Here is a 72,089-nt window from a genome sequence, read left to right on the forward strand (position 1 = left end):
ACCCACCGACACCTTGATCTTGGCCTCCTGGCCTCCAGAAATGTGAGGAAACACGTTTCTGTCGTTCAAGCCACCCAGTCTGTGGTGCTTTGTTACAGCAGCTCCGGGAAACTAAAGCAGCAGGTGAGGCCAGAAAAGGAAGTGGATGTGTCCATGGAAACGGAAGCTTTGCATCAAAGGGAGTGGGCTGACCATGGAGGCATCTGAGGGACAGACAGGCAGGTGGGACGAGCTGGTCAGAACCCTCTCCCCTGGCAGGTGGCCCCGTCCCATGGCCGACGTGTGCAGCCCTTTCCAGGTCCATTCACTTCCCTCCACGCAGGGGCCATCACACCTGCTAGAGACTCAACAGCACTTACTGACCCCTCTCCAAGGGCCAGGGAAATAAGGACCCTCTTCAGGCTCCCAGGCGAATGAACAGGCAGAAACAGGAGAGTCAGATGAGGGTTGGCTGCCCAGCTGGGGAGGTGGGACGGTGCACTGCTGATGTCTGGTTGCATTTTGAGGGATAAGTGGGAATTTGAGAAGAAAGGGAGTGGCATTCCAGCTAAAGGAGGTGAGAACCAGGGAACCCCAGACCATCGTGAGGGACGGGAGACCCACTGAGCCCTGTTTGCTCATGGGGCATGCACTCTAGCAAGGGGGGTCTGGTGTTCCAGAAGTGGGTGGGGTCATGAGTTTGCCTCTTACCCTGTGGGTACCTCTGATTGTTCTGTGCTACTTCCCTCATGTATGACTTGTACATACACTTTCCTTGACCAGGACACATTTCTACTCTCTGATGGTGAACTCCTACCCATCCCTCTAAGGCCCCATCCAGCTCAGCCATTACCTCCTTCTTCTATCCTGTGCCCCACAGCCTGTTGAGGACAACTCCATTAGAGCATTTGTCACCGTGGGCTGTGCTTGCCTATGTGTACAGCCTGCCTTCTCTGCTGTATCTGTGCCCTCCATAATCCCTGGTTCAAGAGATGTTTGCAGAGGGGCTGAGCAAGTGAGTGGATGAACAAAGAATGCAGTGGGTACACAGGTAGCTAAGAGTAAAGGGGGGACCAGTAGACAGGGAACATGTTACAGTCTCTCCGTAGGCGGCAAGCCTTTCCTTTATCGGAGGAAAGGTTTGCAGCCTGAGGTTTCTTATTCTGCCTAACCGTGGTTGAGGTTATACAGCTAGTTAGCAGAAGATGACTTAACCAGCCCGTGGGCTCTTAGCTCGTAACATTTTCCTCTCCATCTCTAGGGCTGCAGGTGGAAAGAAGCAACTGAATACAGAGATAGAGTTGGGACTCTAGTGAGAGAGGGAGGGAAGAAGCCAATGGCATTGACAGGATTTATGTGCCAGAAGGGAGAGTCAAGATGTGCAAGGTGGGAGAGACACCCTTTCTGTTTACATGATGCTAACAGCTGAAATTAATTTTTCAGAAGCCAGAAAAATTGGCAGAGGCATTTGGAAGGTGAACAGATTCTAGTTCAAAAAGTAAGAAATAAAAAATGATTCAATAAGAAGAATGATGAAGAGGGGGAGACCTCCCCCCATTTCAGATGTCAGCATCATGGGGTTTATTACAAAGGGAGCAAAGAAAAACCGTCTGAGAGATCAGGGGAAAAGAAGTCTTAGAATGACAAAGCATGTGTGGAGTATTTTATGCAAAATTAATATATAACAGTTTATGATGAGAATGAAGTCACAATGATATGTACATTGTGTGGATAACTTTATGGAAAACTCAAAAAATAATAAGATAATGGACATGGAAACATCATGTAAAGAGGCCACTGAGGTGGAGGAATCGTAAGCTAAATTATGTCTCCCTTTTGATATACGAGCCTATTTCTAATGTGTGCTTTTGCCCGTATTGTGAACTCTGGAAGACAAGAAAGGGTTTCCTCATGCCAGCTTCCAAGTATCCGGCATTGTACCAGGCACTGGAGAACAACATGAAATGAACTGAGGCACAAATACAAGGACTTTCATATTAAAATATCATTTAATAGTGTTGACCTGGAAGGAATGTAAGATTATCTTTACAAATCAGGTGCATTTAGGCAGATGAAAGACAGCGCAATAAGCCCACTGTGGTCCGATTCGGCAAATAGTCTAGAGGCACTGAAGCTGATTCAATGAGAACAAGGCACCTCTTTGGAGAAGAAAGAAAACTCTCGAAGAATAACCTAATCTTTGTTTGCCACTTACCTGTGACCATAGCTACATGCCTTAAACTCTATTGACAAATAGATATGCTTTATATAGATACCTATGGAATTCTCTCTAACTGTAAATGTAATACATCTTGTTAAATAAGAAATCCAGAAAATTACAAACAATACAGTTTAAAAACCTGTAATTTCATTGACTGCACATAATTACTTTTAACGTTTTGGTATGTTTTCTTCTAGTCCTTATTCCACGTACCAATTTTTGGTTTTCTTCGTGAAATTAGTATAACACCGGACATAGTTTTTATTCTGCTTTTACTAATAACTTTTTAAACATCTTTATTGGGGTATAATTGCTTTACAATGGTGTGTTAGTTTCTGCTTTATAACAAAGTGAATCAGCTATACATATACATATATCCCCATATCTCCTCCCTCTTGCGTCTCCCGCCCACCCTCCCTATCCCACCCCTCTAGGTGGTCACAAAGCACCGAGCTGATCTCCATGTGCTATGCAGCTGCTTCCCACTAGCTATCTATTTGACATTTGGTAGTGTATATATGTGCATGCCATTCTCTCACTTCGTCCCAGCTTACCCTTCCCCCTCCCCGTGTCCTCAGGTCCATTCTGTACATCTGCATCTTTATTCTTGTCCTGCCCTTAGGTTCTTCAGAACCTTTTTTTTTTTTTTAAGATTCCATATTTATGTGTTAGCATACGGTATTTGCTTTTCTCTTTCTGACTTACTTCACTCTGTATGACAGACTCTAGGTCCATCCACCTCACTACAAATAACTCAATTTCATTTCTTTTTATGGCTGAGTAATATTCCATTGTATATATGTGCCACACCTTCTTTATGCATTCCTCTGTCGATGGACACTTAGGTTGCTTCCCTTTATTCTGCTTTTAAAACGTATTTCGTTTTGAGCATTATTAAACATCATTTGAAAACACTCTCCTAATGCTGTGTCACACTCCTCATGGATGCACTGGTTGGCAACAGATGGTTAGTAAGCGTTCATTATGTGCCAGGCCCTCAGCTCAGCCCTAGAGCTACAGCTGGGAGCAAGGAGATGCAGAAGGATGGAGAGAGAAGGAAATGCAGCATTAGAAACACAGATACATGTGTGCCGTGGCGGCAGCCGTTTGGTTTATCTGTTGTTTCTGACATTGTAACCAACCATCCGGGGCCTGCGTGGCAGGCGTCAGGGTCTGAACTTGGACTGAGATTCAGGTGGGCAAGCCTGCTGACCAGGTGGGCAAGGGCCCCAGAGCAGTTTGCTGGAGGAGATCAGGGTGGAGGATGAGAGGGAGGAAGGGGTTTTCCCTGTTACATTTCTGGGAATGGAGTCCATGGGGCTGGGAAGGATGCCTGTCTGCCTGACCCCATGAACTTGACCCTGACCTCCAAGAAGAGAAAGGCAGTGGTCAAAAGAGAAAACTGTTTCCAGGACGGCTTCCAGGAGATGCCAGACACAGAGGGGCCACCAGAGACAGATGCCACTGTGCCCCTCAGGGTCAGAGCTGGAAGCCCACGGAGACCGTAAGCCTGGTGTGGATGACGCATCAGCAGGTGAGGCCCAAGGGTGGCGAGCAGAGCTCCAGACGCCCCTTGAGCACAGGAGACGGCGAAGGCTTTATGGTCTCCATGGTAACTGTAACTGTGGCTCTTACTTGGTTTTGTGCAGGTTTTCTGGGGTCTTTAAGGGATAGTTGCTGGTGGAAGGTGCTTTCCACAGGGCTGGAAGTTGTATGTCAGCAGATGGAACAGAGAGTTACTCCTGATGGGGCGGCCAGGAGACCTAAAGGAAGTGGGTACCTGAGAAGGGGGGTTACCGGATCCACAGGTGTGCACTTTATCAGGGTTCTGACCACACAAGCAAGCGAGATCTGCAGGTGAGCAGTGGCAACCTGCCCCTCGCAGCAACGTGGGGCAGTGCCCATCCCCCCAGCAAGTGCGCTGAGAACTTATAACATCTTATCTTTGCCAATTCGATGAGTTTAAATGGCATGTCCTATTAATTCTCATTTTTGTATACTAAAAAGATGGATTTTTTTACATATTGATAAATTTCTATTTTCTTCCTCAGTTAAATATCTGTTTATGTCTCTTTAAAAAAAAAAAGGAATAATCATGTTTTCTCTGTGGACTGCTATCTACAGAGTTAGGATGTTAACTCTTTTTTTTTTTTGACTTATAAACAGAAATGTATTGCTCATAGTTCTGGAGACTGGGAAGTCCAAGATCAAGGCCCCGGCAGACTGGTTGTCTGGTGAAGGCCTGCTTCCTGGTTCATAGACAGCCGTCTTCATGCTGTGTCCTCACGTGGTGAAAGGGATGAGGGAGCTCTCTGGGGTCTCTCTTCTCAGGGCACTAATCTCATTCATGAGGGCTGTGATTGGGGGTGAGGACCAACACCTTAACGTTCAGCCTACAGCCCAGGCTTAGCCCAGTAACGGCACAATAAAGGGTGATTATTTGAACATGAATTCAACTGAAATTCAAGTAGAGCAAAACCCAAAACCATATCCTTACTCTATAGCTTAGAAAAAACTGTTCACTGTCATCTCCTCTACTGGAGGGAATTAAAGCAGGCCTGTTAAGTTGCCTGACAGGAACACTAAATGTCTAAATTGGGAATCGACTATATTTTATCTAGGTTAACCTCTCTGTTAACAGGGGAAAACAGAGGTCTAGGGAGTTGGAGAAACTTGCCCAGAGACAGACAACGACTTTTGGGCTGGGCCAAGTGTAAGACCGGCGTTCCTTTCATTAACACCAGCATCGTTTCATTTACGTGGCCTTTCACAATCTACCAAGCACTTCCTCAGCTCCATGACCTCATTTATTGTACTAGATCCAGGAGCATACAGAGATGGCTTTTGGGAGATTTTTTGCATTCTCAGACCAGTGTTGCAATAGCTTATTCTATACTGACCCTTAAATTTAAAAAATATATATGTACACACACATGTAAATGCACGTATGGAAGACACGGCACGACATCCCCCTGTGTCACCCCATGCGGGCCACACCCTGGCAGTCACAAAGCACAAAGGGAAAATGGTCTTCGGTTTGAGAATTCCCGAGTTGCCACTGATGCTTCAATACCAAAGGGCTTAGAAGTGTTTACACTTTCCAGGGGAGTAGGAACGTTTTAGGTTTCCCTTTAATGAGTCTCATTTTGAGACAGGATGGCAAGGTTGGCCAGACGCTCTTCATGCAGTTTTTGTAGTAAGTCTTTCAAAGAATGAATGGTGAAGCCAATTCGTTTCTCCTCCTGGAATTTGTCCTTCTTCTTTTTCTTTGTTGTGAGGTTATATATAAAGGTATGGGCATACAGACATTACGAAAGCTAAGGGCTATCACGTGAGAGGGGAAATCAGACAATAAATCCAAAGAAAGCTAAAGAAGTTAAAAATCTGAACTCAGGGGAAGGGCGAGAGGCGACACGGTCTTTTCACAGAGCCGTTACACACCACGCAACTGTCCTCAAAAGCATGAATGGAAAAAGCTAGCCATTCAGCTTCAGAACAAAGCTGGTGTCTTTGTTTAATGTCTTTAGCATTAGGCTGAGCAGCAAGTGCCTTTTCCAGGGTAGGCCAGAGAAGATAAGTCCAGTTTGGGATTTCTGTGGGGGTTTTTTTGGGTCTTTTTTAAGATTTAACTTTATTTATTTTTGGCTGTGTTGGGTCTTCATTGCTGCGTGAGGGCTTTCTCTAGTTGCATCAAACAGGGGCTACTCTTTGTTGCGGTGCGTGGATTTCTCATTGTGGTGGCTTCCCTTGTTGTAGAGCACGGGCTCTAGGCGCTTCAGTAGCTGTGGCTCACGGGCTTCAGTAGTTGTGGCTCGCGGGCTCTAGAGCGCAGGCTCAGTAGTTATGCACATGGGCTCAGTTGCTCTGCGGCATGTGGGATCTTCCCGGACCAGGGCTCGAACCCGTGTCCCCTGCATTGGCAGGCGGATTCTTAACCACTGTGCCACCGGGGAAGCCCCCATTTCGTGTTTTAAGGCTTGAGTCAGCTCTGTGGCCAGCAGCTCGTGGAGGGACACACCATTGTGGGAGGATACCCACTTTCTCCCAGGCCAGTTGTAACACTTGGGGCCACTGGATGGTGAAGATAACCAGATTTGCTTGTTTGGGCTTTGCTTGTTGATCACTTAGGTTCCTAGATCTCCACCCAGTTTAATTGCTAAAACACCACTCCCAAAGGAGACATCATAGTCTTCAAATGTGTAAGGTTTGTCTCCAAGGTGTTCAAAAAACTCTGCTAAGGAGTCCAGCGTCTCCTCGGCCAGTCTTTCATAGGTGGTATTGTCCAGAGGGCCAGCGTCACCCAAAGTTCCCATTGTCCTCAAATTCATCCAACAGACACTCTGCTTTTTGACATTCAGGATCTGGTTGAGGCAGCGGAAGTTCAGACTGGGCTGGCTGTGTGCGCGGGCCGCGGCAGTCCCGGCGTGCAGGTCCCGGCAGCCGTACAGCGGGGGTCCTTCATTGGCCACGGGGCCCCGGCGCGGGCCTGGGCAGAGCCGGGGGGCGCCGAGCGAGCGGGGCAAGAGGCTGGCAGCCACGGGGCGTCCGAGCGTCCACGTGCTCAGGATGTTAACTCTTTAGTTTCAGGTTTGTTGCAGATCTTGTCTTCATTTGTCATTTGCATCTAGTTTGGGTTATGATTTTTGATGTAAAAAAATCTTAACCTTTATACAGTCAAATTTATCATTTTGTTTGATTGTAGTCTTTAATTGTATGACAGCAAGTCCTGCCCTATCTTGGAACCAGTTAAAGAGTTAATATATATAGTTTTATATTTTTATGGTTTCCTTTTTTACTTTAATCCTTAATTTATCAAAATTTTTTTCAAGCATGGCTTGTGGGGGGGGGGGGGGAAGGGAATGCAACTTTGTTTCCCCTGAATTGCGAAAATTTCCAACCGTGTTTGTTGGATAACATCCCCTTCCTCTTCTTTTATAATGCATCCTTTATTATATTTTTGATCTTCATTTAAACTTCTTTCACTTTTTTAATCTGTTTACCAAAAAATATTTCTACTGTAGTGTTAATGTTTGATTTATGGAGGACTTCAAATAACAGGAATATCTATTCTTTTTCTTCCTGCTGCACTTTTGAATTATTCTACGAAGTTCCAAAAATAATCCTGCTGGTATCTGGTACATTCCATAGCATTTCGTTGACTCTCCAAAGATCTCTGAGAAGTATATTTTATAACTTCCCCTTCATAGCTGGAGAAACTTAAAGTCAGAAAAATAAAGAAACATGCCAAAGTTGCTAATAAATGTTAGCAGACCAATCTGGGAAACGGAATTTCTACACCGTTCTGTCTGATGGAAAATCTTCCATCCTCAGATATGTTCCAGGATTTTGATGATCATATTTAGACAGAAATCCTTCAATGATTCCTCTGAAAATAGTTTTGTTGTTAAGGGTCAATGAAAAGTATGACCAAAAGAGACAGGAAAGGATGAGAAGGAAAGAGGTGATTTGAATTTGCCTTATCTTTATCCTCACGACATCTGCCCTTGACCCTGTGAGCGTCCAGCTCCTGAGATGGTTCGCAGGTGTCTGAGACTCTAAACACAGCCACCTCCCCCAGAAGCAAACTGCTCTCTCTTCTTTTCCACTTAAACACCCCAGGACCACAGGAGCAGTTATTATGAATCAACATAGTTTCTGTTGGCCCCAGTATAATGTGGATTGATTGTTTATCAACTCTGGGAGAGCAAAGAATTTATAGTACTTTCAAGAGTAACTACCAAAACCACAGTAGCAGGTAAAATGGTGAGTTCATTTGTCACCTGAAATTGAGATGGAAGTGTCTAGCTTAGGGACAGTGCTCTGTGTATCCCAAATATGATTTTCCTGTAGGAAAAAAAAAAACCCTCAATAACTTCTATAGTTTTATAGTTTTGAATAATTTGCAATTTTCAAAAAAAAACACAACACGGTTTCAACTGAATTAAAAGAAAATATAGCTGATGCTGGAATCATGGCAAGGGCTGAATTTCCTCACCTTAAATTAGTTAATTCTGTACTAACAGCCCAACCTTATCAAAGAAACCAGGGGTTAAATCTTTAACAGAAATGTTGCTCTCATATTGGAAGTTAATGGCTAACGGTGAAATTTATTTTATTAGTACTTCAAGATTTCTAGCACTGAAAGGCTATAACAATATGAGTAGAAAAGCACATCCATGTAGATTTTCTTCTACATGAATGCTTTTGTTCTCAAAATTGTAGAAGAAATTCCTGTCACTGGAGAATTTGATTCTGCATCTTCTTTTATAGATGGTGCTATCATTCATTCTGTAAATTCTAGCCACTGAAACTCCAGTCCATCGTTCTACCAAATACAATTGTCACATAAGCCTAAAGGATTTTTTTTTTCCTTTGAAGGAGGAACTATTTTATTCCCAAGTAACCAAATACACTTAGAGTATCTAACAGAAATAAATGGTGCATTTTCTCTCAACCCTTAAAATGCTTTCAATTAAAAAACTTTTCCAGAGAGAGAGGAAAATTGCCAATGCTGAGATTTATGCACTAATTGTATTCATTTTGAAATGTGATAGATATTAGGTATTGTGGCAGATTGTGAGATAATATTCATCTCTCTTGTAAAACATATATTCCCATGAGGTAGATGGGAAGTATTAGGTGTTTCGGCCAGAATAAAGTGTATTCCATTTCCAGGAGGCTTTTCTCATCAGGACTTTTGTGCAGACCCTGAAAATGAGTATCTGTGTCCTTTAGTGTTTGTGACCTGCTCACGTGATAATTCTGGGGATTATCACCTTCGTTCCATGACTGGGGCGAGGACATGTCTCCACGTCATTGGGCTCCTACTTGGAATGTCCCACAGCACAGAATTAGGTATTCAGCTTCACCCCCCCAAAACAAGGAATGTTCAAAAGTCCTCCCACTTGCCTGCTGGGCTATCTAAACCTGATTTCTGATGTGGATGGGGCTTGTGCTACTATACAAATCCATTGCTTTTCTAGGAAAATTTTAAAAATCTCAGTGTTGATTCCCAAATTCTAAAGTTCGTCATGAATCGTCACTTTTTAAAAGTGAACATTTGGGGAAAATGAGACAGTGGTCATGTTTCCAAGGAGGGTCCAGGATTTGCTTTTATGTCTCAGCGCATCTCAGAATTAATGTCCCTCATGTCACTCATCCTGTTAGCAGGTCACTGTGGTCCTGAAAGAGAGGACAGGGATGGAATTGGGGCAACCCTCTGCGTTGTGAGGGGAGGGACACATGCAGCCCGTCACCCCCCTAAGTGACCCCGGTTTCATCCTGAATGTGTTGGCACGGCCTTGGGGGAGCTTCTTCCTCTGTAGTCATGGCACCTGGGTGCACCGTCTTTGCCCCGGGGCTACCAAAACCAGACCTGAGCCCCCATCCATCACCAGGTAATTCTGAGAAAGGAAAGCACCTAAGGACATATGAGTGTGTGACTCACTTTTAACCAGGGCAGGAAGGGCTGCGGGCAAACGATGGCACTCCTGTAGCTTCTCCCTCTAAGTCTTCCAGCAGAAAAGAACCATCAGTACAGTAGCCAGGACATGGAAGCAACCTAAATGTCCATCTGCAGATGAATGGATAAAGAAGATGTGGTCCATATATACAATGGAATATTACTCAGCCATAAAAAAATGAAATGATGCCATTTGCAGCAACATGGATGGACCTAGAGATTATCACACTAAATGAAGCAAGTCAGACAGAGAAAGACAAATACCATATGATATCACTTATATGTGGAATTTAAAATATGATACAAATGAACTTACTTATAAAAAGAAACAGATTCACAGACATAGAAAGCAAACTTATGGGAGTTCCCTGCTGGTCTAGTTGTTAGGATTCCGTGCTTTAACTGCCATGGGCTGGGTTCAATCCCTGGTCGGGGAACTGGGATTCCCACAAGCTGTGCAGCATGGCCAGAAAAAAAAGGAAAAGAAAAAGAAAACAAACTTGTGGTTACCAAAGAGGAAAGTGTGGGGAGGAATAAGTTAGGGGTTTGGGATTAACAGATACACACTACTACATATAAAATAGATAAACAGCCAAGTCCTCCCCCATAGCACTATATTCAATATCTTGTAATAACCTATAATGGAAAAGAATCTGAAAAAGAATAGGTATATAGAGAATCACTTTGCTATACACCTTAAACATTGTAAATCAACTATACTTCAATAAAAATAAAATAGAATAAAATTAAATTAAGTTAAATTAAATTAAATTTAATTTAAAAAAGGAACCATCAGACAAGGAGTTTTTAGAACTCGGGTACGAACTGTGTCCACACCTGTGAAGCGATGTGCTCTTTGTTTCGAGAAATTGGACCAATTCGGGGATTCATTAGAACAACAGTGGAGGTCATGATTGTGGCTTTGTGCCTGACCTGTCAGCAGGGTCCCCCAGACCCATGCCTGTGGGCGCAGCCCTGGTTGTAGGTTGGACTGAAAGCAACAGGTCTGTCACGGGTTGTGACCCTAGGGATCTAGTGTTGCTACCCTATTATGGCGACAATCATGAGCACATCAGTGTCATTCCTTATAAAGAATTGATTCTCTGCCGGGAAAATATATACTCAGATCTCTTTCTGGATCCCCGGCCGTATATCTTTCCACATCCCCTAAAACACCTATTTTGTTCTTCATCCTGTTTGTAATTCAAACTCCAATATCAAACCCACCAGCAAATCCTACAGGCTTCACAGCTGAAACATTTTTCAAATCTGCTCATTGGCCCTCAGCCTCCATTCTCTGCACTTCCCTCAGTCATGGAACAGGGAACTTTTCTGGGCACGTGACGATTACATCTCCCAACCTGCCTTGCAGCCGGCCGTGGCCACCTCAATGTAAGCAGATGTAGTATGAACCCCCGGGCTCCCGGTTCTGTGATGACGACAGTGGGTCAAACTGGACCACTCTCACCCGGTAGCCACTTCTGCCACCACCCAGAACACGCCCCAGCTGCCACTTGTCTACAAACGAACAATCGAACAAATGTCTGTTGGCACTTCCCACACCTTTGTCCTCTCAGAGGAGGAACCACTCTTTCTCCTGTTCAGGCTAACCCTTCGCTGTGCTCCTGATTCTATACTCTCTTTAACCATCTTAAATGTCGTGCCATGAATTATTTCCTGGACTCTTCATTTTTCCTCCCTACTGCCTGTTTTCTTAAAGCCTTTGAACCTGGGACATTCAGCCATTCTTTAAAACCCTCCCTCTGCCTCGTCATCTTCGCTCAGATCCATCTTAACCCTTCCCTTCACAGAACCAAGTGACTTGGAATCCTTCCCCATCAACTATTCATTGTTATTTTTTTGGAAAATAATACCATTTATTGTTTTCCTTTTTCTAAATACGAAAATAATACACATTCACTGCAGAATATTTGGAAGATCTAGGCAAGCATACAGAAGGAAATAAAAATTGCATGTAATTCTACAACTTGGCAATAACTCATCATTCATATGTGCATTTTTTTCATATGTGCACTTAAAAAAAATAAAAGTAGGATCATATTTTTCTATTCTGTTGTTTCTCTTTAATGGTAAATCAGGAACCTCTTCCCATGTCAAAAACATGATTTTTAAATGGCCTCTTGGTATCCCACTTTCTGGACATGCCAAAAGGTACGTGGTCATATCCTCACTGGCGCTCAGTCCAGGGGTTTAGATTTTCTTGTTCTGTGAGAGGTTCTTGGACCACCAGCTCTCATGTACGTTCTTTACTGATGTGGGATTAACACAGATTTCAAAACACTGCACCAAGTGACAAGCACATATTTGAAGGCTCTTGAAGCATAACTGCTGAATTGTTTTCAAAAGATGGTTGAATCAACATGTACTACAAAGAGCAGTGTGGGAGAGGATCCGTGTCCCCCTATTCTTGCTAATTCATAGCCAACCCAATGAGCGAAAATGTTTGTATTTTAGTTTGAGGCCAACTATGTTATTGCATTTGCATTTGCCATTGGTGCATCTCCCTTTATGAAAACAGTCTGTCCTGTTGTGTTTTCTCACCTTCCATCTAAACCGTCTCTAGTGTCCTTATTTGCTCATTAAAAGAAAAAACTCTTTATGCATTATTACTATTAATTCTAGTTTGTTAGGAATACCTTTGCCAGCTTCTCATTTGTTTTTCCATTTCTTGCTTATGGAAGTGATTTTTTAAAATGTGGATGGAATCAAACCTATCAATATTTTTTCCCCTTCTTTTGGTCTTCCCCTTCCCCCAGTCGTTCCCCTAACCCCCTGCACTCAATCTTCTCTCCCTACACGTTGCTAGACTCTTCTCCAAGCCAACAGCAGCTGGCAACCCCAACTGTGCTCCCTAAAAAGCATCTTTGCTGCTCTTTGCCTGTTGCCTGGCTGAGGAACTGTGTTCTCTTGGGTTTCCCCCTGCATCTCAGATCGTATTTTTAAAAGTTTATTTATATATGTGTTTGTTTGTCTTTAATAGATAATAGAGAGGTTTTAGGTTCTCGGCAAAATTACGAGAAAGGCGCAGAGATTTCCCATGCCCCCCTGCCCCCCACGCAGGCACAGCCTTCACTATCAATGTCATTATCAATGTCGAGGGAGCCGCACTGAGGCGTCACGGTCAGATCATCTTTGTCTGCCTTCTCTGTCTCTGCCCTTGCCTCTCACACCGGTGTCCCCGGGGTCTGGTCTTGGTTGTCTTCTCTCCCCATCCTGCCGCCTCTCTCAGGGCGCATGCCCCTCCCAGGAGTGATGTGCTGGTGCTTTCAGCACCACACCTTCAGTTCAGCCCCTCTCTTGGCCTCCACACCTGTACTGTCAGCTGCTCACTGTGTCCCTTCAGAAAGTCATCCCAAAGCCATCTTCACACACCCTATTTCCCTTCCTCATTCTCTTCTTTGGTGCAAATCCCTGTCTTCTGCTCTGTTCCCTAAACTGGAAATGCTAGAGTCTTCCTTCACATCCCACATGTAATCACTGAGCATATCCTGCTGATTCTTCTTGTAATTTCTTGGATCATACTCCCCTCCCCTCCCACCACACTGCCATGATTCAGACCTGTTTTTACCTTAACTTTGCAATAATCAGATCGATTTCACAGTTAAGAGTTCAGGGTATCTAGCAAACAGATACGTCATTTGTAGAACAGAAGTGATCTGAGCGCTTGTATGGTTGCTTTGAGGATTAAATAAGATGAAGGAGGTAAAGTACTTAGCGTGGTTCCTGGTAGATAGGAAGGGTCCAGTAGATGTCAGCTCTTATAATTAATTATCACACAGCTTCTGAGTCACACATCCACAAGGCCGATTGCCACACTGCTGCCATAATTCTCTTCCTAAAATGCAAACCAGATCCATGTCTCCCTGAATATGTCAGTGGTAAAGGCTAAACACCTTAATATAACACAAGACTGTCCACGAGGAGCCCTGCTTACACCTCTGGCCCTGTGTCTCCTGATCTACACCCCATGTTTCAGCCTTGCTGAATGTAAGTGTCAGCTATTGCCTTAATAATGTCACATAACAACCATCCCCATGTGCCTGGGTCTGCAGGATGAGTCTGATTTGGCTCCAGTGGGTTAAGATGGGCTTAGCTGGCATGTGGGCTGCAGACTGCAGTTTGGGTTTAAATCTGTTCCATTTGTGTGTGTTCTGAGGCCCAGACTGAAGGCACAGTCACTGCTTGGTGCCTGCTCCTTTCATGGCTGATATTTATTGACCAGAGCAAGTCACAGGACCAAACCCAGCATCCATGATGTGGGAAAGTACACTGTGCCCGCAATGGGGGAGGGAAGGGGGGGATGGTTGCCAACAGTAACCCAGCCTGTAGCACTGGGTTGCTGCCCCCCACCTCCCAGGAGCCCTGCTGCTTTACACTCTTTGCCTTTGCCATTCAGCTCTTTTGTGAGATGGCCTCACCGTGCCCCCCTCAACTTTCTTCCACTTAACCAACGTGCATCTGCCTTGTAGGGCTCAGCTCAGCTGTCACCTCCTCAAGAAAGCCTTTCCATCTGCCCCCGTAGATCTGGCCTCGGTCTCCTCTGGACGTTCCTATTCACCTGAGCATCGCAGATTTGTGGTCGAGGTTTGTCTCCTCCCTTCTGTGCCTGACATCAGATCCTTAGACATTATTGCTGTGGCTGAATGGTGAATAGCTGAAGTCAGTCTAATAAACCTCTCTCTCATTCAACCCGTGTGTTGTTGGCTCTTGTCAAGTCATCCCTTTTCTCTAATAAAAATGTCTGAAAATAAAGAACAGCAGTAGGTACTGCAAACCAGATATTCTTTTGGATACTGGTATTGTGCACTGGATATTCTCAGGTAACATCTGGTCATGTCTAGTTACTTAAAGAGGGACCCTGGATTGTGCCGGCCAGGCCAAAGTTTACACAAGAAGCAATTTTCTAGTTGACAATTTCAAACCTGGGTACAAAGGATAAATGCTGCTCATGCTTATGCGGTCACAGGTAATCAGCCAGGTGGGTGAAGCACTCTGTGCTGCGTGCCCAAGGGGGTGTGTGCACCCCCAAGAGCACGCTCTGTTCGTTTACAACTAAACTCAAAGCTCTTCCCAAGAGCCCCTGGGTCTGCTGGCCTTTCCCCTGATGCTCTGTGTGGGAACCTCACCAAACCCAGGAGAGAGCAGGGTCTCATCCACTGGCAGACATAGTCTCATAGAAACTCATGCTGGTCTAGACTTAAAACATGAGCCAGTCTTGGGCTTCCCTAGTGGCGCAGTGGTTGAAAATCTGCCTGCCAATGCAGGGGACACGGGTTCGAGCCCTGGTCTGGGAAGATCCCACATGCCGCGGAGCAACTAGGCCCGTGAGCCACAATTACTGAGCCTGCGTGTCTGGAGCCTGTGCTCCGCAACAAGAGAGGCTGCGATAGTGAGAGACCCGCGCACCGCGATGAAGAGTGGCCCCCACTTGCCGCAACTAGAGAAAGCCCTCGCACAGAAATGAAGACCCAACACAGCCATAAATAAATAAATAAATAAATAAATAAATAACAAAAAAAAAATGAGGCAGTCTTAGTAGAAATATTTTGAAACCAAAATAAATAAAAAAGTGGAAAAGAGTCAAACAGGCAATTATTTGTAATAGAAAAAACTATTGATTTTCCTTTTTTGATACATAGTCTAAATTATCCCTCAAGAAAAGTAGCAATGCATCTTTAAACAGATTTATTGGTTCTGGGAGGGAAAAATGTATTATTTAACTTCAATGCTATTGGATTTTTCTTTTATGCTAGATGTGGAAATACCACAGATGAACAGAAACAGGGTAGGGAAATTCTTTCAAGGATCACAGTTATTTTGGATCCCAGGGTAAGATATTCTAGTATTTCCCTCCAAGCAGTAAGAGTTCATCAACAAAAGATGAACCTTCTTTCTTGTTACATAAATGACATCACACATTCGCAGTAAGTACGTTTTTCACAAAATGTACAGTTCCCGCGGGTGAAGCGGACAAATCACATTGGATTCCCCCAGTGTTACTTTGAGCCTCAGCTCATCTGTTACAAAGGACTTTTGCCCTGGGCAGAATCCTGTGACTTGTCCGATCCTGGAGCTGTAATTCCTTCTCTGAGCTGGATTTCTCCGCACGGGTCCCTCCAGCCTTCTCCTCCCTCACACCTTGGCTTCTGAGAGCAGAACACTCAATAACCTGACTCATAGAGACGCTGTGCACTCTAATATAGAAATGGACACGGAGTCAATGGGAAGCACACTCTGCCTTTCCAAGCACCGCACCCTGAGCCCTCTCAGAGACGACCTGGGCTCAATGGCGTCCCACACACTTGGGGTCACAGAGACTGTAGAACCATCCCCCAGGTCTCGCTGTGTGCCCATCACGTGATCAAGTTTCACCCAGGTGTCGTCATCTATCTGTCAGAGGCCATCCCAGGTGACCTTGCTGAACTGTCACAAAGAAAACCTACTCAGAGTGATGGGAAGGCATTTTTCAAACATAAAGTGCTCAAAAAGCTGTAAAGACATATTTCAAACCACAGCTACAAACTGAGCCCCTCATCACGTTGATTCTTTATAGTCAGCAGCGTAGGAATTTGACGGTTTGGGTTTTTCTTTTTTGATAACGATGCTCTTTCAAATAACTAAGGAGATAGTCACCAGGACTCTAGCTAGAATAACCCACAGAACCCTGTGATCGGAAAGCATCAGGTCCTGATCATAACAAAGCAAGTCCCGAGACCATCCCTCTTCTCCTCTCTCGACCACTCTTGGGGCTGTGGTGCCCGTGCCCTCAGCTTTCTGGGTATTTTCATTCCTGTGGGAGATGTAGATTCAAGGATGGAAAAGGGAACACCAACATGTTTGCTCCATTACTCATGGTGGTCCTTTCCTCTTTCTGGTATGATTTGGGTGTTCTGGCTCTCTACGCTTAAAAGGATGTGCCAGGTCTTTGAGGTTGCTCTACTTTCAAGCTTGAGAACTGTGGGTAATAAGTCCAGGGATTTGGGGCTAAGAGCTGTATTCATTGCCTGTGGGCTAGAACATCGCCTAGTCTGTTAAAGCAACAAGATGAAAGCGAGAGTTGTTCTGGTCGCCAACAGCACGCAGGCACCCTGGGCGTTGGCTTTGGCCTCCCACTACTAAGACCCAGTGCCCTCTCCTCCCTTCCTCTCCCAGAGGTGCTTGTACCTAAACGTCAGCCCCTCTACCAACAAAACTCATCAGTCTTCTACTTGGGGACCAACGGTGCATCGCATTCTATACCCCAACATGTGTTTGGGGAGACTGGTTCCTGAGAAGGAGCCTTCATCACCTTGCTCCCAAATGATGGAAACTTCTCTCCATGGGACTGTCAGTTAAAGTCAAGTCAGGGAAAGCTTGGTCAGAGTTTGGAAACACTGGTTCCATACAAGAGGATTCTCCATAAAGACCAGCGATAGATTTTTGTTCGATCTGATTGAGAAGTGCCTGCGTTCAGTGAGGCCATTGGATTCCTGATCAAACCTGGTACAGAAAAGAGCACAGAGACATCCGTATTCTCCCCATGTGACAAATGATGTAAATACAGACCCTTCTTTAAAACTCCAGCTAATTCAGGTGGCAGGATGAAGTGTGCCATGTCATAATTAATCCCTCATGTATTGCAAGCAATTTAATGTCAAAATAATCAACAGTCGCTTTTTCTACCCTTTTGTGAGTACATAATAAATACTGTCATTTAAACCGCAGCAAACATTGGATTTCTTTCCTGGTCTTTGAATAACACTATTCGTGAAGTAAATACCAGACCTCCCCTTCCATCTTCCCCTCCCCAATCCCTACATATATAAGCTCTTTAGGAAAATAAATCATGGATGTCAAAAGAAAAGGTGTGTGTTTAATTTTCAGTTGGTACCTCACATGGTGATTATTCTAGCTTAGAGTCCAAACACGGGAGGGGCCAACACAATGGAGGGGAGGGGAGGAAAGCAGGGGTCGGGGGGAGGGCCCCTCACTATCCATCCTTTGTTTTTTCCCTCATGGATTACCAGCAGTGACATGGTAGTTACTATTTTTTTTTTGGCAAGGCAAAACCACCGCTAGTAAATGGCCAATGCATTCTTTTGATTAAACTCAGTTCACCTTTTCAACAAACAGGAGTCAGAGGAATGGCCAAGTGCTGCTCTCTCTTCCAGGGGCAGAAGGTGGAGATCCCTGAGTCTATACCATCTTCTCCTGTGCAAGAAGTCATGGGTCTCGGCATCTGCATCCTCCACTCCCGGGGAACCAAGGTCCCTTTGGCTGTGGGTAGAAACTCTCCTGTTAAATTAATGGGGTGACCAGAAAGAGAGCCCCAGGAGCAAGTGAGGAACAGATCATTAATCTCTGGTTGCTTTTTTTTTTTTTTTTTTTTAATTCAGACAGAAAGTCACAAAAATTATACTCATCCTCATCAGTTCACTCAGTCCCATGTAATTAATTTCTTTTTTTTCATCTTGATCTTTTGTTAGCACTTTTATGAGTTCATCAGTTTTTCATTAGAATTCTGAAAATGCTTATTCATTCAGTTCAGCAGTACAGTCAGTTACCAGAAACCTGTACTTGTCAGAGTCTTTTCCATGAATTTCTTGAAGATGAAACTCTTTTATAGGAACATATTTGCAAAATCATCAGAGTACACCCAGAACTGTCTGTAAATGACAAAAGACTTAAAAATGACCATGGTTAAAGATTTGATGAAAGTTCATAATAATGCAGTTGACAAGAAAATTAGTTATTTCTGAGATATACATTTTAAAGTAATAACTAGGATTATTACTTATAACATTATACCAGAACATATAAGATTTTTAGACGTTTCCTGTAATGTCTGAAACATTTATATTAACATATTTCCATACATATTTCCATACAAATACAAATATAAGATTTTTAAAAATTTCATGTAATGTCTGAAACATTTATATTAACATATTTCCATACATATTTCCATACAAATACAAATATAAGATTTTTAGAAATTTCATGTAATGTCTGAAACATTTATATTAACATATTTCCATACATATTTCCATACAAATACAAATATAAGATTTTTAGAAATTTCATGTAATGTCTGAAACATTTATATTAACATATTTCCATACATATTTCCATACAAATACAAATATAAGATTTTTAGAAATTTCATGTACTGTCTGAAACATTTATATTAACATATTTCCATACATATTTCCATACAAATACAAATATAAGATTTTTAGAAATTTCATGTAATGTCTGAAACATTTATATTAACATATTTCCATACAAATAACCCAATGAAAGTTTAGTATTAGTTGTTTTGTTTGTTTTTTTATACTGCAGGTTCTTATTAGGCATCAGTTTTATACACATCAGTGTATACATGTCAATCCCAATCGCCCAATTCAGCACATCACCATCCCCACCTCATCGCAGTTTTCCCCCCTTGGTGTCCATATGTCCATTCTCTACATCTGTGTCTCAACTTCTGCCCTGCAAACTGGCTCATCTGTACCATTTTTCTACGTTCCACATACATGCATTAACATACGATATTTGTTTTTCTCTTTCTGACTTACTTCACTCTGTATGACAGTCTCTAGATCCATCCACTTCTCAACAAATGACTCAATTTCGTTCCTTTTTATGGCTGAATAATATTCCATCGTATATATGTACCACAACTTCTTTATCCATTCGTCTGTTGATGGGCATTTAGGTTGCTTCCATGACCTGGCTATTGTAAATAGTGCTGCAATGAACATTCGGGTGCACGTGTCTTTTTGAATTACGGTTTTCTCTGGGTATATGCCCAGTAGTGGGATTGCTGGGTCATATGGTAATTCTATTTTTAGTTTTTTAAGGAGCCTCCATATTGTTCTCCATAGTGGCTGTATCAATTTACATTTCCACCAACAGTGCAAGAGGGTTCCCTTTTCTCCACACCCTCTCCAGCATTTGTTGTTTGTAGATTTTCTGATGATGCCCATTCTAACAGGAGTGAGGTGATACCTCATTGTAGTTTTGATTTGCATTTCTCTAATAATTAGTGATGTTGAGCATCTTTTCATGTGCTTCGTGGCCGTCTGTATGTCTTCTTTGGAGAAATGTCTATTTAGGTCTTCTGCCCATTTTTGGATTGGGGTGTTTGTTTCTTTGATATTGAGCTGAATGAGCTGTTTATATATTTTGGAGATTAATCCTTTGTCTGTTGATTCATTTGCAAATATTTTCTCCCATTCTGAGGGTTGTCTTTTCGTCTTGTTTATGGTTTCCTTTGCTGTGCAAAAGCTTTGAAGTTTCATTAGGTCCCACTTGTTTATTTTTGTTTTTATTTCCATTACTCTAGGAGGTGGATCGAAAAAGATCTTGCTGTGATTTATGTCAAAGAGTGTTCTTCCTATGTTTTCCTCTAAGAGTTTTATAGTGTCCAGTCTTATATTTAGGTCTCTAATCCATTTTGAGTTTATTTTTGTGTATGGTGTTAGGGAGTATTCTAATTTCATTCTTTTACATGTGGCTGTCCAGTTTTCCCAGCACCACTTATTGAAGAGACTGTCTTTTCTCCATTGTATATCTTTGCCTCCTTTGTCATAGATTAGTTGACCATAGGTGCGTGGGTTAATCTCTGGGCTTTCTATCTTGTTCCATTGATCTATGTTTCTGTTTTTGTGCCAGTACCATATTGTCTTGATTACTGTAGCTTTGTAGTATAGTCTGAAGTCAGGGAGTCTGATTCCTCCAGCTCCATTTTTTTGCCTCAAGACTGCTTTGGCTATTCGGGGTCTTTTGTGTCTCCATACAAATTTTAAGATGATTTGTTCTAGCTCCGTAAAAAATGCCATTGGTAATTTGATAGGGATTGCATTGAATCTGTAGATTGCTTTGGGTAGTATACTCATTTTCACAATGTTGATTCTTCCAATCCAAGAACATGGTATATCTCTCCATCTATTTGTATCATCTTTAATTTCTTTCATCAGTGTCTTATAGTTTTCTGCATACAGGTCTTTTTTCTCCTTAAGTAGGTTTACTCCTAGGTATTTTATTTTTTTGCTGCAATGGTAAATGGGAGTGTTTCCATAATTTCTCTTTCAGATTTTTCATCATTAGTGTATAGGAATGCTCTCTGGTTGCTTTAGGTGAGAAGTGACGGAGCTCAAATCTCGACTCGGAGGGGACACTTCACAACACATGGGAAGACCAAAGCATCACTCATCTACTTTAACAGATCTTGTGTGAAAATGATTTTTAAGTATTAATATGGAAAACAGGGTCCCAAGAAGAGCTCCTTCTTAGTGATTGGTTCTTAATTATCATGGACCTGAGTTTCCCATGAAATCACATCATTTTGCCCTTTGATATCTATTCAGCCATTATTACAAAAGTCCCTCCTCTTAGATACTGTTGCATGTTTTGCAGATGCAAGAAACTTATGACTTAAGTTTCACACTTACCACAGTCTTCTTTACACGATTATTGGTTTTTATTAAACTCATACAGAGTATCTACTTGTCCAAAAGCTCTGGATAGAGGTTTCTGTGACACGGAGATAAATACAAGCCAACTCAAGCCTTCACACAACACACACGCACACACATTAACCAGTAATTACAATAAAATGTAGTGACCTTCTGGATCTTAGCTCCTGGGAGACAAGGGCTGTTCCTCTTTCTCCCTGGATTCTCAGTTCCTGCTACAAGACTGTGCATAGTATGGCTCTTCCATGGCTGTTGAGGTGATCAAGTTTCAAGTTCACTGTGACAGGCAGGGAGGATTCGGTCGTCAGCCACCCACGTGATCCAGGGGAAGGGTGCTGCAGCTTCACAAAGAGCTGTACCATAGCTCCTGTCTCCTAGATCTTACCACAGCTCTAAGGGCATCAGCAAGCACTCGAGGGACCCCTGAAATCTTGGAGTGACAACATGTCAAGTTCTCAGCCATCATTAGTCTTCTTTTGCATGACTGTATTAGATTAGACAGCCAATGACCCAAAGAGATCCCAGGTCAGGGAGCACACAGGCAGAGTGAGTAGGGACAGAATGCATTGCCCTGGTGAGGGGAGTGTCCCAGAAGAGCAAGGGGGACCCAGGGACCCTGGGACACTGGGCACTTCATGGAGATGCTGACCATGAAGTGGGTTTGCCCACCAGCAGTAGGGCTGTAAAGACCCACCTTGCCTGCCCACCCCGTTCCTGCGGACCGACCCCATTGCCAGTGCCTTTATTATGGGGAAAACCACCTCTGTCCAACAATTCTTGAGCTCCCCATAAAGTGGCTTCAGTTGTTCAGGGCGGGGGTGGGAATGGTGGGAACACCGCCCGAGAAGGTTTGCAGAAGCAACATTGAAAATCGCCAAATCAATCTCCCTTGCAGAATTTTCAAATAAACTTACCTTTGAAAACTGCCTCTGGAACCCTTAGCTTTAACAGTGGAGTTTCCCCAGTTTATGGGCTGGTGGTAAAATCCTAAAGCCAGAAGCTCCTCAAGGAGGGACTGACACACCGTTTACAGAAGTGCTGCCATGAAAATAATACGTGGCAATGAAGCCACTATAAATCCACACACGCTCCCGCACACAATACATCGGCCCTTTTTTACACTGTTTTCTCTTTAAGAGGACATATAACAGCACAGACACAGCCCTCTCTGCCTCCCTTCCCACTATTCCTAGCAAACCTCTCCGGACAGAAGCTATCCCACAACAAGGCAGAGCGTCCCTGGATGTTGCGTTCTGACACCACTGGGCTGTTTGCAAGATAACGGTGGACACAAGACAACTTCACCAGTGTCTTTGCTGAACAATGTAATATGACAGCATCCATGAAATCGATTAGCATAAGTCAACATAATACCCACTTTGCAACATTAGTATTGAAAACTTTCATCTTGAAATAGTAAGAGGAAAAAGACAACCTCGGATGAATTGTAATGATTTTGCTGGAATATTACCAGGTGACTCTATAAGATTCATATGTCGATGGAGCTACACACTAACAGACATACATCAACATAATCATCTCAAGCAGCTTTGTTTCCATTCCGCAAGCTCCGTGAGAATATAGGCATGGCTTCCCAAGTGCAGCTAACAAACATGGGGCTAAAATTATCTAACAATTCGAAAAGGTTTGATGATGGGGTGATACATAAAAGTTTCCTGATATACTATAGGCCATTCTAAGAATCGCACATATAATCCCTGAAGTTCAAGCTCCAGATAATTGTGCCTCACAGGGCCAACTCCTAAAATAAGCGAGAGAACAGGACTGCACACCGAATGACATTCCCAATAGTTGATAGATGACTTCTGCCTTTCAGGGTGATGAAACAAAGGTCATATGCTCTTCCAACTATAGTAAACATGTTCCCTTTCCTCTCCCTCTCTTTCCTCAAAGCTTGCTTTAAAAAAAAAAAAAAAAGTCCATCTAATTATCTCCTTTGAAATGAATGTCTTCATTTTAGCCAGTTGAGAAAATTGAAGGACTTGAGAATGTACCAGTTTTCTTTACTATGCCAAAAGATGAGATTGAATTGTGGAACAGCATTACTGGTCCATTCCTGAGATTTTTTAAAATTTAATTTAGCTTTTTATCGAAGTATAGTTGATTTACAACGTTGTCCCTATCTCTGCTGTACAGCAAAGTGAGCATTCCTGAGATTTTTGAATACCCAGCAACCTTGCGAGGACACCCTTCACTCTTCATTGCATCAATAGGATGCCAGGATTTGGCTATGGAAAGTCAGCCTTGTTGGAAGGTGGTGCTGGCATGGCTCCTGGGGTTGAAAAAGGAGAGTCACATGTTCACAAACAGGTTCCCTTGCTGGTCCACGCTTACCGGGAACACACAAGCGATCAAGGCGGGGGTCCACCCTCAGAGCAGTGGTGCTGACACGCTCCCCCTCGGGTTTCCTCAACCTTACCCCTCCTCTCCCTTCCCACCACGTCAAGGGCTGAAAAGGGAAAGACAAAGACGGTACTTTTCCTTTGCAAAGCTCTGAAATGATGAAGTGACGGCTGTATATTGAGTCTTACTGCATCCTGGGCAAAGTATTACGCACTTTTAGATATAATTTTGAAGGCTTAGAATCACCCTGTGATATAGGGGTAACTCCCTTTAATAGATGAGAAAAAGTGTATTTTAGAGAATGTAAGGAGCCGTCCCCTATTCCCACAACACTTGCATGATAGCCAGTAACCCATAAATTATCAATCCTGTCATTGCAACTTTTGAAAATCCTAAAATTGGGCATAATGAGCTTTTAGGGTGACTGAAATTATTACCCTAATAACTTATAATTAGTTATTATATTACAAGTTGTCTGAATTAATAGGTTATAAAAACCTATAGGTTATAAAAACCTGCTCCCTTTTCCCACAACAATGCCAGCATTTGGACTCAGGTAGGGGAACATTGTACACAATCAGGCGCTGCGTAGCACCCCCTTCTCCCTCCAGGGGACCCTCGTGGCTGTTTATCAACAGCAGGAATTAGGCTAAGAGGTGTAATCCAGTTAATAAGTAATTACTGAATGCCAGCTATGTGCTCAACCCTGAAAAAGCAATACAAAGACAAACCTAGTTCACCTTTTTCCCTCTGATCCTACAACCTTCGCTTCCTAAAAGGGTCGCTCGGCTACCAGCAGGAAAGAAAAAGTTTCAGGCCCAATTACTTTTTCTCCACTCTGCAAGAAATTATCATCCAATTATTTTGGTACCCTATTGAGGAAATTTAGCAAAGAGAAAGAAAAATATAGAAATAGTTTACATTTTTAATTAGATAGCCTTTTAAAAATTTTATTTAGACTTTGGTCTAAACTATCTCAGAGAACAAAAATTTGGCAAGTGGAAAGACAAATGGCCATCGCAGCTCCCGCTAGCGTCTGCATCCGAGGGGAGGTATGGAACTTCTGGGAACACACAGACATTTTATTTAATGCAAGCAGGTGCTCACAGCTTTGAATTCCTAATCCTGCAACTCAGTTCATCCTTTCTTTCAAGTCATCCATCAGTAGGAATCTTGGTTGGTCTTGCAATTCAGTAGATATCTTCTCTCTTTCCTTAAATAAGATTTAAATTGCCGAATGTAACCTTTTCAATAACAAAGCGTCTACATTCCCACCAGTGAATTGCTCATCTTCTTGGCTAGGTCTCAGTCAAATCACCTTTATGAATCATACAAATTGCTACTTGACACAGACACAGAAACTGGGATTTATTGTCAAGAGAGTTGAAATAATCCAGCGGATGGTACAGGCTCTGATTTGATGCTGAGGTGTAGATGTACAGACATGATGTTCTTACCAATTATGGGTACAATCAGATCAGTTATAATCCAAGAGCCAGAGATAAAAGTAATTATTATAAGTTATTAGGGTACTAATTTCAATCACCCAAAAACTTCATTATGCCCAGTTTTAGGATTTTCAGAGGTTGCAATGACAGGATTGAAAATTTATGGGTTACTGGCTATCATGCAAGGATAATGAAAACAAATGCCTTGATTTGTGAATATGTATGCCAGCTTTATGCATATAAATAGACTTTAAAAATCCTATTGTGTTTTATGGCTCCACATAAATAACAAAACAACCTCATGGCTTGGAAATCGGACTTGTGCGTCTTAAATGCTCCAGTCAGACGACTTGGTTTCTCTATTAAACTCGCCCATTAATGCCAATCTATGAGCCAATCTGATTGGGAAGAGACGGGAAGAGAGATCGGTGCTTCCCAAACATTACTGTGCTCATGAATCACCCAGGAATCCTATTAAAATACACGTTCTGATTCTGTAGGGCTGAAGTGGGACTGCCAATCTCCGTTGTTAACAGGCTCCCAGGTGATGTTGATGCTGTAGTTCATGGACCACATTTTGAGTCACAGAACATTGGACTTCTCGATGCTCCCGAAGGTCTTATCCCCAACTAAATCCTTGATGGAATGACTCAAATACAAGACAAGAAAGAGCTACTATAGCTGCATAAAGAATATGATATCCAAAGAGATCTGCAGAGTATATTCAAGGAAGCATGGTTTCAAGAAAGCAAGATAAGCACCTTTTGTAATCACATGGTTTTGCGATGTTTGTTTAATTCCGGGGACCACAATTCCATGAGGTTTCTTATTCACCCCTTCACCTTCCAGAGAGTTGGCATTTTAGATCTGCATGAAAAGACTCGTAATCAAAGCTATTTTTACACACCGAGCAAAAATGCTTCCGCTTCTCCCCCTCCTCTTCCTTCTCTTCCTCCTCCTTCTTCTTATGCCTTTTTCAGGGAGGAAGTAGGTTTTAATTGAAAACTCCTGACAGTACGTTTTCGAGAGGTGTCAGCATGTAAATTGCTCTATATAATTGGCAGCATACTGCACTGTCCTGAGCACGTAAGCAGAGCAGCAGCCCACAGCCCTGCGTGTAGATGCAAACGGAGTCCCCCTCAGGCACCGTGACCTTCTCTTAAAGAACGGACATCAGCATCACTTCACGAAGCTCCCAACAGAGACATCTGAAATCTATACATCGGTCAGACTGTAAATCCATTGACTAGAAAGCCACTTGTGAGAGTAAACACCTGGGACGTTTATGAAATGTTATACAACATCTTCTCATTTCATCTTAACTCTTTATTCCACATTTTTGTTTCAAAATGACTTGCATTGAATTTTCATAGAGAATTATAAGTGTTAACCTTTTTTTTTTTCTATTCCCCTGACTATAAAGCGACTTAACATCAAGGCCAAGTTTTTAGGAATCGGTTATCCAAGAGCAGACGAATCATTTGGTTAAAAATGTGCTCACTGATCTTATCAATTCAAAACTTCAGACCAACATTTTATGAAATTCTGTAGCTGCAAACACTCAACTCTGACATTTCATACCTCCTTTTCTGAATGACTACAACCCTACTTGGAAAACCGTCTCCAAAGGAACAGACTGCACACAACAAGGGCAGATTTACATTTGATTTTAAAGTAGCAAACAACTTTGTAAATCTCAAACTTCCAAAGCCACTAAATGAATCAACATTAGTTCAATTTTGGCAGTATCCACATTTTACTCACAAAACACACACGCACAAATTAAGTTAAAATAGGATATAACATAATATCGAACTTATGCAAATGAGTATTGATATAAAATTTGGTTAGTGTTTGAAAGACCTGGAAAGGTAAATAATGTCACACTCTTCCTTCTTAATCTTAGTTTAACAAAAAAATATTTTTGTTTGTAATCCTAAATTTTCCCCAACTCACTGGTAAAGTTTCATTATTTCTTTAATATCCACAAATGTATTTATTTCATAAAGCTTTTTTTTTTTCTAAAAGGTTTCTCTTTTCATTTTAAAATGCATGAATGCCAGGAAGTTCCAATTTTATCTCAGTATTGACTTTTATGTTGATGAATATGCTTTTCTCCTTTATTTGTATAGAAGTCACATGATACAGTTTTCCTTTCTTTTTGATTAAAATGTTATATTTGATTTTCCAGGAATAAAGTAGCTCACACAGACCAAAGTAAGATAAAACTCTGAATCTGAAAAATAGCCAGATGGACCAACCAAGCAATATAGAAAAAACTCTAAATCAGCAGTAGCCATAAATCAGTCATGCCATTCAAATTCACATTTGTAATGTAATTTATTTTTGAGAGAATTTACAACTATTCAAGCTTCACTATTTATTAGGTAAGGGAGGGATCTGAGTGAAGCATTTATGTCTTATTAATTCTTTTTATAACCTATTAATTCAGACAACTTGTAACATATAAACAATCTCAGCTGCATTATCTAAACTTGGCAAATCACTCTGTGCATTTGGACACTGAGCTGGGTGGACTGATGGCTTTTACAATCCCTTTCAGCCCTGAGACGCTCTGATTCGTTACAAAGATGCTCCAAGTGGGTACAGAAGGGCTTGCTGGCAGACTGAAAGGGTCAAATGCAGTATCTGAAATGGCCCTCATACCAAGAGAAAACTTTACACTCAGAGAAACCAGAAAACTGCACAATTTTTATGATATACTTTTATTGCATTTGTATTATAAAACACAACCTACAGTCACTTTTTTTTTTTAACATCTTTATTGGAGTATAATTGCTTTACAATGGTGTGTTAGTTTCTGCTTTATAACAAAGTGAATCAGTTATACATATACATATATCCCCATATCCCCTCCCTCTTGCATCTCCCTCCCACCCTCCCTATCCCATCCCTCTAGGTGGTCACAAAGCACAGAGCTGATCTCCCTGTGCTATGCGGCTGATTCCCACTAGCTATCTATTTTACATTTGGTAGTGTATATATGTCCATGCCACTCTCTCACTTCGTCCCAGCTTACCCTTCCCCACCCTGTATCCTCAAGTCCATTCTCTAGTAGGTCTGCGTCTTTATTCCCGCCTTGCCCCTAGGTTCTTCATGACCTTTTTTTTTTTTTTTTTTAGATTCCATATATATGTGTTAGCATATGGTATTTGTTTTTCTCTTTTGGACTTACTTCACTCTGTATGACAGTCTCTAGGTCCATCCAACTAACTACAAATAACTCAATTTCGTTTCTTTTTATGGCTGAGTAATATTCCATTGTATATATGTGCCACATCTTCTTTATCCATTCATCTGTTGATGGACACTTAGGTTGCTTCCATGTCCTGGCTATTGTAAATAGAGCTGCAATGAACATTGTGGTACATGGGTCTTTTTGAATTATGGTTTTCTCAGGGTATATGCCCAGTAGTGGGTTTGCTGGGTCGTATGGTAGTTCTATTTTTAGTTTTTTAAGGAACCTCCATACTGTTTTCCATAGTGGCTGTATCAATTTACATTCCCACCAACACTGCAGGAGGGTTCCCTTTTCTCCACATCCTCTACTTTATTTCTTATTTAAAATTACATGAGTTCATTTTTCTAAATCTGATCCTCCAAAGCAATCTTATTATCCTTTATCCAAGAGCTGCCTGGTCGAGATCATTGTACATTAAAATATACTCTCAAATATGTTAATGACGTTTCTTCCTTGAAGGTGGAGAGTCTTCAGCTTGGGAGGGAAACATTCCTGGCTGCCGGGATGTGGCCCAGGTGGTTTTTGGGAATAGCTTCTATTTTTAACCAGGTTGTATTCTATATTTACTATATATAAAGTTTTCATAGCAGAATAGAATGCATAGAACATGATGATGGTGTATGACCTTTTTTTTTTTTCTTTTTTTTTTGGTTTCTAACAAACTAAATCTACACTGTGCTGTTTTGTTCTATCAGTGATATGAAAAAAGAAATGTTTGGTTTTTAATTATATACATGTGATATTCAGCAGGTACTGAAGTGATATTTTAAGCTCCCTCAGCTTTGTTTCAAGGTTTGAGTGTATTAATTCCTATGCAAATCGTTCTGTGGCAGAGTTCACTGTCACACTGATGCTGGAGAAAGGAACTTCCATAAATTTGTTCAAAGAAAGGGGAAATTCTGGGAGGATATATGAAGATTAGGGGAGCGCATCAAGACAAGGCCTTCTTCTAGTGCCCCAAATCTTTTAATGTTAAATTATGTGGAACGGACTCATTGTGGAAGGTAGGTGTGACTAATGTCAGATAAGAAATGCACAGCATGGACCAGATTCTTCATTAGATTCACAGACGACAGCTCATGGGGATCCACCACGCAGGGGGACAAAACTATCCAGTGGCTGCCCCACCCGGGACCCACCAAGAAGAGCTCCCTTGTTTTCATTCCTAGCACACCTTTTGGGAAGCAGTACAGGTAAGTTGAGGAAGAGACATAGACCTACATAATCAGAGAAATGAGTACTTGGCGGGTCTCCAAGTGCCATGAGGCTTATAGAGCTGCTCATTCATCTCCTATTGATCTTAATCCAAACTCAGTCTCAGTCATAGAACCAATGATTGATTAAACACATTGTTTGAGCCTTGGGATGACAGTCAGGATTCAAGTTTTAGCAAAGACTCTGGAAGTGTTAAGAAAGACAAATTTAAATGGTGGGAGGTAGGATGGGAAGTGGGAGGTGGAAGGTGGAGAAGGAAAGAAGAGCAAGACGGGGGCGGAGGAATAGCCCATTTGTACCATCTTTCTGCTCCCGGAAGCCTTTTCTGCCACACTCCGTCCTGCAGTCATGGTTGAAGAGAACTGCGGTCAATTTAAAAAAGCTGTTGGCATCTGGTAACATTTCCTTAAACCAGAAAGTCATTTTCCCATGTGCTTTTCTAGTTTCCCCTTTTCCTGCCTCAGTATCTGCTGCTTGCAGGGTCAGTACCCAGAAAGGTAAGCATGAGAGTGCATGCCAAAGGGCAATTGGCTGAACAAAGATTCCTGCATTTGTACAAGACAAAACAAGCTTTTTGTGACCACCTGGGGACCTCCTGAACTCATGTGGCCAGACCTACAAGGGCGACCAGGAGGTCACCTTCAGGTCATGTTATGTAAGGAAACAATGGTTCTAAGAGAAGGGGAGAAAGGTCACAATTCCTCAAGTGCCACCAATTGATCTTAAGGACTCAGGTCCAGAAAGAGAAAGTTAAGAGTTTTAGAGAATATCAATGTTTACCATTCATAGGCCATAATCGTTCCCTAATAGGGTAGAATTTTGTCGAGAAGATGGCTATGTGCCAGTCCAGTAAGGGTCCATTTACTTTCATAAATTTCTCCTTAGAAAGACCCTGAGAAAAAAAGAAATTGTAAAAGTCTAATAAATAAATCAAATACAATATCAGTGTAATAGAACAGTACCCACTGAACATGTGGCACAGAAATGTCTCTTTACATGATTGCTAGTGTATTAGCCTTCTAAGCATTTATAATTAAAAAATAATTATTATACTTTAATATAAAATAGGAAAAGAAAATTTCAAATTTTTGTGTTTATAAAAATAATAAAATGGAAATATATAACCCTTAGGCATTAACTTTAATTTCAAAATTAAATTATTACATAAAACCACTTAATAAAATCTTCTATTGATTGTCCATAACTCTCTAGAATCACTCAGAGTTTGCTAATTGGTTGTCCAGTAATCAGTCTGTGTATTCCCTTCTAAGGGAACATATAGCTAAAGTCCAAAGCTACTATATGTTTTATTGCTCAGATAACAAATTTGAAGCATGACATGGGCATAATGTAGCAATATTATAAATAACGTGATAATATTTGGTGTTCAAGTGGGTTCTCCTTTTCTACTCAGCAGAAGCTGGAGATTTTGGGTTTTGTTTCACTCAAAATTGACAGGTTTGCAATTTGGGAAAGTATAAATTATTACCAGTTCTATCCTCCTCTGGGTACAAAGAAGGCATTATTAACATCTGGGTGAACAGTCTATGGCAAAGAGTGAGGAGCAGGGTGAAGACTCACCCAGAATTCTGAGTTGCAGGGTAATGGTCGATGCTTGTTTTAATGCTTCCCGGGATTTGCAACATACTTGAAACACATGCAAATATCCAAGGTCAGAAATTTTTATTTATTTTCTAAATAATTCAGGATGTTCCGAATCTTATTAGAATTTCTCATTATCATGCAGACATTATTACTATTGTTTGGTCTCAAAGGAATTGAAATAGGTCACTTAGTGCAAACAAACCTGTGGAAGGATATTTTGCCACATCTACTCTGGTACCTTCTAAAACAGTCAGCATGTGAAACTCAAAAACCTGGATAAACTAGGGAACTCTGGCTAATGAACCTTTGGTTTGAACATCGGGGCGGCAGGGAGTGTTTAGGGGTAGAGAAGGTTCTTGAGTGTTCTCATTCAGGAGCCTTTTTTTTCTAATGATTTTTCCTCTGAACCTGAGAGAGTGCATCCTTTTTGACCTTTAGAGCACAGCCCTTAGACAATCTGTTTCTCAGGCTTGCCTGCCTGAATTAAGCAAAGGAGACCTGAGAAGAGTTAACTGTGCATTTTGGGGGGAATTTCTCCCACTGTCAGTTATCAACAACCTCTTGCTTTGTCTTGATGACACCTGCATATTCACACTGTACTAGCACATTCTCATGAATCTGAAAAAAAAAAAAAAAGTCAGTTTGCCAGGGATAAATAGATAACTCTTTACTGTGACCGTGGGAGTTGATGTGCTTGCCTCTCTCTGTGTGCCCAGGTACATGAAAAATGTACCTATGCCTGGTGGAACTACGACAGTCAAACAATGCCATCCTGAACTTTCTCACCATGATTTGCTACCTGTCCCACAAAAACCTAGAAACCTGGGCTCTGGCCAGAAGTAAATGAGCAGAACAAATGAAAGAAAGAAGTAATGTCTTCGTAAGGTTTAGAGTCTGTGGTCTAAGTAGAAGCAGGAAATACCACAAATTTCCAACAGAGGGGTGTTTCCAGGAGATTTTTCAGACTCGTTTTGCATAACCGTGTTTGCTTATCCAAGAGGTTTAGACAGTTTGAATTAAGCATCTGAACTTCTGGGTGCTCATTTGAACCAAAGCCAAACACTGAACTTTTCCGGTTTCCCTGTCATTAATCAAAATTTCAAAGATCAATGGCATGTAATGAATCAAGCGTAATAGCCTCCATCAACTGGGATAGCAAGGCACAGCACCAGGGGTATCACAAGAACACGGTGTTGGGTAGAAGTCTGGCTGCCTCCGAACACCAAGTGAATCAGTGCTGTGATTTGGTACCCAGAAAGCTGACACAGCCTGAGGCATTCTGCCCTGGGGCAGGAAGGAGAGGCGTGTTGCTTGTACCACATCCGGAGCGCAGCAAGCACATCCCTGGAGCCATGTGGGGGAGGCTGTATGCGAGGCCTAACATCTCAGGTGCCGCCTTGACATCTCTGCATCTCATAGGGCCCCACAACTCAACCAGGAGCCCCCCTGCTCTTACCAGAGATGAACCACCTCCCACAGCAGGAAAGGCCTTCCGCCAGCCGGTCCCCCTATCAGATGAACCAGCTGTGCCCCTCCTGCTCCTCAGCTAACAGGCTTCCCTTCCCTGCCAGCCCACAGAATTATTCAAACAAGCCGATCACATCCTCCCACAGGGGCCAGGGCCACCTCTCCCTTTTGTTACTACAGACCTGCTTCTTACTGCCCCCGCTGGTTCTCTTTGCTCCCTAGTGCACCACCCTTGTAGGCCTGCATGACATGCAACGTCCTCTTCTGGGGGTGCATGTATGTTTAATGAATAAACGTCTGCTTTATTTCATCTGTTCTGTCTCGGGTGTTATGTATTTGGCCATCTTTCTATTTAAGGTGGCAGATCCCTTCTTCCTTAATGGGGTAAATAGGAATTAAGCAGACAGGGGCAAAGGTGTCAGTAGGGTACAACTGTGCAAAATTGAGGACATTTGTAGGAGGATTTCAGAAATAAGAGCTAGAGAAAATTGTTGACCAAGGAATATTTAAAATATGACTCAAATCTATCCTTGTGTGATGGATGTGCGTATATGTGGGTGTGTTGTGCACACACAAGGGAAACTGCATTATCAAGGAAGAGAATCTGAGCCTGGCACACAACAGCTGCATCCCTGCTTTCCACAATGTGTGTTCCTGGAACACTAGATCTGTAGGATGTCAGGGGTGTGGTGAAAAAAATGTGATCTCTGGTCAAACAGGTTTGAGAAGTGCTGACTTGAACAAACTTAGACAAGTTTATTATTAATGTGCATTTTAAACCATCAAATTTATTTGCAGGGCTAATGTTCCAAAACAATACTCTGGTAAATGCTAGTCTCTATAATGACCCTTGTGCTTAAAATAATAATTAAAAAAGGAACTAATAGAACATAGTCTTGACCCTGTCCCCATTTTTCCACATAAATAATTATTTATTTGGCATAAATAAATAAGGGAGTAAAAAAATTAAGCCATTGTAAATTTCACTACATTTACTGCTTCTCTCCCCACTAGAACTATCCCTCACTATTTAGATACACAAAATCTCCAAATAATGAAAACTTCTTCCTCTCTCTTGGACCATTTTTCCCAGTGATAACTGTATGAACCCCTTTGGACCCAAGTCAAAAAGAATTGAGCAAGAACTAAGAGCAGTGTCTAATGAAAACATAATTCATTTTGACATGTAGGCAGACACGGAGTGCATGTTAATAAATATTTTAATATTTGGTTTGGAAATTCCAGTCTGTTTTTATTTGGAATATATGATTCATCATATTGTTTTTGTTTAAAATGAGATTATAGAATGCTCATTTCAAAATTTCATGATTCTAAAATTTTCCAAGATAGTATTCTAGAAGATTTCTCTACCAAAATAATATTGAAGTCATAGTTTGATTAGATAGATGATAGATAGATAGATAGATAGATAGATAGATAGATAGATAGATAAATGATAGATATAGACAATAGAGAGAGAGAGAATGATAAGCAACATGGTAGACAATGAGTCATTTAAAGTCCGGAAAGTAAATTTGATATGCTAGACGACAGTGAGATCCACTCAATGTCAAGATAAAGACCATTTATTCTAAAGAGATCTAAGGACCGTTTTGTTAAAGAATTTGTCAATTTAATTTTAGATAAATATGTATTTTTTAATGATTAAATGCCAAATTGACTTTTTTTTAACCAGTTTATATCCTTACTACATTGATTAATAGGGAAAATAATGCATACACCAGCATTATACAATTCATACCAGCATTTTTACTGCTAAAATAATTCAGTCACTCAGAAATTACTAAGCAAATGCTATTAAACATTTAGCTTTATGCTAACTATTAGGGACAAAGACATGATTCAGATGTGATCCTTGTCCTCAAAGAATTTATAGCCTATCTATACATTATAGAAAGGGATCCATTTGGTTTCAGGTACGTCGAACTTGATGTTGATTCAAAAAAAACTTCCTTAGAAAATTTAAGAAATATAATGTTGAATTTATCTTAACAAATTATAAAAGTGTTTCATTTTAACCAATGGTTTATACAAAAGCATTTCAAATACATTTTTACCTGGCCAAGAAAGCAAGGTACCACGTGCAAAAGGTGACATCACTAAATTCTTATGCTTATTGAGACTATCTTCTGGGTCATTATGACAATAATGAAGTAACCAGCAATTAAAACCTCCTTACCTATAGCCCAGGTTGGGATTTCAGAAAGAGCATATTACTAGGAATAGCAAACTAGGAATTGTGACACATTTCCTGAAGACTCGTCAAACTCTTATGCAAAAATAATTTGTCACAAAACCAACAACAACGACAGCAACAGAAAGGCTGGGGGAGCAAAGGAAGTTACAGCCCATATAACACTGAAGGAAAATCTTCCGAAAAGGGGGACCCTCTTTTGCCCAGCTAACTCCAACACAGAAGTAGAAGTGAGAACACAGAACAGGTGGTGTGGATGTACGTAGGGCTGAAATGTCATTCTTGTCATTAACTGAAAGCATCTCGTGGATTTGTTCACATATTTGTCTTTCTTGCCCCACAAGAGTGTAAAACTCCATGAAGACTCCAAGTGTGAAACCATCAACAGGGTAGTGATGGAAACCAATAGTGACATAAAATAAAAGCTGAAATAAAGATCGAGGAGGATCGATAATTTAGACTATACCAAAATGATGGATCAGTCAGCCTCCCCCACAGGTCTATCGCTGTGCAAGATGCTGCTGCCGGCAGGGGTTCCTGGTCCCTGGGCATGAAGGGACACCTGCCATGTTTGTTCCTGCCTGGATGTGGACCTTGGAGAGTGAGATGTGCAGGTCAGCATCCTAACCTTGGAAGAGCAGGGCTGGCAGCCCTGGGTCCTCCCTGTGTGCAGCCAGCACCTCTCAGCTCTCTGCCCTTGCAGTGGGCTCTCCCCTACCTCACTCTCAGTTAAGGGCTAGGATCCCACATTCCTCCAGATCTCCATCCGAGGAAATTTTGGCATCCCCAGGACCGCAGTCCCTGAACGTCTGTCCTTCTGCAGCACAGCCATGCCATGATGCTCTGGACTCAAGAAGTCCTGGGTTGGCATCTGGACCCAACCCACTTAAACAGCAGCGGGACCTGGTCAAGCTGTCACTTCCTTTGCTTCCATTTATTTATCAGTAAAATGAGGGTCAGGATGTTTCTTTTTAAAAGGTTGTTAGAATTACACAACATGCAGCACAAAAAGGAACATCTGGCTGGCATGGTACCCTTTTTCAAGTTAATATTCATTATTGTTCTAGTTGTTGTGTATTGTCATTTTAACCAGATTCTACATTTCAACTACATGTAAACCAAATATTCCTTATAAATGATAAAATTCGGCCTCTTTGCCTATTCTGTACCTATCCCATCTCAGGACAGGACGAGTTTGGAATCCCAAGGCTAGAACTATCAATGCCAGTGGGTCCTTTAGACAGTCTTATTAACTACTTAGAGGTTATTATTGGTTGTAGAAGCTGAATCCTGAGAATGTTCACCAAGATGTCTGTACTATTGCTGTTCGTAACGACAGGAACAGAAGTCAGTGCGGGTTTTGTGAATGTCAACAACCCCTACTTAAACTCTGTCACCGGGCCCTTATGAATGCAGATTCACTTCTGATAATTTAGTCCACTGTTAAATAGCTAATAAGACTTTAACGTCCTCAGACAAAAAGAAAAAAACTCACGAAAATGTGAGTTCATTCAAATGGCTAAAGCATACTGTCATTAATTTTGACGGGAATGATTTCCAGTGGGCTGAATCCAGGGAAATGGTTGATTAAGTAGGAGAGATAAGAGAAGAAACAATATGTCTAAGTTGATGTATTGAGGAAAAGGATGTGGAGGGGAGATGTAGGAAGAAAGAATAGGTTTATGGCTACAAAATCTGAGTTTTCGTCTTAATTCTTTGTTCAAATTCTCTCTGCCCAGGGTTGGGGAGAAAATGGACTCAACTTCCAGTTTCGTTAGAACTCTGAGGGGAGACTGATGTAATAATAATAGCTAGCATTTACTGGGTGCTCATCACTATTCTAAGTACTTTACATACAAAATCACATTTTTTCAACTATCATATATTGGCTTTAATTCATTTTAATAGAGTTTTTTTAGAGCAGTTTTAGGTTCACAACAGAATTGAGAGGAAGGAACAGAGATGTCTGTAGACCCTCCCATCCCCACACATGCACAGCCTGCCCCCATTATCAACACCGCCCACCACAGTGGAACACTCATTACCGTCAATGAACCTACACTGACCCATCAAAATCACCCAAAGTTCATAGTTCACGTTGGGATTCACTCTTGGTGTTGTACCTTCTATGGGTTTGGACAAAGGTAAAATGGCACGTATCCATCATTGCAGCATCATACAGGAAGCTTCACTGCCCTGAAAATCCTCTGGGCTCCATCCATTCACCTCTCACTGCCTGCTGACCCCTGGCACCACTAATCTTTTTACTTTCTCTGTAGCTTTGTCTTTTCCAGAATGTCGTGTATTGAAATTATATAATATGTAGCCTCTTCACGTTGGATCTTTTCATCTTCGTACTATGTATTTAAGGTTCCTCCATGTCTTTTCATGGCTTCCTAGCTCATTTCTTTTTAATGTTGAATAATATTCCATTGTCTGGATGGACCACAGTATATTTATTCATTCACCTACTGAAGGACATCTTGGTTGCTTCCAAGTTTTGGCAATTAGGAATGAAACTGCTATAAATATCTCTGTGAAGGTTTTTGTGTGGGCATAAGTTTTCAACTCCTTTAAGTAAATACCAACGAGCATGATTGCTGGGTCGTATGGCAAAAGTATGTTTAGTTTTGTAAGAAACTGCTGAACTGTGTTATAAGGTGGCTGTAACATTCTGTATTCTTTCCAGCAAGGAATGAGAGTTCCAGGTGTCTACATCCTTCCCAGCATTTGGTGGTGTTAGTATCTTGGATTTTGGCCATTTTAGGAGATGTGTAGTGGCATCTTATTGTTGTTTTAATTTGCAATTCCCTAATGACATATGATGTAGAACATCTTTTCATATGCTTGTTGGCCATCTGTATATCTTTGGTGAGGTGACGGTTTAGATCTTTTGCCCATTTTTAATTGAGGTGTCCATCTTCATATTGTAGAGTTTTAAGAGTTCTTGGTATATTTTGACTGACAGTAACTTAGATTATCATTTACAAACTTTTTCTCCAAGTTTTTAATTTCAGTGAACCCCAGTTTATCAATTCTTTCTTTCACAGATTATGCCTTTTGTACTGTATCTAAAAACTCATTACCACACCCAAGATCATCTAGGTTTTCTCCTGTGTTATCTTTTAGGAGTTTGATAGCTTTTCATTGTACATTTAAGTCTATGATCAATTTTGAGTTAATTTTTCTGAAGGATGCAATGTCTGGGTCTAGATTTATTGTTTTGCATGTTGATATCCAATTGTTCTGGCACCATGTGTTGAAACAACTATCCTGTATTCATTGTGTTATCTTTGTTGCTTTGTCAAATATCAGTTGACTATATTTATGTGGGTATATTTCTGGGCTCACTATTCTATTCCATTGATCTATTGTCTATTCTTTCACCAGTACCACACTGTCTTGATTACTGTAGCTTTGTAGTAAATATTAAAGTCAGGTAGCATCGGTCTTACAACTTTGTTCTTCTCCTTCAATATTGAGTTGGTTATTCTGTGTCTTTTGCCTCTCCATACAAACTTTAGAATCAGTTTGTCAATATCCACAAAATAACTTGCTGGGATTTTGATTGTGATTGCATTGAATCTATAGATCAATTTGGGAAGAACTGACAACTTGAAAATATTGAATTTTCCTATCCATGAACATAGACTATTTCTCCATTTATTTTGTTCTTTTTTACTTTTTTCACCAGAGTTTTGTAGTTTTCCTCATGTAGATCTTGTACATATTGGATTAGATTTGCACCTAAATATCATTTTGGGGGTTGCTAATGTAAATGACATTGTGTTTTAAATTTCAAATTTCACTTGTTCATTGCTGGAAATAGGAAAGCACCTGACTTTTGTATATTAACATCATACTATGCAACCATGCTATAATCATTTATTAGTTTCTGGAGTTTTCTTGTTGATTCCTTCAAATTTACTATGTAGATGATCATGTCATCTATAAACAAAGATAGTTTTATTTCTCACATATATATATTGCTTTAGCTAGGACTTCCAGTACAATGTTGAGCCTTATCCCTGGTCTTAGCAGGAAAGTTTCTAGTTAATTATTAAATATGAAGTTAGCTGCAAGTTTTTTGTGGATGTTCTTTACCAAGTTAAGGAAGCTCCCTTGTATTTCTAGTTTGCAGAGTTTTTTTTATCATGAATGAGTGTTAGACTTTGTCAAATTCTTTTCTGTACATATTGATATGATCATGCAATTTTTCTTCTTTAGCCTATTGATGAGATTGATTCCATTAATTGATTTTTAAATGTTGAATAATTAAATTCTAAAATAATCCCACTTGGTCATTGTGGATAAATCTTTTTATACACTGTTGCATCCAATTTGCTAATAACTTTTACGGGGTGTTTGCATCTATGTTCATGAGAGATACTGGTCTGTTGCTTTCTTGTAATGTCTTTGTCTGGTTTTGGTATTAGGGTAATGTTGGCCTCAATTGGCTTTATCAAATGAGTTAGGAAGTATTTCCTCTGCTTGCATCTTCTGAAAGAGACTGCAGAGAATTGGTAGAAATTACCAGTGAACCCATCTAGGCTTGGCAATTTTTCTTTTGGAAGGTTATTAATTATTGAATTAATGTCTTTAATAGATATAGGCCAATTCAGATAGTCTATTTCTCCTTCTGTGAGTTTTGGCAGAATTTGTCTCTCAAGGAATTGGTCCGTTTCATCTAGGTTATCAACTTGTAAGCTAGAGTTGTTCTTAGTATTCTTTGTCTTTCTAATGCCTATGGGATATGAAGTGATGTATCTTCTTTCATTTCTGTTATTAGTAATTTTTGTCCTCTCTCTTTTTTTCTTAGTAAGCCTAGCTAAAGGTTTATCAATTTCATTGATCTTTTCAAAAAACCAGGTTTGAGGTTTTCATTAAAATTTCCTCTATTGATTTCCTCTTTTCAATTTCATTGTATCCAGACCATACTAAAAAACAAAACCAAAAACAAACAAAAAACCCTTACAACATAATAATAACAATAATAACCCAACTATAAAATGAGCAAAGGATTTGAACAGACATTTCTCCAAAGAAGATATACAAACGGTGGAAAAGGCACATGAAAAACATATTCACTGTCATTACTTATTAGGGAAACACAAGTCAAAACCACAATAAGAGACCATTACACATCCATTAGAATGGTTAAAATCAAAACAACAGCCAATAACAATTGTTGGCAAGGATGTGGAGAAATTGAAACGCACTTTGCTGAAAGGAATGTAAAATGGTATATTCACATTGGAAAACAGTTTGGCAGTACCTCAAAATGTGAAATATAAAGATACCATGTGTCCCAAAAATTCTAACCCTAGTAACTACCTGTAAAATGAGAATGTGTGTCCATACAAAGACTCATATACGAATGTTTATAACAGCTGTTATTCATCATAGCCAAATGATGGAAGCAACTCAAATGTCCATCAACTGTTAAAGGCATAAACAAACTGCGGTATGCCCATGTAATGGCAATACAAAAAAAAAGGAATGGAGTACCTATACATACTACCACAAGAATAAACCTCAAACTTTATGCCATGAAAGAAGCCAGTCACAAAAGATCAAATATTATATGACTCCATTTATATGAAATATCCAGAATAGGCAAATCCATAGAGACAGAAGTAGATCAGTGTCTGTCTGGGGCTGGGTCGGGGTTTGAGGGGATTGGAAGGTAACAGGGAGTGACCCCTAATGGATACAGGGTTTCCTCTAGAGATGATGAAAAATGTTCTAAAAATTAGGTTGTAGTGGGCTTCCCTGGTGGCTCAGTGGTTAAGAATCCGCCTGCCAATGCAGGGGACACGGGTTCGAGCCCTGGTCCAGGAAGATCCCACATGCCGCGGAGCAACTACGCCCGTGTGCCACAACTACTGAGCCAGCGCTCTAGAGCCCGCAAGCCACAACTACTGAGCCCACGAGCCACAACTACTGAAGCCTGCACGCCTAGAGCCCTTGCTCGGCAACAAGAGAAGCCACCGCAATGAGAAGTCCGCGCACTGCAACGAAGAGTAGCCCCCGCTCACCGCAACTAGAGAAAGCCAGCCCGTGGCCACGAAGACCCAACGCAGCCAAAAATAATTTAATTAATTAAATAATTTTTAAAAATTAAGTTGTGGTGATTGCTACAGAACCCTGTAAATAAGCTAAACACACTGAACTGTACATTTTAAATGGGAGAATTTTATTGTACGTAAATTATATCTCAGTGAAGCAGTTTAAAAAAAAACCCATTCAGATACAAAACAGGATTGTCTAAAAAATGGCCCTCCCTCCCACAGCTGTGGTGTTTTTATCAAGCTTACTGCATAATATGCTTCTCCAGCTGCTGAGTTTGGTTTCTCTACTTGGGGGTTCTTCCAAAACATTTCTCTGCAGCCTCTACAGCTTTATGTAGCTTCTATACAATATTCCCAAATAATAAAGAGTATTTATATCTGTATATTTGAAGGAGATGGATATATAGCTTCCTCATAACACTACAAATATACAATGTTAAATGTTTTTATGGACAGTCTAATGAAACAATAGGATTTCAACTGTTAACTCATCTGTTTCGTCCCTTCAGGACAATAACTAGTTTTAGAAACATCCTCTGCTGTATTTTTCCCCTAAAATATGCATTCAAAAGGGCTTGTGAGTCGTATGTTAAATAAATCTTTTTCACAATGTTGAAAGTTTAAATGATTTTAATAAAAATAGAATCCAACATTTTACAACTTGAACAAGCTTTCAAATGCCGCATTACTAAACTCCACTCTTCCCATGATGGAATCTTCTGACAGTTCAGCGTGAGACAGGCTCGCCTCCCAGGTAACCCAGAGGAACCGTGTGACCTGCCCCTGTAACATGGGAAGTCCAGAAAGCTTAATTAATTTTCAGAAAACAAAGTGATTTGCATGGTCTAATTAGCACACATCTCTTAAACAAATCCAAAACAAAGTCAGGTGAGAGAACTTTATACAAACAATCAGTAAAACCTAATCACTCCCCACATCCAGACACCACCATTATTACAGTTGTTCAACCTTTTTTAACTCTCCATTGCTTGGAATAATAATAACCTGTTGGAACTTGGGAATGAAAATCTTTCTACCTGACAAATGCTGATGTTTTCAAGTATTTCAAAAGCCAGTGTCAAGCAAGCCATTTCTTCTTGGTCTGCGCGTGAGCTTTCGCGAAGTTACCTGGAGCCAAGGCCCTGGGCTGGGCCCCTCCTCCTTAATTCCCCGATGCCAATCAGTAGGGGGAGCTCTCCTATTACTTAAGTGGCCGCAAACAAAGCACACAAGCATTTTTATGGGCTCCTCTGGGGACAATGGCAAGGGATTTTTTTAAAGGGATGTTATAATCTGAAGAACGTTAATGCAATGATTTGGTCAAAGTTGGAGAGGCGCCTCATTCAGAGTCGAGAACTTATTTTTTCTAAAACAGCCTTGCAAATTAATGAGGGTATACAAGTTGTGGGCCTGTAGAAAATGATCCCATTCCAAGAAGGAATCATGCACCTATAACTTAAAGCAGAATAAAACTTAATTGCATCTGAATCTTAATGGTCGTAATGAGCTTTGTCATCTCCTTGATATGAAGGAAGGTTTAGAAAGGTTAGAAAGAAGAAAAATTCAGACTAAGGAAATTGTAGACTTTGAGAAAGGTGGCTTTATACTATAAACTATAATGCAGGATGTACAAAATGAAAAGAGCTTCAAAAAGTATTAGACTTGAAAAACTTGAGATTCTGTAGTTAAGTTAAATAAAAAGGTAAGGAAATGAATGGTATATCTGGTAAGCTTTTCATGTAATCTACTAAAATAATAATTTCACAATTAGATGGAGATTTACATAATTCTTAATTGGAACTTTTGAGTTAAAGTAACAATGCTTTTACAGATGCTATAACATATATCATGATACAGTAAATTGAAGACTACAAAATGCACAGTGTCATTACTAAAAGACAACAGCAGCAAGAATTTTATGTTTCAATGTGCATAAATCCTCCAGCGTCATATTGCTAAGTGTGGCAGAAACCGTGGATCACCCCAAGTACTTGCTTGCTCCTGCTCTCTCTTATTAATAGAATGACCAATTTTTAGTTATACATATGGCTTTGCAGAGGAAAAACTACAGTTCCCAGACTTCCTTGAAGCTAGTGGAAGCTAGATGGCCATGTACAGGCCAATGGGATATGAATGGAAGTGAAGTGATTGTACGGAACGGATGTGAATGGTAGTAGACCACATCAGAGAAGAGAACACCCTCAGACCCCCGCTCTCCCTGCACCCCCGGGCCATGTGCAGAGAACAACATCCCAGAGAGGGAAGCAGTGAGATAGGAGAAGCTTGACCTATACCTTATAGGTATACCTCCTTATACCTTTGCCAACCAGAACGAGCTTAGACCTTTATGGGAAAGAGGAACACGTCTCTAAGTTGTTTAGGCCACCGTTATTTTGTGTTTCTGTCTCCACAGTTTAATCCATAGCCTAAACAACCTAGAACCTATTCCTCTCCATTGTGAAATTATCTAAAAGTTTAGCAAGTGAGCCCAACATTGCATTGGTCTGGTACCCAAAATTTGTAAAGAAACTTATTGACTGGTGATTTGGAAGATGGATAGATAGATGATAAGATCAATAGATAGACAGATAGATAGATGATAGATGGATAGATAGATATATAGATAGGTAGATTGATAAATAGATTGATTGATAGATAGATAGACAAAAGAAAGAGAGGTGGTATAAATACTTCCCCTATGAGTAGGAGGTAGCAGGGCAGGAGAAAAAGGAGATGGAAGAGGAGCCAAAAGAGGCTGAAGAGGAGAAGGAGGAAAGAGGAAAGACCTGTGTCGGTGTGGCCAGGACAGTCTCAGTACATCTGCTTCATGACAGGTAGTTAAGAGTGCCTTTCTTCATTCTCAAAGAGCTCTGATAAGACAATATATTATGCAGTCACTCTATCCCTCTGAGTCCTTGTAATGAACCCCGACCATCTGAGATAGCTGTGTTTGACTGAGCCTTGCCCCCTGAAAGGGCTAGTCCAGTGTAGAATGAGAACAGGGTCCTGGTATAAGAAGTGTCAATCCAGACAACAAAACGAGAAGAATACAAAGGCAAAGAGTCTAAGAAAAAGAATGTTGCAAGCAAAATGATAACAAGTATTTGACTTTACCAAATCAAAATTAGAAGAAAAAATCTTGGTAGAAATTCCTTTGATAAGCTTGAAGGAGAAGAAAAGTAGTAGAGGAGGGGGCAGCTAGAGAAGACAGGATTCACTGGTCCAGGGAAGACAGGCAGGGACACCTGTGCAGGTAGGGGCAGCAGGAATCTAGGAACAATCTTTTGCATCAATGCTTGACTTCTGTAGTATCAATGGTTTACATAACTGGTAATAAATACAGGGTGAAAGATGTTCTAAAATCCTGTATCATCCCTACCCATGACCCTGTAGTAACATATCCCAATTCCTTCCCCCTGATATGGAATAGTGTAGGAACATTGGAAGAACATGAAGTGAATAAGAAGTAGCCTTTTAGAGACGTCCTATCAATGGCATTTTTGTTTTCTTAAAGAAAAGAGACATCCTCAGGCTAACCGTACGTCTCTTTATTTCTAATAAAGTCACAGAATGGCAGGGCTCCCAGTCAAAATTAACATTTTCTCTGTGGATCCATGATTAGCCTGTTTCATCAGACCCAAAAGATGCTGAGGTTGACCAACACTGGCTCATCTTGCTTTAGCGAGTATGTCCTCCAAACAAGATGAACCGTGGATACACACAGCCAGCTACTTTTCTGTACTCGTGATTCCAGGGGACCAAGAGGGAGAAAAGGTAAGTGAGAAGTGCTCCAAATACAAACATCATGTACTTATGCACACATCTTGTCAAAATTTTAAGAGATATAGCAAATCATTGACTGAGGTATCCTTCAGCTTGGGGTACCAGGATTACTTTAGAGTTTTAAATCAGTACTTTAGCTAGCTATGATATTTCCTCAAACTCAGGAATATCAGTGTGTTTGTATATTTGTGTATTACCTTCACAGATTTGTTGGAGAATATAAAATTAATCAATTCTAAAGGAATCATTCATGGAAAACAAAATTAATTTTTGTGGGTAACAGTGGTTTGTTTTCTGTTTTTTTTTTTTTGTCTTTGGTTTTTTGGGTTTGTGACGTTTGCTTGTGTAATCTATATTTGGAAGCACCATGAAGGTGGACAAAGTAGGGGCAGAGGTAGGGAGAGGGAAGATGTCTATTTCTGACTTATTTGTCCAAACTAGTATGTTCAAGGGCATTTAGAGATGAGACCAAGGGGACACACAAAACTTGTTTCCTGAACATGAGAAACATTTTTCCCCACATAGTTGGGCTCAGAGGATGAATTCAGCTCACCACACCATGGTTGAGTGTGAATACACTACTATTGTCTTCATTATGGTTTAAAGCAACAACCAGAAAGGGCAGTGTATTTTCTGGCCAAGGCAGGAATGTGTCAGAAGCACATAGCTCATGACGTCAGGAAAAAATAAACTGACAATAATTGGAAGCCATCAGGACAGAGATCCCAGTACTGGGGCAGATTCAGTGTTAAGGGGTGTTAATTTTTCCTATTGGCAAAGGGCTCAAAGTCTTAAGGACTGCACTCCCAGTAGGAAATGCGGATTCAATGAGCATTTGCATGTGTCTCCCCAGCCTGGTGTTCTAACATGGCAAGGCTTCCAAAACCACCCACTCTGCTCTGTAAACAGATGTCTCCTGGCTGAAAACGTCACTAACTTTGAAGGTTTGAAAGCCATATAAATTCAGAGAAACAAATTATGACCAATAAAAGTTGAACTGGATCTGTAAGACGGTGTTACAAAGCTGGCTGACTCTCACGGTTGGCAGATAGTTTTAGGACAGTGACTGAGCAAGATTCTTAAAGTGAAAGAAGCTGAGTCATTGAATCAAAACATCAGTGGCTCGGTTTGTGGCAGTATGGGTATTTGCAAAATCAGACCAAATCTTTATCATCATGATAAAGTAGGTTAACCAAAGGATAATACAGTTGGTCACCAATTTGATCAGTTTCATAGTTTTAAAAAAAGTAATCATCAAGGAATTTAGGAAGTAATAAACACAGAGGTACATGGTAGGAAGACAAATGAGTGGGCTTGATTTTTCATTATCATGGACACATGGAAGAGGACATCATGATAAATTGCTTATAACATGTTCACGTAGTTATATTTTACTTGAAGGCATTAGAACTCCATCGTAGGTTGTAAACAGAAGAGTGACGTGCCCGGATGACCCCATTCATAGGTTCTTTAAGCCTTTGACAATTGTTTCCTGATCTGATAAGTCAAGCTTCAGAAGAGGTTAAATGTAACAACATTTAAGCGTTAGCACAGCTGAGCCTGACACAGGGAGTACTGCATGAACCTATGGGGCCCCTGTTGTTCTTACATGTCCTTTACGAAGGCTCAGGGGGCTATGGAATTAGGAGCATCTGTATTGATAATTTTACTCATCAAACATAATGCAAATTATTACTGATATTAAAATATAAGTAAATCTCACCTGATTCATTAATTTTTCTTCTTTTTCCATTTTACTATGGGCATTTGTCAACAATTAATCGCATAATGGGTTTTTTAAATGTGTTAAAATAACCACCTAAATGTTTGTCTTACTCTTTTCTGATCCAGCTCTCGGTCCTCAGATGAGCTTACTTATAGGGCGAAAGGGCTCCTAGACCACTTCCCACTATGGAAGAGTTTCTCAGAGGCACTTTGGGAACATTCTTTTTTGATGTGAAGGTGGATGTAGCACTGGCTGAGTGCTCATGAGTGAATGTGTTTTGGTGGCTTTGTTTGTTTTTATAAACTATAAACAAAGCAACAATCTCAGAACTACCTATCCAACTGGATGCTCTGTGTTTAGGTCCACGGGAGAGGAAAAGAAGGGTCACTAGTCCCCATGGCTGGACCAGTCCCACTGTGCAGCTGTCATTCATCTTCTTTATTAATTTTTCCTTCAAATTTCTCAGAAGACCTTTTTTCATTAAAGTCGAGACCAGGAAAAGTCAAAATATTAATGTTTTTCATTTAGCCAAAATATATCTAATTTGCTTAGAAAGTTTTAACAGTTTAGTCTTTTATACCTATTAAAGTTAAATAAAATTTCTTCAGGATTTCCCAAAAATGATGCTTTGGGAGAAGATGAAAAATACGGAAAAATTTATCCAAAAAAATTTCTTTAGTGTTTTCTTTTCTTATGATTTTAGAAAATTATGAGAAAAATAAAGATTCATAATCCCACACTGTCAGAAACATCTACCAAACTCAATGGGAAGAAAAATATTATCCACCTTCAATATTAAATTCTACAGGTGTGTTGAATATTTCCCTGATAGGCAAATAGGACCCTCAGTCTTCTAGAGAATTCTAGACCTGTCAGATATGGTTACAATGAAAAACATTTTTTTTTCTGGGAGGTGGAAATATGCTAATGCCAAACCAATTGCATTTTTTTCAATTACATCCAAGCAGGAAAGAAGGTGCCCATCTGAAATTCAGACCCACTTTTACCACATCGCATTCTTAATTATCTAGACAAATATGGCAACTTCTAGTTCACTTTTGCTGAGGACATCTAGCCCCAGACTAACTTTCAAAAGCAGCTACCTTTCACAAGGACGTGGCAGCTGTTGGACACCTTGCAGGCACATTCTACTATAATTAGAGCCAAGAAACACTAGAGAACCATATCCAATTGAATCTGTAAAGAGGATGTTAGTCCGCCAGAACAGCCTCACTCAAAATAGAATAGAGCAAAAAAAAAAATTGTTCAGTAAACTTTAAGATTTTATTTTTGAAAAATGCCTGTGAAAACAATGACCTCTGCTAGAGATTTTTTTAAATGTCCATTAACTTTGAACGATGTCTTCTAATGATTTTATCATGTTTACAGGTATATTAAGTCATTTGTATTGTTTGAAATTACTAGGCATCTCAGTTCCCTTTAGGGGGAGATACAAAAGCAACTTGTAAAAGATCATGTCAAAATCAGCTCTGAGTTCCAAGTACACCCTGTGGGAAGGGGCTGGGTCCAGTATGTTTATAAGTGGGTCCCAGGCACACCTTGTCAGAGTCTGAGCAAGGCCCATACACCTGTGGGGTGTCCTGAGACCATGTCAAAGGAAACATGCCCTGGAGAGGAAGAAACACCAACCAGAATCTGGAAACAGAGTCCGAATTTGGGGAGACAGGAAGAGAATTGTCTGTTAAATTTTGGAATGTGTGGTCCAAAGTGGTCAAAGAGACAATGAAGGATGCTTGTGGCATCCTCGTGTTGAATCAAGGCCAAAGGGGCAACTTAGGCAGGGAGAGAAGGAGCCCAGGGCCTCGAAACTCAAAATAACACCTACCAATCTTATCACACTTTCCATTTCACTCTTCCCATCACACGCTCATATACCATTCCACAGACACTCGGGTTTGGGGCTTGTCTTATTGAGAGGGGGACCATATCTTACATCACCCTTTTTATATTTCCTAGTTCAACTCTGTACCACACAAGTGAATACTTTGTCTTAAAGGCACACATTTGGGTCAGAAGAGTCTACAGCCATGCTCGATAAACCCAGAAGGAGAATATGAGCAGATAAGTGCTCGACCAGCTCTCAGGAGACCCAGCTTGTGAAGATGGAGAGCTTGTGACTGAGCGGGTCATTTGACCTCTGTGGGCCCCAGTGTCCTGAACCATAAAGACCTCGAAATAATACTCCAATGTCTCTCTGACTTTTAAAAAGGTAACAGTCTTTCGTTTTTCCTGTCATATTTAATGACAGGAATCACAGAACCAGTGGCTTCCCACCACACCCACCTCTGAATCAACCTTTGAGCCCCTTGCTCGATGGGCATTTTCTTTATTGGACACAATCTCACTGATGTTCCGTATCAGGGAGCAGTTCCGCCAAATCCAGGAAAAGAGCCTTCTCTACTGAAAGAAGTGGGATTGCTCCCAGTCGCTGTTCTCATTCTATAGAGGTGCAAATGTTTGGAAAAGAGACAGAGAAAGAAAAACTCACAAATGAATTGAAAAAAAAAAGGGTTTGGTAACATATCAGGCAGCTGTATAGACCTTCCCTTAGGACATTTCATCTGCTTCCTGGGGGTCCATTACAGGTTGTTTTCTGGCTGTGGCCTGGGTAATTCAGGACACCTTAGCTGAGTCACTATTTCTCCTTAGCAGTAGGGCCCGTGCCTGCCAAGCTTTGCCAAGGAGGCCCATCTCTATGGAATGCTCCCACCTTATGCTTTATGACATGGAAAATGCTTAGAGGCAAATGGGAGTTTTATGAATATAATGTTAATAAAAATTGATTTTTGAAAATGAAGCTGCCTCTTTATACTACCTGCAGGGTAAATAAACAAGCCACTTGAGTGATAAATGCCTGGTTTTCCTAGTCATAATTGGCCAAATATTCTTTTACTTAAACAAGCTCCTGTTTAACTATGGACACAATATAGTAAAGAGATCAATTAGCAGGTTCTAGATAAGACCTGGGAACTCACAGCTAAGAGGACTAGGCCAAAATGCTCTCCACCACATCTATAAGTTGTTGGGTGCCCCCCAGTCTTTTTGCCCTGCTTCCCACACTCTGAAGAAGGGCTAGGATCCAAGCAGTTATTTCACGATGGATGGCGTTCCTTCTTCATGACCTAACATGCTCCCATGATTTAAGCCATGATTTTGGATGTTGTTGATGATTTATTGTACGAAAAATGTAAATGATCTGGATGGCAGATGTTTTATATTTTCTGACCATTCATTTTCAGTGGGAATGTAATTAAAATTTATGAAGTGTATCTGCTGAATTGCAATGGCAATTGATGATCTCCTCCAGGGCTGTCTGTGTAGAGATGATGAGTAATTGTGGACGGTGAGGTGTGATGACAAGGGCAGGATGTGACGTTTCTGCCATGGTGAGGCCACCTGGGCGAAGGACAGAGTTCCTTTGTCTTGTACCATGACCACCAGCCCCACCCAACCCACATCATAGAGAGAGGCAAGGACAGTGTCTGTCCTTTCCTTTGTAGAGTCTGAAAGTCTATGCCAAGCTCCTGAGTTCTCTCATTTTCCCTAAGCACTTTCTTCTGAAAGCCATGATATAGGTCCTTGCTGGGGATGCAGGGCTGTAATGTCTCCTCAGAGACAGCCCACAGAAGGAACCTCGGCAAATTCCAAATGCCTTCAAAGAGCTGTATTGTTTGCCCTTGCATAAGATTTTTCCAGGTGTCAAAGTTACTGTGAGGGAATGGCATAAAAAAAGGAACTAAAAGCCTATGTATAGCCTCCGCTACACCTGCTATATGGTAACGCAATCATCAGTGTACACATCCATCTGCCTACTGAACCGTGACCATGAGGGCAAGCACCTCGCCTTCAATTCTCAGTATTTCCAAAATCTAGCCTACATCCTAGAACAGCGCCCGCCACGTGCATTGTTCTTGCAATTGGCTGACCGGTGTTGAGGAAGCTACATCTGGGGTGAGAAGAAGAAAATTCTGCATTGCAGGATTATCAGTTTGGTTTTCATTAGCCTGTTACCTCTTGTGAGACCTTTCCTTTCATTAAAATTCTAAACTTTTACTACTGATAACTTGACTATCATGCAGAATCTCTAGATCATTCCTCTGACTGTTCACACTCTCAATCCAAGTAAGCTATGGAAGTGGATGATCTACATTCCGGAAGTAAACAAGGTTCCTAAGCTCCGTTACTAACAGTTCAGATACTCTGTGCCAAGACAGAAACTTTCATTTTGCTTCTGCTTCTTTTGCACCCAAATTTTCACGTGAAATTGCTCAAGTCAGTTTGTGTGTGGTTCCCAGGGAGTATCATCTAAAGATGCTAATCCCAGTGGTCTGCAGTCCAAATACAGGTTGATCCCCATTACAACCAACTGAAGTGTCTGTGAGCAATGCTACTTTTATCACCTCATCCTCTTCCATTGTACTCCCATGTTTACTTCTCTTCTCCCTTCTTGCAAGACTTTATATCACCAGCGCACACACACACTGTTTTATCATGTACTTTCCAAACCATTCATTACATCCCATACAATTATTAGGATTAGTATTAGGTTACTTTGGTAGCTAGTATGTCTCACTAAGACAGAAAAAAAGGAAAAATACCAAAATAGTGTATTTCTATTCCTTCAGACCCCGATTCTAGAGATAAGCAATCTGGCAATTTCCATTTTAACCTTTAATTACTTCATGTCCTTTGACCCTATATCCTCTTCAAGAAAGCTATCCTAACAACCTATAATCAGTACAAAACTTTCAAGGATGTTCATTGCCATGTATGAAATGTCAAAAGATGGGAAAATGATTAAGTAAATTATGGTAGAGCCATATAACGGAATATCAGCTGAACGTAACAAAATCATGCTTTCATTCTTTGATCCTAAAATTCTCCTTCTATGTATTATTTCAGAGATGAATTATTAGGGGGTCTCCATGAATATTTAGCCACAAGTTATGTTTGTAGCTTCATTAAAAATCATAGAAGACTAATGACAATCTAACTGTCTGATAATAGATCATTTGTTAGGTTACTTAACAGTAGAGCACCATGCAGCTAATAAAAATGATCATATGGAATATTATTCACTATAGTTATATAATATTATTTATTGTAAAATTAAATCATTATGTAAACTATGTATATAGTGTATATGTGTATATATTTATATGCACTATATATAATCACATAAACTTACATAAATATATGTTTATATATAATTATAATATATAAGCTAAATAATCTTGTATAAGATATATTATCACATATAATTTATATAAATATATAATGATATTTATATACATATACTTACACACATATCTAATAGTATTTTTATTCAAAGTGTATAAAAATAGAAACAAAAAACTGAATAGATAACCGTTGTCATTTCTAAGTGAAGGAAGTTTTACTGATTTTTATTTCCTTATCTTTATTTTCTGTATTTTTGTTTTTCTTATAAAGAATCTATAAACTTGTGTAATAAAGAAAAATAAAAGTAATAAAACCCCTATTTGGAAACTATAATATTAAGAGACAAAATCAGAATACAACTTTCTGTTTAAAGTGTTGTCCAAATTTTGTTTTTAAGCATTTGGAGTATAATATGTATACTTCAAAATAATATGGATATGTATACAATTATTCCTAAGGTTTGGTATTTGGGGTGATTTTTCTTTTACTCTTCACAACTCTGTATTTTCCAAATTTCCTCCTGAAAGCATATATTTTATAATCAGAGAAAACAATAAATAACAATTATAGGATATGGAGAGAATTTGAGGCCTTTTAAAAAATTTTAGTTAAAAGACTAAAAAAGAAAGAGAAATATTGAGTGAATTTGGGGAAATCTGAAGAAACTCGAACACCTCTCATTTCTTTTCTTTAAATTTGATTTTTCAGCTGCGTCTCTACTGCCATAATGTTTACCAAACTCAGTGCTCAGATTTTCATTGACAACCCTAGGCATTCTGAAGCTCGGTTCCTGCAGAACTGTCATAATAAAAAGACATTAACATTTTCGTATTTCGGCAAAATGTTTAACACTCAAACATTTGTATTTTTCCTTCAGTTTTCAAAACAACTTTAAATCTCTCTTTTCAAAACAGTGTTAAATGATGTCACTCATTAGCTAGCAGGTGGCTGGGAGTCGAGAACTGTATTGAATTCTCCCATTTCCTGTGTAACTTGAAGCACAGACTAGGTGAAGGTGCCGAGCAGGAGCTCAGCCTGGGACCTCTCAAAGCCTGCTGCTGAGCACCTGGGGCGGCACGTGTGCATGTGTCTCAGTGTCTACGTCGGGACAGGGGTGTCATGGAGGAGATCCAAGCTTGTCTGGATGGGTCTGGACCTGGGACATGGGGCTGCCAGCAGTGACAGAATCGATACTGCCCAGGGTATCGAGCAGTGTGTCCCACAGCTGAAACAGTGTCAGAGGTCCAGCTGTCGTATTTAGGATGGACTGAAAAAGAGGTTTAGAGTATCAGGGAAACAAGAGGGGGAAATCCTGACCTGCGTGTAATCATAGCAGGGGGAAAGAATGTGGCGTGGATCACGCAGTTCTCCTCTTGTTGATGTTCAGCTCAAGTGACAGTTGAGGTGGCAACAATGACAAAGAGCAATCAAAGGGACATTCAGAGAAGGAAATCATCTTGAGTCCTGTCTGCATGAGCCCAGCAAAGTTAACTCTACACAGAGACAGGAGGCCCAGCCCCTGAGCTGGTGGAAAGTTCTGGACGTCTGCCTACGGCCTCGCCAAATGCAAGTGGCTGGTGTGGATTTGCCCCTTCTTGTAACATGTGCTCCATCTGCAGGAGGGAACCGTCTATCAGGATTTCATTACGCCAGCACGCTTTTCTTTGGGTGGGGGGGGGGGGTCATGCCCGACCATCCCATCACCAGTTTTGTAGCCAGTGGGCACCGTTCAATCTCGGCAAAGGCGCATCGCCCCGAGCTGATCCCAGACACGACACGTAGCAACCCAAGCTGTTGAGAGAGCCCAAGTCACAGGGTTAACGTTCTTATGACCCAGTGTTTGGGGCCGTGGACAGCCAAACACAGTGGCATGGAATGCAACACGTGATGCATAACATCATGACATTAAAAGTCACTGCAGGGGCTTCCCTGGTGGCGCAGTGGTTGAGAATCTGCCTGCCAATGCAGGGGACACGGGTTCGAGTCCTGGTCTGGGAAGATCCCGCGTGCCGCGTAGCGGCTGGGCCCGTGAGCCACAATTGCTGAGCCTGCGCGTCTGGAGCCTGTGCTCCGCAACAAGAGAGGCCGCGATAGTGAGAGGCCAGCACACTGTGATGAGGAGTGGCCCCCGCTTGCCGCAGCTAGAGAAAGCCCTCGCACAGAGGCGAAGACCCTAACACAGCCATAAATAAAAAATAAAATAAAATAAATAAAAATAAAAAATAAAAAATAAATAAAAATAAAAGTCACTGCAACATTGGGATAATAAGTGAACGCGTTGTACAAGATCGTTGTGAAGACCGAGGGAGGAGATGACACACCGTGGAGAGACAGTGACCGGCAGGTAGTAAACACTCAGCAAGTGGGAGTCGCTAAAGCCTTATTATTATTGGCTGCACACATTTGCTCAGCATCGAACAGATTTCAAACCATCTTTATGAGCAGCGCCATATGTGCTGTGCACCTTACTCCAGAGAGAGACGGAGAGAGAAGCGGCTGTAATTATGCCCAGTTGCAGGTGAGGTACTGTGATGTCACAGAAGCTGGGTGTTTCGCCTGAGGACAGCATCCAGTGGCAACTGGCTGGGACTCCAAGGCCCGGGAACTCTATTGTCAGGGCTCTATCCATACCCCAAGCTGCCCTTCCAGAATGGTCAGCACCCACTCTGCTTGTTTCTTGTCACTTTTTCCTTTTAAAATCTCGTGATTTATAAACTCACTAACTGAAGGCGCTGAGGGCATTCCTATTAGGATTGCCTGATGCAGTGGTGACAGCCCAGGTAACGGCAGCAAGGAAACCCACGGGGGGCTTGACCCTGCGGTGATCTCTCAACAATTCAAATCGTCCCTTTCGGAGCTCTTCTGCAAGCACTGATGTGCTCCTGAGATGCATCTTTCTTTCCTGGCTGGGACCCTAACCCACCCCAGAACTCAGGAGTTTCTCCAGACGCGGGCACGACATCAATAACGGAAATGGTACTGGCTGCTGTCCATGGAATCCTTGCTGTTCCGGGGGGTGATGTGTGATCAGTCACCCTGTTCCCCAATTTAATCCTTACAGGGACCCTCTGCCAGCTAAGGGGGCAGAGCTCGGAGAGCCACTGAGCTGACAAAGGCAGGATGTGAATTAAGGTGGGTCTGATTTTAAACCGAAGCTCGTAGCCACGATGCTGGTCCGTCTCCCTGGGGTTGGGGGCGGGTGGGAACCAGACCCTAAACAGCCCTCTGCCCCCTCCAGTCTTTTGCCCCCCATAGACTCGGCAGAGAGACCGGCGGCCTTTCACCCGCCGGGTCTCGCCTGGCGCCCTGCTCTCTTCAGTGCTCACCACGACGGATTCCCCACCGGGACTCATCCTGTCTTCTTGTCAAGTTTAACTAGTTGAATAGAAACAGATGCAGGAGGTTTGGTTAGTTGAACAGTGACTATACTTTATAGCCACAGAGAAACCTCTGCAGTGGTCTCCAGGGAGAGTCTGCCCCTCTCTGCCCCTCTTCACCCCTCCCTGCGAGCCTGGCCCCTCACCTCCCCATCCTGCAATTTCCATAATTGCCCTTCACACAGCCAACACCTGCTGGTGAGTAGGTGCCAACCATCTGCTGGGCCACAGGGAGAGAGAGAGAACCCTAGCAGTGGCTACCGTCTGATGGGAGGTGTAAACCTTTGTGTTGAAGAGCCCTGGGTACCAGCAAGCCACTAGGGCATCAGAAGCCACCCCAAAACTCGGAGGCTTCATGTTTAAATTCTAACCTATCATTTGTCACAAGTTTATGACTCAGCCGTGCCATTTTGTTGACCTTGGCTGGACTCACTCACCTGCCACCAGCGGATGAGTCGCTGGGGACTGGCCAGTGGGCGTGGCCTTGGCCGGGGCAGCTTAGCCCCTTTGTAAGTCCCACACCCTCCAACAAGCCGGTGTCCCCGTGAGACGAGCAAGTGTCCAAGAAAGAAAGCGGAAACACACAAAAAAAGCACGTTTCTCAGCTCAGCTTGTGTGGACTCTGTCCCATCGGCCAGGACAAGTTCCATGGCCACGGCCAGCGTTGGTGTGGAAGGGCGCTGGCAACAGCGTGGACACAGAGAGAGAAATGGGGGCCGTGTGACCCCACTACCGGGATGGCGTCCTCTTCCAGCCAACTCAAATCCTGGTGGCTGCCGTTTTAGCCAGTTTCATCCTGAAATAAATCCGTTTTTCTCTCGGAGCCAGCACATCAGTTCTGCTCATGTAGAGGCTCCACGGGCAAGCTGGAACATTCTAAGCGGCCAGGGAGACACAAGATGGGTCTCAGGAAAAGCGTGTCCCGCGGGGGAATTGGCGAGAGGGTCGAAAAACGCGAAACACACATCCCACTTGGAGCTGCGTCTTCTCCAAAGAATGTCACATTTTGAGTGGAAAGGGGAAGAAGAGGGGGAGCCCCAAACCTAACACTCTGAAGTCAGTCATTTTTCTCTCTTGACTAATTAAGCTTAACCAGAATGGTGGACCTGTCAAACTCGGGGAACCTTTTCTGAGAGAAGAAAGGAACCTGCTCTCCAGGTGGGTTTCCCAGCACTGGCTGGTTCCCACCGCTGTATACACCTGGCATCCATGACAGCACCGTCAAAAATAATAGCTAAAAAACTCACTGTCTGTCACGATGAAATAATTATGTATGGGGCTTTTCTTACACTCGAGATGGATTATATATTTCATTGAGGAAAATATATGTGGCTTTTAAAGAATGTAATGCATTGAGGGCACTGCTGAGATTAATAGCCAAATAAAGAATTTTTCAAAAAGTTCTCTGTGAGTGTGTGTGTCTGTGCGCGCACGAGCGCTTGTGAGCGTGTCACTCATGGAGGGATGGAGGATGTCATTCCTAGGCTGGTTAATTACAAAATGCTTTAGTGTCTTATTACACCCTTATCAGTAATTAATCACCACTTTGATGTGAAGTTCAGCCTCAGAAAAGTATCATGAAATTGTCCTTCGTGTTTGAATGAGGTTTTTTAGGGGTGAATAGAGGCTCTGACCGAGATAGGAGTTTACTCCCCTTGGAAACAGGAAACAGGAAAGGGATCAGCCTTGAATGATCATCTTCCGCTGGGTCTGTTCCCTTGGGGTGTGGATGGGGCTCAAACAAAAGGAGGCAGGAGATAGAGAGAGAGGAGCAGAGAGAGAAGAGGGAGAGAGAGAGAGACAGAGAGACAGACAGACAGACAGAGACAGAGGGAGACAGAGCTGCAAGCCTCCACGGCAACAGGGGTGCCGGGAACTTCCTGGGTGGCATTCTTCAGGTGCAGAGTTTGAATAAAAAAGCAAAACAGGATGCTCCTTTCAGTAAATATTATCATTTTTATTCACTCATTAATTAAGTTGCTTAATTGCTGCTGTCAAAAGACTCTTGAGTTTGTGACTGGGGCTGCGGTTTTGATCGGAGCTGTTTTGATCGGAGCTGGGGAGAGAGTGGCATCGCAGGCTCGGATTCCTGGGAAGGAGGCTGGGAGGGAGATGCGGAAGACGCAGGACGGATGCGGCAGGGAAGGCGCTTCTGGGGCCGCGGTCCGTGGTGTGAAGGCTGTAGGAGGATGTTTCCTTTCCACGATTGGTGTCCATCACCGGCATGTGATCACGTCAGTCATTTCTCTGTGCCGATCATTCTTATGCAGAATATTTCCCTCTTTCAATCGAACTTCCCAAGAGGGGCAGACCGGAACAGACCCCGGCCTTGGGGGGCCACACACGTGCGTGTCCTCTGTGTCTGTTTCAGAGTATCCCGTCCCTGCGCCACATCCGGCGGCCCCGCGTGCTCGGGCCATGGGCGCAGGGCTCTGCCTGTGTCCTCCCTCGGGGACACATGCGTCCTGCAGAGCCCCAGCCAGGCCCACTCTGCAAACACGCCAGAAATAGCCCACAAAGTGTCTTGGTGCTGACATTTGATTAACGCTCCCTGGCCTTTCCACGCTCAAATATGCTTTATTTGAAATGTTTGAATAACCTTTGAGCACACCCCTCCTAATTTGTCACCCTGCAGACCCCAAAATCACTGGCTAATCCAGCAGCCACAGCGCCTCCTGCCCGGGGAGAGAGGGTCCCCTGCCCTCAGACACCAGGTTTTCCCGAGGGATGTCTCCCCACATCTACCGCGGGCATGGGGATGCCAGGACCAAGGTCACAGACGAGGCTGCTAAGTAAACATGTCTTATACACCTGACCTGCCTGATTCCCCTGGGGAGAGAGCTGCATTCACTCTACAGCGACCCCCTTATCCACGGAGGAACATTCCAAGACCCCCCCGATGGATGCCTGAAACACGGGGGGTACCAAACCCTATAGGTACTCTGTTTTATCCTATACACGCGGACCTATGACAAAGTTTAATTTATACATTAGGCGCAGTAAGAGATGAACACCAATAACTAATAATAAAACAGTGATAACAATATTCTGTAATAAAAGTTACGTGAATGTGGTCTCTCTCTCTTTTTCTCTCTCTGTCAAAATATCTGATTGTGCTGTACTGACCTTCCGAGTGATGGCGTGAAATGACATAGTGCTTCTGTGATGAGATGTAGTGGATGACGTAGACATTGTGATCTAGCGTTAAGCTGCCGTTGACCTTCTGATGGAACTTCAGCGGGAGGATCTACTTTGGGTGACCCTGGCTCGTTGAGCCATGACGATGCTGATGGTTGAAGGTCAGGAGCAGACCAGGGCAGTGCTTGGGGATCCTGGGCGGGACAAAGAGAGGCTTCATTGCACTCCTCAGGATGGCCTGCAATTTTAAACTGATGAATTGTTTATTTCTGCAATTTAAAACGGATAATTATTTATTTCCATTTAATATTTTCAGACCAAGGTTAACCTCGGGTACCTGAAACTGCAGAAAGCAAACCCGCAGGTAAGGGGGGAACCACTGTACTTCTCATCTGTGGAATAAGTGTTGTGCTTCAGCTTTTCAGTTATTCAGTGTAGCTACCCCTCCATCCAGTGGAGCCAAGTGTGTGTGTGTTGTGCGTGTGCGTGCATGTATGCATCGTGTGTGTTGTATATGTGCATACGTGTGCAAGCAGTTATACAAGTATGCATGTGTGTTGTGTGTCTGTGTGTATCGGGCATTGCGTGTGTTGTATGTTGTGTGTGCACGTGCATGCATGTGTCCGTTTCCCCAATCTTTTCTCAATGCCCTCGACCGCATGCCTGTCAGGCCCCTTGCTGACAGTCTATCTGGAAACACGCTGCCCTGTGGGGAGTTTCACACCAGGCAGGAAAGCCAAGACCAAGAGCAGCATGGCAATGGGCCAGAGGACAAGCAACTTCGCTGATGAGTTTCTTGAATCTTTACTTTCCTGTTAAAATACATTGGACCTCTGACGCCAAAGCCTTGTGAATTTTGTGAGAACAGAAATCCTCATTTTCAGGAGCTGGGCTGCCATGGACTTGGCCTGCAGACCCCAAGAAGTGACTCCTCTCTGTTGCCATGAGGAGTATCTCAGTGCATAAAAATGAAAGAGAGAGAGGAAGGAAGGAAGGAAGGAAGGAAGGAAGGAAGGAAGGAAAGAAGGAAGGAAGGAGGGAGTGAGAGAGGGAGGGAGGAGGGAGGGAGGGAAGGAGGGAAAGGAGGGAAGGAGGGAAGGAAGGAAGGAAGGAAGGAAGAAGGGAGGGAGGGAGGGAAGGAGGGAAAGGAGGGAAGGAGGCAGGGAGGGCGGGAGAGAAAAAGATTAAGAAGTATCTCAATTCACAGCATCTTTTTCACTCCCTTCACTTTTCTGAGAAATTCTTTTTGCATTTAGGGCAAGGGGACCTGCTTCTGGTCTTCACTGTCTCCATGCAGGAAGATGAGAGATAGTTGTTACAGCTTTCCAACACTTACCTGAAAAATCTAACATTTTTATTTGGCCTGTCAAACTCAGCTCTGTGAGATACATTTCAATGACTTGAGGATGCATCCGGGCCTACTGATAAGGTGGGATCCTGACTGTGTATCAAATCCATACACGGTGACTGTTGAAAAGAAGCACATGGGTCCTATCATTGGTAGAGAGAAACGCTGAAGTTCACAGACACCTGGAAACCCAGAAGCTCAAATAACAGAACTGGGAGCAGAGACAAGGGAGCTGGGAAACAGGGAAGAAACAGAGCTGATGTTCTAACCTGATAATGCAGCAAATTTATGACAAATTAGAAGGAGCCTACACCAGGTTTTCATCATTACACTTCCAATCACATTAAATGATTTAAATGATCTCAGGCTCCTGAAAATAGCAACATGAACATGAAAGTTGATCTGAAACAGAACCACAATGGCACTTTGCTAGTCTATAAAATCTTTTCCAGGAAAAGGGCAAAACCACCAGGGGAAAAATGGTTTTACACCATATTGTGCTTGTCTTGTTACAAACACTCACGTAGATAGTCTTTTCTTGAGTCTAAGATGAGACAAATTCACGCAGATATAAAGAATATTCTGGAACAAGATTCTAAAAAATCTTAAATTTAGCTTCCCAGATCGAAAGACAAATTTTCTAAAGAACAAGAACTCTTTGACTAGCAGCTTGTATTCGTTTTCTATTGCTGATATGACAAATTGCCACAAACTCAGTGGTTCAAAGCAGCACAAATGTATCGTCTTACTGTACTACACATCAGAAGCACAACATAAACCTACCTCACTGGGCCAAGATCAAGGTGTCAATAGGGCAGCATTCCTTTCCGGGGGATCTTGGGAACGATCCATTTCCTTGCCTTTTCAAACTTCTAGACGGTACCCACGTTCCTTGGCTTGTGGCCTCTTCCTTCATCCTCAAAGCCAGCATCGTGAGCTGAGCCCGTCCCCTGCTGCCATCTTTCTGTCTCTCTCTGAGTCTTTCTCTCACTTTTAAGAACCCTCATGACTGCCCTAGGCCCACCTGGACAATCTCTCTATTTTAAAGTCAGCAGATCAGCAGCCTTAGTTCCACCTGCCACCTTAAGTGCCCTTTGCTACATAACTTACATAGTCACAGGTTCCAGGATTAAGCGTGGACATCCTTGGGGAGCCATTACCCTGGGTACCACACTGCTCTTAAGGGATGCAGGAATCAAACGAAGAAGAAAGGCCATCCCAGCAGGCAGGGATGGCCACACTGGGCTGGCCAAGTGCTCTCAAGATACACCATCGAAGACAAAGACGCTCTCTGATCAGATAAATCTGGGAAAAGTGAGGTAATCCTATCCCTTTCTTAGAGGTTTGTATGGTTGCCTGTGGCTTCTGTCACAAAGCACCACAAACAAGGTAGCTTAAAGCAAGAGGAATTTTTTTCTCTCACAGCTCTGGAGGCCAGAAGGCTGAAATCAAGTTGTCAGCAGGGCCATGCTCTCTCTGAAAGCTATGGGGGGATTCTTCTAGCCTCTTCTAGCATCTGCTGTTTGTCCTGCAATCTTTGGCTTGTAGCTGCATCACTCCCATCTCTGCCTCCACCATCACGTGGGCTTCCTCTTCCTGTGTCTCTCTCGGTATCTCTCTCCTCTTCTTATAAGGACACCAGTCAGATTGGATTAGGGCCACCCTCCTCCAGTACAGCCTCATCTTAACTAGCAACACCTACAATAACCCGTTTCCTAAGAAGGTCACATTCACAGGTGCCAGAGATTGGGATTTCAGCACATCTTTTCTAGGGGGACAGAATTCAACCCCAAGCAAATGACTATTTTGAAAACAACACTATTCTAACTAATGAAGTTTATAATTGTTTGAACTGGTGTGTAACACATGAATCTAGAAATATGAAACCATATCTTATATCTATATCAAAATAATCTATTTTAAGTCCTGAGATAGAGTCCAATGATACCACGACTTTTATCCATTCTCAGGACAAATTGTGTCCCCCGTATACCCAATATAACAGAGCAAACAAGTATAAGGTGACAGGAAATATGATCGTAACTTGAGACCTTCAGAGGATGGAAATATACTCATATGTATGAAGTGAGTAAATTGAGAAACGGCTCTAGAATCCAGAATCCAGGCACTGTTGGATACCTGTCAGAGATCAATATGTATCAATACACATATGACAATACACAATGCTCAACAAGTAGCTTCGAAGCGACGGTTTTCTTTTTATTCAAAATTGTCATTTCCTAGAAGCCATAAGGAATTGGACACAGAGTTCTCCTGCGGGCCCTGTGCTTCCAGGGCTGAGGCCTCACAGGCTGGGCCCTGGGGCTCTCAGGACAGTTCCTGCACCCACAGAACTGCTGCAGGTGTAGCCCCGGCCTGGCCTCCACACCCATGACCCCTCTCCCACCTCCACCTGGAGGCTCTCAGGAGACAGGGCCCAACCAGCCCCGCCAGCCGCCGAGGTCTTGACCCCAGTCTCCCGGGTTCACTGGAGCTGCGGCCTCTCCCCTCTCTTGCCCTCCCCTCTGGCAGGGCTGGAAGCCCGAAAGAACTCTCCTTTGTTCTCTTTACTGCTGAAGGAAAGCATTTCTTAGCATGAGCTCTAACTGCCTACCTTTAGTGTTTCCAACTCCGGGAGGCCACTCAAAACCAGGCTTTGCAGCAGGTCCTTAGTGACTGGAGGTTAGGGGCCCCCAACGCCCACTAGAGACACCCCTGGCCACTCCTGTGCCTGAGTCCAGGATTGAGGCAGAGATATCACGGGAACGACTGGCTTTCTGGAGAGCGAGGGAGGAGAGCCAGGCGGCAGAGCAGAGCCGGCCTCCCAGCTGGAGGGGAAGCCACGGCCTCCGCGTGGAGGGGACGCCGAGGCCGTCTCGGAAGAACTGTTCCATTTTAACACCTGCCTTTTCGAAGAGAGGGAAAAGTCATCTAATTTCTCAGCACACTGACATTCAGACCTCTCAAGCCAGGCAGCTCCAAAGGCCAGGTCACCACCCGCTGGGGCAGCATTGGATCTCTCCTCCAAAGGGGCCTCCGGCCTCTCCCCCCGTCCCACCAAGGCCTGGTGGGGAGCTACCCATGGGCTTCCTCCCCAGAAACTCTGGCCGCTCTAGGCCGGTTTTCTTTCCCGAAAACTCTGCGAGACTTGGCAGGTGGCAAGCGTGTTCTGCTCTGTTTTGTGTTCTGGTTTGATGTGTTCTGGGCCGCTTCATCCTGCCAGCTGCCCAGCGTCCGACTGGCCACCCTGCATCCCACTGGCCGCCCTGCATCCCTCTGGCCGCCCTGCATCCCTCCGGCCGCCCTGCATCCCTCTGGCCACCCTGCATCCCTCTGGCCGCCCTGCATCCCTCCGGCCGCCCTGCATCCCTCTGCCCGCCCAGGGCCCGTTTATTCAGGTGGGCAGCTGCCTGGTAGCCTCATGCACACGCGTCGAGACACATGGCAGCGGGAGGGGTGAGGCTGGGCGTTTGATGTGGGGCTGGGAGGAGCCAGGCGGGTCAAGAGGCCTCTTCGCCCCTCAGAGGCCTGGTTCACACTTTCATGTTTGTCCGGGGTGAATGGGAGGTCAGGAGGTGAAACGGAGTTCACCCAGAAGTTGACTGATAGCGTTGGGTGCGCGGGAGGGGTTGTCTAGAACCAGGCCCCGGGCTGGGAGGTTGTCCTGCCTGCCAGGAAGCTCCTGGCCGAGGGGCCCCAGTGATGGATGGGCTGGGCCTGCACTCGGGGCCGCACAGCTGTGGGCGGCCAGGCCCCATGGCGGAAGCCACCACCCAGCCAGCCAGCACCCCCCGGGGGCCTGGGAACCCAGCAGGCCCAGCGCCCGCCGGCTAGCAGCACTCTGGGCGCCATTCCTTATTTCTGTATTGGCCGAGGTGGGAGGAAAAATGATCCAGTGATGGCATCCCTGCCTAGGAGAAGATTGCTTGCTTTTGTGGGAGCGAAAGGCACCTTTCTGCCTGCACCACCGAGTGTTGCTAAGGGCAGGGCGATGACTAAGCTAGAAATGTCACAGGGAGAGGCCAAGGCAGGCAGACTTAAAAAGTCCTTTTATGTCCAACTTCTGTCTAATCCCTGGAGGAAAACAAAACACAACAAAACAAAACCGTGACTCAGAAAGTTCCAGTTGCACAGAGCCTGGGTTCTTAGAGCCAGGGTCGCTTCTGCGTGTGTGTGACCTTGAAAAGAAGGACTTGAAAATTGCTCCAGGAGACCCTCACACGTGTTTTAAAGAGAACTCCCTGCCCTGGAGACGAGAGCATGTCTGAAGGGTCTATTCAACCCCACCTCTGCCCCTCCCCATCCTCACCTCAGTGATCACAGCAAAGAATTCAGGATAACGCAGTCCCAAAATTCCCCTAATTGTGGCTACTTCAAGTGATGGATCCAGGGTGTCTTTTTTTTTTTTCCCAAGCAAAGAATGTGGCTGGAGCGTGAGCACAGAGGTGGGTTTGGTTGATGGGCGGCTCTGAGCCCTGCAATTTCCGGGCAAGCCTTCCTCGTTTCCAGTCTGCATCAGCAGCTTCAGACTTCAGCTCACAACACCATCCTTTGCAGATACACCTTCTCTTCTCTCGGAAATGCAGACAAAGCAAAGGAATACTGCTTAATATCTCCAAAAGCGGGGGGAACGATTCGCTGGCAGACATTTTGCCGAAACCTATTCGAGGCGAGACCTGACCTTAGTCCTAAGGGCACAGGAGGTGGCATTGTCCCTAGTCCCCGGGCAGGGGGGCTGTGAGGTCCCCCTCGCCCCTCCCCCCAGCCAGGCGACAGCTGCAAAGGCCATTCTTCCAGGAAAAGCCAAGAGCAGCCAAGGGAGTGTTCTAAGAGTGTATGAAGAGGGGATGAGACTATGAAATAATAAACAATTAAGTTTTCACTTGGCAAAGAAATAAGCGAGGCGCTTCTTCTACACGGCTCCAACCATTAGCACGCTTGACTCCATTTCAAATGGGCCTTCAAGAGGGCAGCACACTTAGTGTACTTTTAAATTCTGAAGTCCTCAGGAGTTTCTCCAGAAGTCTGAACGCTTTTCAAGTAACTCTACTTGTAAACGATGACCTGACACTGGATTTTTCAGAACAAAGGCAATTTGAGCATCTAGATGGATGCAACATTTTTTTTTATTGTAAAAATACACTCTACTCAGTAAAAGGAAAAAATTGACTGTTTATTAAAAGATCAGACATGAAAGTAACTTAGGGATTAATGTCCGAGAAATATAGAGTCTCTTTTTCTGCTTTTCTGCTTCTACTATTTTCTGCATTTTGAAAACATGCTTTTCAACGAACTTCTTTGGAGCAAGTACTATGCGTTAGACAGTGGAGATAATTAGTACCAGAAATTAGTGGAAAGCAGAACAGAAGTTTTCTGAAAGGACTAATAAAATAGACAATAAAATAGAGAATATAAAAATACATTACCAACAACAGAAATGGAAAAAGAGGAAAGTTAACAAATAAAGATAATTTTTTAAATCATAACAAAATAAAGTATGCACAGCACCATGCCAATCATTTGAGCATACAGAACAAACAAAATAGATTATTTTTAAGGAAACATGTTACCAAAATTATCCACCAAGGGAAGAGATGGTAAAAAAACAAAAAAACAAAACAAACAAAAAAAACTATTATACTAACAATTTTTAAAGGAATTTAAAAGCTTCTCATTTCTACCATAAAAAGTTTTCAGGCACAGAATTATTTATCGGCTTTCAAGAGACACATAATTCTTTCCATCAGTTAAACTATCTTATACCATAGAAAACTATGGAGAACTTCCCAGACAAATTTGTGAAGCTAAATCTAAAAACAAAACCAGATAAACATAGGAAAAACTGAAAAATATAGTTTTCCCTCACTTACTGATGTAGGTTAAAGAAATTCTAAGTATAGTGAATCCAACAAAATAAAAGAGGATAACACACTATGAAGATGTGGGTTTATTCCACACTACAATTCAAATCTAAAAAGTCTGTTAACATGATTTAGTACATTAATTATTAAAAAAAGAAATTTCACATAAGCATTTCATCAGATGCAAAAAAAATAAGAGAGAGAGACAGAGAGAGACTGAATAGAATTTAACAGCTGTTCCTGTTTTTTAATAATGTATCATAAATTAAGACAGAAAGTTTTCAAACAGGCTGGGGAATATATCTTCCAAAACTCACAGCAAACATGTTATGCCAAATGATGAAACACTTGAAGTATTCCAGTGAAGGTAAGAATATGATAAGAATAACTAAATTCATTTTTTAATATCACTTTGGAATTCCAAATCAATGCAATAAAAACATATTCAGAAGAAATCATTGGGAAGGAATACATGAAATTATCATTTGTTTCAGATGATTTTTACTATATGTTAAAAAAAGGAATCAAATTAAATGGCTCAGCAAAGTGACTGAATACAAGTTAAAATAAAAATCAGTAGATGTCCTTTTTATGCAAGGGACATCAAATTAGAAAATAAAATGAAAGTGAAAATCCAACTTGAAAAGTCAATGGAGGCAATCCAATGGAGGAAATGATGGACCTTTCAATAAATGGTACTGGGACTATTGGATATCTACCTGGGGAAAAAAACTGATTTAGCTATACCCTTCCCTCACACCATACACAAAAATTAATTCAAAATGGTTGAAGACCTAAATGTAAGACCTAAGGATATAAATTTTTTTGAAAAATATAAGTAAATCTTTGTGACATTGGGTTAGGCTAAGAATTCTTAGATAAAACACCAAAAGCATAAATGATAAAAGAGAAAGCTGATAAATTGAACTTAATCAAAATTAAAACCTTTTCATTTCAAAATATACCATTAATAAAGTAAAAAGGCAACATGCAGATTGGGAGAAAATATTTACAAATTATACGTCCTAAAAAAGATTTGTATCCCAAGTATATAAAGAACTCTTACAACTCAATACTGTGAAGATAAATAGCCCAGTTGAAAATAGGCAAAATATTCAAATAAAATTTTTCCCAAAGAAGATACACAAAATGGTCAATAAGTACTGATGAAAAGATGTTTAATACTATTAATCATTAGGTAAATACAAATTCTAACTACAATAAGATACCACTTCACACTCACTAGGATTGCTATAATCAAAATGTCAGACAACACTAAATTTTGGTGAGAATATGGAGAAATCAGTACATTTATGCATTGCTGGTGTAAATGTAAAATGGTACAGCCACTTTGGAAGACAGTTCAGCAGTCTCCAAAAAAGTTTGACGTCAATTTATCGTATGACACAGTAATCCCATTCTCAGGTATCTACTCAAGGAAAATGAAAACATATGTTCACACAAAGACTTGTACACAAGTGTTCATAACAGCATTATTATTCATAACCAAACAGTGGAAGCAATCCAAACATCCACCAACTGATGAATGCATAAACAGAATGTCATATATCTATACAACAAACACCGTTTGGAAATAAAAAGAAACAGCATACTGTTCCACGCGGCAACATGGGTGAACCTCAAAAACATGCTAAGTGAAAGAACCCAGTCACAAAAGACCACTTATCATATGATTGCATTTATGTGAAAAGTCTAGAAAAGGCAAATCTATAGAGACTGGAAGTAAATTAATGGTGTTCTGGGGCTGAAGCAGAAATGGAGAGTAACTGTAAAAGGGCATGAAAAAATTTACTGGGGTGAAGAAATATTTTAAAGCTGGATCATGGCGATAGTTTCATAATTAGGTAAATATACAAAAGTTGTTGATTTGTATACTTAAAAAAGTGAATTTTATGGTACATAAGTTGTACCTCAAAAAAGCTGTTAAATAAGATGGTGGTGGGATGTCTACTTCAGCTGTGATTGAGTAGCTTGTGGAAGACCAATGATCCCACTGGGAACAAATAGGAAATCTGGATTAATTTTTTTTTTAATGCTTATAGGACTTACCAAGGCTACTAGGACTTGAGGGGGCAAGACCCTGGGGAGGAGAGATTCTCAGTGAAAGAAGTGAAAGCTGCATATACCAATTATTGGTGTCAAGCAGGGGGCTGAGAATCCAAGCAGAAGCTGCAGCTAAAATTCAGAGAATCCAGCAGAAAACTCACAGTCTTACTGGGTCATCTCACAATGCTGGAGAGAGAATAATTGGACCCTGGTACTTCCAAGGAAGATTCAGAGTAAAATGCCCAACATCTGGAGGATTTCCCCTCAAGGCATTTACTAAATTCTGTTTTTTTTAAACATTAACTTTTAATTTTTAAATAATTTAGACTCACAGAAAAGTGGAAAAAATAGTGTGGAGAGTTCCCATATACCCTGACCCCAGCCTCTGCAGCAGCTTCCATGGCCTCTACCCACTAGATGCCAGTCGTGAGAATTAAAATGTCCACAGACATTGCTAATTGTCCCCTGGGGGAAAGATTGTCCTTGGTTGAAAAGGACTGCTCCAACATCAGCAACTTATTTAAGCATTATGCTGTTGTCAAAACCAGGAAACTAACAGTGGTGTAGACCTATTAACTAAAATACGTATCTTATACAGATTTCCCCCTAAATCCATTTTCTGTTCTAGATTCCAGTCCAGGAATCCACATTGTGTTTATTTGCTGTTTCTCCCTAAACAACTTCCCTTGGTGATGCTTCCCTAGACTTTCTTTGTCTTTCATGCCATTGATTCATTTGATGAGACCTGGTCAGTTCATTTGTAGAATGTCTCTTGATTTCATTTGTCTGGTGTTTGCTTATGATTAGAGTGAGGTTATGATTTGGGGCAAGAATACTGCAGAAGTGATGTAGTGTCCTTCTCAGTGCATCTTTTCAGGGGGAATATCATGCCAGAATCTCTTATTACCTGGGGTGTTAACCTTTATCATTGTATAAGGTGCTGTCTACCATATTTCTCCACTGTAAAATGACAATTTCTCCTTTGTAGTTGGTCAGTACCTTGGGAAGAGCCTTGGAGTATCTGCAAATATTTTGGTTTTTTTTTACAACTGTTGCCCACTGAGTTCAGTGTCTATCAGTGGGTCCTCCCCACATTAATTAACACCGTGGGGTTCGCCTATTGGTGATTTTGTATTTTCCTCATTTCTTCTACATTTATTAATTTGAATTATTCTGTAGGGAAGATTTGTCACTTCTCTCCCATTTGTTCATTTTTATATCAGCATAGACTAATCAATATTTATTTTATTCTATGGGTTATAATCTAATACATCATTTTTTATTTTGTTGCTCAAATTATTCTAGCTTTAGCCACTGGGAGTTTTTTCATGTTAGTTCCTGTGCCCTACTGGCATGTTGCCACCATTTTTCAAGATCTTTATTATTTTCCAGATCCACAAGATGTCCCAGGCTCATGTGGCATTTTCCCTGCCCCACCTCTGGATTCCATCACTTTTCCAAGCCATGGCACATTTTATTGCAAACGGTATTTAGAAAACAATATCTGGGCTTTTTAAGTTCATTGCTGTGAGCTGTAATTTCTCCTGAGCCTTCTCAGCAGACAGAGCTAGGAAATATATGTGTATGTACTAACACACATATACATATATGTACACATCTATATTTGTTTCTATACCTATCTATCTATCTATATACTTTATAGTTAAACATCTATTATCTTTTTTTCACATCTTTAGTGGGGTATAATTGCTTTACAATGTCGTGTTGGTTTCTGCTGTACAACAAAGTGAATCAGCTATATGTATACGTATCTCCCCATATCCCCTCCCTCTTGAGCCTCCCTCCCACCGTCCCTATCCCACCCCTCTAGGTTGTCACAAAGCATCGAGTTGATCTCTCTGTTATCTAGCTGTATATATTTTAAACCACAAGTTCATACCTCAAATTCCAAATCAAAAACCAGACATTTCATTTTTGTCTTCCTATTTCCTTATTTGTAACTTTTTCTCTCACTTCTCTCTCTCTTTCTTTCTGTAGATGATGAAAGCTGGATGATGAAAACCTCGTTCCCATCACCTGCAATATATATACTTATTTGCTCAAACCTAGGATGCACAGAGTTTCTAACTAATACCCTTGGGAGAAGCAAATTTACTAACTGGGGTGTTTTTGTGAAGTTCTTTTTATCTTTAGCCTAACATTATAAAGTCAAAATATTATATTGCAAAGTTATTTACATTAGTTCTTTTCTTCTCCATCCCATTCACTGTGGTTTACTTTTTCATTTATAATCCATTGGGTTCATAAGTTACTGTTTGTATCCCATTTGGGGTTTCTCCTTTATCCTGGTTAATAATATGTATTTGTTTATTTATTTATTTATTGCGGGGAGGTGGTATGTGAAACATTACTATGACTCTAAGAGTCAGAGCTATGCAAAAAATTATACTCAGAGAAGAGTCACTTCCTCTTCAGCCCCATTCATTTGCTGAATTCTTAGCCTTCACAAGGCAAAGAGCTAAGACGCTAAGCAGAAAGCTGCTTAACACCAAATGGGAATTTTAAGCAGTTTTAAGATTCTGAAAAGATAGCTATTCAGAACCTGCCAGAGAGGAAGAGTCCTACTAAAAATCCCAACGTTTCCACCGAAACCCCTAACTGTATTAGAATAACCTTCCCTGACTTTCTACCCAAAGGAGGATCCTGTGAACTCTCTCCAAAGGAAGATGATTTTATTCAGTCTCAACAATTTTTATACACAATGTCTAACATTCAATCAAAATTTAGTAGATATATGTAGAAATAGACACTAATAATAGAGCTATGGTAAGAACCTCTAATAATAGAGCTGTGTTAAGAACTTTTTAAATGTCTTGTTAATGTCCTCAATAAAAGCAGATTTACTGTTAAGTTAATGACACTTAAATTCTGGGCCCCTCACTTGCATGGACTTCTTCTAAAACTCTCGGAGGAGCCCAAGACCTGGGTTCATATGATCATATTTGTAAAATGTGCAACAACCAAAAAAAAAAGTGTATGTACTACCAATTAAGACTGTTTTCTCTTTCCACTCCTACTTTCTCTCTGACACATCCTCATATCAGATGTCAGGCTTATCAGGTGATGCAGTAGCCATAGGCATTTTGGAGATTTGCACAAAGGGAATTTGAATTGAGGATATGTTTATTTGGGGATTAGTGGGATATGTTTATGTAGCTCACAGTCACTTCCAAGAAAAGTTAAGTTATTGTGAACTGTCCCACTGTCGAGAGGGCTTCTAGAAATACACTTACTTCTGGTTGCTAATACAGGTCCAGCAAATGATATTTGGATAGGACAGCAAGGTGCATTTACCATGAAGTTAATAAAACTTAATCTTTGAGTTCTGCATTTGCATAGGCCCTTTCTCAGGCCCTGTACCTAATTTTGTATTCATAATTATATATTCTTAAAAATGGAACTCAAAGCTATATAGTCTTCAAGCCCTGCGAAATGAGGATCCACGTCCAACAGTGGAAAAGAAACAAAGTTTTAACTTTGCGAAGCCAGAAGCTGATCAACAAAAAAGTCTTCCAAATCCTCCAGCTCATATATAGCAGAAACTTGATAGAGGTTTCCCAAATTTGATAACAAATCTAGTAATTTGTATTAAAATGTCAATAACAAGTTGTGAACCTGAAAGAAATTTCTCTAAACTATCAATAACAACAAATTTTAAACCATCACATAGAGGAAAGACGTATCTTTCTATTCTTTTCATAGAAAACGGTATCACAAATTTATTGTCAGTGAAGAGACTATCAAAGTTAAGTAGGTAAAAAGTAGGAAAAAAGAATTAGGCAGCTGATTAGTAAAATACGATGTAATTTTAGTGCATATTTTGGATTCTGTGTTATTTGCAAACTTTTATAAATCTGTAAATTTTTTATATTGTTTCATCAAAAAGCCTATCCTTTATTTTTTTATTTATTTTTTTTTTTGGCTGTGTTGGGTCTTCGTTGCTGCGCGCGGGATTTCTCTAGTTTCAGCGAGCAGCGAGGGTTACTCTTCGTTGCGGTGCGTGGGCTTCTCATTGCGGTGGCTTCTCTTGTTGTGGAGCACAGGCTCTAGGCGCGTGGGCTTCAGCAGTTGTGGTGTGCGGGCTCATTAGTTGTGGTGCACGGGCTTAGTTGCTCCGAGGCATGTGGGATCTTCCCAGACCAGAGATCGAACCCGTGTGCCCTGCATTGGCAGGCAGATTCTCAACCACTGTGCCACCAGGGAAGTCCCTATATCTGTAAATTTTTGTGATTTCTAATCCTAAATAAAGATTGACTTTGGTGCCTAATTAAGCTTTCATAATTTTAAAAGTGTTCTTTTTATTAAAGTTGACTTTAAAATTGTTAGTAAATTGAAATATAAAGTTGAAGAATTTTAAATGTCTTTACACACATTTTCAAAACAGTATTTCCTTAAAGAGACATTTTAAAATAGGGTCCTAAAGTTTGTAGTTCTCTTATGAACAATCTTACTGTTTTTTCTGCTTTATTCAGCTCTTGGAATGACGGATTAGGAAAAGCTAGAAGAAAGTTTTACAGTGTAGGTGTAATTTCTTTGTAAACCATAAGGCACCATATGACTTGAAGATATTACTATACTATGAAGTGCTTTTTTAATAAAATTAAATATTTTTATACACATAATGCATAGACATGATTACAATACCAAATAGTTCAAAAGTGTATAAAGTACTGATCTGTGGATTTTATCTGGTTCCCCCTGTAATGAAAGATGAGGAAATGGATGTGCTTACCTACTATCCAACTCTCCTCTACCCCTCCACATCCAGTTTTGGGAG

General features: G+C 41.7%; 1 pseudogene; it reads right to left on the reverse strand.

Annotated features, from left to right (window-relative positions):
• Window positions 1–5,729: 5,729 nt before the first annotated feature.
• LOC102998490 (frataxin, mitochondrial-like) lies at window positions 5,730–54,242 on the reverse strand (annotated as a pseudogene).
• Between the last annotated feature and the right edge of the window lie 17,847 nt (window positions 54,243–72,089).

The sequence above is a fragment of the Balaenoptera acutorostrata genome, chromosome 13, assembly GCF_949987535.1.
Source record: "Balaenoptera acutorostrata chromosome 13, mBalAcu1.1, whole genome shotgun sequence".
Taxonomy (NCBI): Eukaryota; Metazoa; Chordata; class Mammalia; order Artiodactyla; family Balaenopteridae; genus Balaenoptera; species Balaenoptera acutorostrata.